The sequence below is a fragment of the Notolepis coatsorum genome, assembly GCF_963971535.1.
Source record: "Notolepis coatsorum genome assembly, chromosome: 10".
NCBI lineage: Eukaryota > Metazoa > Chordata > Actinopteri > Aulopiformes > Paralepididae > Notolepis > Notolepis coatsorum.
Genome location: NC_140174.1, coordinates 125,094,115 through 125,157,049, shown reverse-complemented (window position 1 = coordinate 125,157,049; position 62,935 = coordinate 125,094,115). Strand labels below are relative to the sequence as shown.

General features: G+C 44.3%; 2 protein-coding genes across 2 annotated transcripts in view; both read left to right on the top strand.

The window, feature by feature from the left end:
* Positions 1–10,150: 10,150 nt before the first annotated feature.
* On the top strand, positions 10,151–34,803 carry ccdc112 (coiled-coil domain containing 112). Its single transcript, XM_084323175.1, has 14 exons — positions 10,151–10,201; positions 10,559–10,732; positions 11,226–11,347; positions 13,716–13,805; positions 15,246–15,321; positions 16,930–17,056; positions 20,080–20,199; positions 20,356–20,493; positions 22,775–22,884; positions 23,020–23,146; positions 23,560–23,727; positions 32,532–32,630; positions 34,346–34,467; positions 34,709–34,803. Exons 2-14 carry the CDS (start codon positions 10,575–10,577, stop codon positions 34,737–34,739), a joined length of 1,488 nt encoding a protein of 495 aa, XP_084179301.1. The 5' UTR covers positions 10,151–10,201; positions 10,559–10,574; the 3' UTR covers positions 34,740–34,803.
* Positions 34,804–55,827: 21,024 nt separating this feature from the next.
* Positions 55,828–62,935, top strand: part of me2 (malic enzyme 2, NAD(+)-dependent, mitochondrial) — a 91,843-nt gene continuing 84,735 nt past the window's right edge. The window contains exon 1 of the mRNA XM_084322849.1: positions 55,828–55,958. The gene's annotated coding sequence lies outside the window, so the exon portion shown is untranslated. The remainder of the gene's footprint in view (positions 55,959–62,935) is intronic.

Genomic DNA, 62,935 nt, shown 5'->3' with positions numbered 1-62,935 from the left:
ACACATATAGGAATATATATAGGAACACACATAGGAACATATAGGAACACACATAGGAACACATAGGAACACATATAGGAACACATATAGGAACATATATAGGAACATATAGGAACACATATAGGAACACACATAGGAACATATATAGGAACACACATAGGAACACACATAGGAACACATATAGGAACATATAGGAACATATATAGGTACACACATAGGAACACATATAGGAACACATATAGCAGGAACACATATAGGAACACATATAGGAACACATATAGGAACACATAGGAACACATATAGGAACACAGGAACACATATAGGAACATATATAGGAACACATAGGAACACATATAGGAACACATAGGAACACATATAGGAGCATAATATAGGAACACATAGGAACACATATAGGAACATACAGGAACACATTAGAACACATATAGGAACATATATAGGAACATATAGGAACACATAGGAACACACAGGAACACATATAGGAACACATATAGGAACATATAGGAACACACATAGGAACACACATGGGAACACATAGGAACATATAGGAACATATATAAGAACATATATAGGAACATATAGGAACATATATAGGAACATATATAGGAACATATAGGAACACATAGGAACATATATAGGAACATATAGGAACACATATAGGAACATATAGGAACACACATAGGAACACATACAGGAACATATATAGGAACATATATAGGAACACATATAGGAACACATATAGGAACACACATAGGAACACATATAGGAACATATATAGGAACACATATAGGAACACATATAGGAACACACATAGGAACATATAGGAACATATATAGGAACACATATAGGAACATATAGGAACACATAGGAACACATAGGAACACACATAGGAACATATAGGAACACACATAGGAACACATATAGAAACATATATAAGAACACATATAGGAACACATATAGGAACACACATAGGAACATATAGGAACATATATAGGAACACATATAGGAACATATAGGAACACATATAGGAACATATATAGGAACACATATAGGAACACACATAGGAACATATAGGAACATATATAGGAACACACATAGGAACACATATAGGAACACATATAGGAACACATATAGGAACATATATAGGAACACATATAGGAACACACATAGGAACATATAGGAACATATATAGGAACACACATAGGAACACATATAGGAACACATATAGGAACATATATAGGAACACACATAGGAACACATAGGAACATATATAGGAACACATATAGGAACACACATAGGAACACATATAGGAACACATATAGGAACATATATAGGAACACATATAGGAACATATATAGGAACACACAGGAACATATATAGGAACACATATAGGAACACACATAGGAACACATATAGGAACACACATAGGAACACATATAGGAACACACTTAGGAACATATATAGGAACACATATAGGAACACACATAGGAACACATATAGGAACACACATAGGAACACATTAGAACACATTAGAACACATATAGGAACACATAGGACCACTAGTATATTCAATGGGGTTATGTACCTGTACCATGAAATAAAAATAAATGCATACTATTTGGGAGCGTTACAGACTCTCTCCCACCAGGAAGCATTCCTTCGGATTTATCCATCTGATAAAGACGCTTTCTCAAAAGCAATGACCTCCTTTCCATAATAACTGGCATCGAATTATAAAGCGTCAACATTATTGTCAGTGAGCAAATTGAAGTCGTTTGACTCCACGTCAACCTGTAAGGTGACACCACTTGTGACCTGTGGGCTAATCCTGTTACCATGCCAGGTTAGTCTGAGGGTGTCCCCCTGTGGAGCGCCCCTGTATGCCTTCCTCTTCCAGGCTGAACACAGGCCAGTTTAGACGGGAGAAGACCTTCCTCTTCCAGGCTGAACACAGGCCAGTTTAGACGGGAGAAGACCTTCCTCTTCCAGGCTGAACACAGGCCAGTTTAGACGGGAGAAGACCTTCCTTTTATTCTGGTTTAAAAGGAACGGTTGTTTTGGTTACCCTTCTTCACTTGGTTGTAAAATGCATTGATTACCCGAGAGCAGAGTAGAAGGTCCAATCCAAGAAATTAGAGTATTTCTGAGAATAAATAATGGCAATATATATAAACCTATACAGTGATTTATGTTTTTATTTCCCCTGATCTATTACATCTATTCCTTGTGTGGCAGAGTCAACAGATGATCATAAATTGGTTTAGCAACACTCCTAATTCTCCTCAACCAACCTATATCACCCTCAAGCTGTTGCATATACAATAATATGAGGCATTTATCTTAACTGCTAAATCAGTTGCAAAAGGGTTTGACTCCACAGCAGCATGTTTGGTAATCAGTGCAGATAGAACCCACAACTCTGACAAGAACGGTGACCTACTTCCTGTCTGTTATGGTCATGTGACGTCCCCTGAGCACTGCCTTTAATATTAGCGTTGTGTGATTCAACTTCATCTCTTCCAGTCTGGCTAACAACCCCTCATTCCCTTGCACCCCCCCCCACCCCACACACACGTGTAGCCTTTGTCCTCCACCCTCTTAATAATAATGCAGGACTTTTTAGAAGTCTTTATTCGGCATGCAAATGTTATCGGGGGGAAACCCTTGTGAGCACGGGGAGTACATGCAAACTCCACACAGAAAGGCCTGGGAGATACCCCACCTGGGTACCTGGCAACGCAGAAACCTGGTCCCCAAGCGGGAATCTAACCCTGGACCTTTTTGCTGTGAGGCGACAGTGTTAACCACTACACCACTGTGCCGCACTCTTGTGTTTCTATCTAGGTCCTCTAGTTCTATGTTAAGTATGTTCTCTGTCTAGTTCACTGTCTAGGTTTGCAGTTCTATGTGTCTCTTCTCCTCCCAGCTGGATCTCGTCGTTAATCATCCCAGGTGTTCCCCGTCCGCAGTGGTGGAATGTAACTAAGTATTTTTACTCAAGTACTGTACAATTTCGAGCTACTTGTACTTCACGTGAGTATTTTCAATCTAGGGAACTTTATACTTTTACTCCACTACATTTCAAAGAAAATATTGTACTTTTTACTCAACTACATTTATCTGAACCCATCGGTTACTAGTTACTTTGAAGAAGAATATTTTGTATAGAAAACATGGCAAGAATTTATGAAGTATATTGTGTACTTTCACATTTGAAGCCTGTCAACTTCAAGAGGACATAATCAGAACAGCGTAACTGGACCACATACCACTTTAACATAACCTTTAATCAGAGCAGCATAACTGGACCACACACCACTTTAACATAACCTTTAATCGGAGAAGCATAACTGGACCACATACCACTTTAACATAACCTTTAATCAGAGCAGCATAACTGGACCACATACCACTTTAACATAACCTTTAATCAGAGCAGTATAACTGGACCACATACCACTTTAACACAACCTTTAATCAGAGCAGCATAACTGGACCACATACCACTTTAACATAACCTTTAATCAGAGCAGCATAACTGGACCACACACCACTTTAACATAACCTTTAATCAGAGCAGCATAACTGGACCACATACCACTTTAACATAACTTTTAATCAGAGCAGCATAACTGGACCACACACCACTTTAACATAACCTTTAATCAGAGCAGCATAACTGGACCACATACCACTTTAACATAACCTTTAATCAGAGCAGCATAACTGGACCACATACCACTTTAACATAACCTTTAATCAGAGCAGCATAACTGGACCGCACACCACTTTAACATAACCTTTAATCAGAGCAGCATAACTGGACCACACACCACTTTAACACAACCTTTAATCAGAGCAGCATAACTGGACCACACACCACTTTAACATAACCTTTAATCAGAGCAGCATAACTGGACCACATACCACTTTAACATAACCTTTAATCAGAGCAGCATAACTGGACCACATACCACTTTAACATAACCTTTAATCAGAGCAGCATAACTGGACCACACACCACTTTAACGTAACCTTTAATCAGAGCAGCATAACTGGACCACATACCACTTTAACACAACCTTTAATCAGAGCAGCATAACTGGACCACATACCACTTTAACATAACCTTTAATCAGAGCAGCATAACTGGACCACATACCACTTTAACATAGCCTTTAATCAGAGCAGCATAACTGGACCACATACCACTTTAACATAACCTTTAATCAGAGCAGCATAACTGGACCACATACCACTTTAACATAACCTTTAATCAGAGCAGCATAACTGGACCACATACCACTTTAACATAACCTTTAATCAGAGCAGCATAACTGGACCACATACCACTTTAACATAACCTTTAATCAGAGCAGCATAACTGGACCACATACCACTTTAACATAACCTTTAATCAGAGCAGCATAACTGGACCACACACCACTTTAACGTAACCTTTAATCAGAGCAGCATAACTGGACCACATACCACTTTAACACAACCTTTAATCAGAGCAGCATAACTGGACCACATACCACTTTAACATAACCTTTAATCAGAGCAGCATAACTGGACCACACACCACTTTAACACAACCTTTAGAGGTCAATGGATCGAGGAGTGAATGCTCCCAAGCACTGGAATAGACTAACGTTATGTAGAATGCATACTTTTACTTTAGATTAAGTACATTTAATAGCAAATACTTCTCTACTTTTACTTAAGTAGAATTTGAATGGAGGACTTTTACTTTTACCAGAGTACTCATTTATCTGGATATTTCTACTTTTACTTAAGTAAAAGAACTGTGTACTGTACTCCCCCCCCCCCCCCCCCCCCCCCCCATGTGTGTTTGTGTTCGCTCGCCCTGTTCAGTTTTACATGATAATTTGTTTGTATCCGTCCAGTGTTAAGTCAATGTTAGTCTATGGTTAGTCAGCACGGCTGCTGTCAGCTTTAAAAGGCTGAGGATAAAAGAGTAACTCCCTGGTTTTCACCTGAACTAGCAGCTTTATTCAGGAGAGAGAGAGAGAGAGAGGCAGAGAGAGGTGGAGACATGGAGAGAGAGGGAGAGAAAGAGGGAGAGAAAGAGAGGGAGGGAGAGAGAGAGACAGAGAGAGAGGGGGGTGGATACATGGAGAGAGAGAGGGAGAGAGAGATATGAAGAGAGAAAGGGAGAAAGGGAGAAATACATACTGTAGAGAGAGCGAGAGGGAGAGAGATGGAGAGAGAGAGAGACATACTGTAGAGAGAGAGGGTGAAGTGCAGAGGGAAAGGTTCTTATTGCATATTGCGATCACTTTCCCCACTGCCATCCATACCAGTACACACACACACACACACACACACACGCAAGCATGCACACTGGCTGGCAGCCGAGGCCGAGTGCATGACAGTCAGATCATAATATGGCTTCTCCCAACCGTGGGCACTCACAGTTGTGTTAGGGTTAGACCACTCACAGCAGTGTTAGGGTTAGACCACTTACAGCAGTGTTAGGGTTAGACCACTTACAGCAGTGTTAGGGTTAGACCACTTACAGCAGTGTTAGGGTTAGACCACTTACAGCAGTGTTAGGGTTAGACCACTTACAGCAGTGTTAGGGTTAGACCACTTACAGCAGTGTTAGGGTTAGACCACTCACAGTTGTGTTAGGGTTAGACCACTTACAGCAGTGTTAGGGTTAGACCACTCACAGTTGTGTTAGGGTTAGACCACTCACAGTTGTGTTAGGGTTAGACCACTTACAGCAGTGTTAGGGTTAGACCACTCACAGTTGTGTTAGGGTTAGACCACTTACAGCAGTGTTAGGGTTAGACCACTTACAGCAGTGTTAGGGTTAGACCACTCACAGTTGTGTTAGGGTTAGACCACTTACAGCAGTGTTAGGGTTAGACCACTCACAGTTGTGTTAGGGTTAGACCACTTACAGCAGTGTTAGGGTTAGACCACTCACAGTTGTGTTAGGGTTAGACCACTCACAGTTGTGTTAGGGTTAGACCACTCACAGTTGTGTTAGGGTTAGACCACTCACAGTTGTGTTAGGGTTAGACCACTTACAGCAGTGTTAGGGTTAGACCACTCACAGTTGTGTTAGGGTTAGACCACTCACAGTTGTGTTAGGGTTAGACCACTCACAGTTGTGTTAGGGTTAGACCACTTACAGTTGTGTTAGGGTTAGACCACTCACAGTTGTGTTAGGGTTAGACCACTCACAGTTGTGTTAGGGTTAGACCACTCACAGTTGTGTTAGGGTTAGACCACTTACAGTTGTGTTAGGGTTAGACCACTCACAGTTGTGTTAGGGTTAGACCACTCACAGTTGTGTTAGGGTTAGACCACTCACAGTTGTGTTAGGGTTAGACCACTTACAGTTGTGTTAGGGTTAGACCACTCACAGTTGTGTTAGGGTTAGACCACTCACAGTTGTGTTAGGGTTAGACCACTCACAGTTGTGTTAGGGTTAGACCACTTACAGTTGTGTTAGGGTTAGACCACTTACAGCAGTGTTAGGGTTAGACCACTTACAGTTGTGTTAGGGTTAGACCACTTACAGCAGTGGTCAAGTGCCTGTGACATTATGTTTTGTAGATCAAGCATGATTTGTGTGTACGTGTACAGTGTGCGAGAGTGTTTATATATATATTAGTGCTGTCAAACGATTAAAATATTTAACTCGATTAATCGCATGATTGTCCATAGTTAACTCGCGATTAATCGCAAATTAATCGCATTTTTATTTTTTTATTTTTTTTACCTTAAACAGATCTTTTTCAAGTTCCAAGTTTTAATACTCTTTATCAACATGCGAGTCAACAAATGCTTGCTTTATGCAGCCATTTAACACAAAAGGATGACCCTCATGCATTGCAAATTTGCATCAAATTCAAAACAGAGTGATGCACAAAATAACTTAAAAGAAAATAATAATTTAAAACAATGAATAAAGTGTGCATGAAATAATAGGGGGAAAAAACGTTAGGAACTTGTTACATTCACCCACACAAGGGCTGATTAATCACACACCCCCCCCTCTCTCCCTCACACACACACTCTCCCAGTTCTCTTTCTCTCTTGCCCCTTCCTCATCTCTCTCACCCCCCTCTCTCTCTATATATCACACACACACACACACACAACACACACACACACACACTTCAGAAACAAACATAGTATCAATGAGAGCATCAATAATACACCTGAGTGAAGTCTAGTTAAAAAAAAAAAATTTTTTTTTTTTTTTTTTTGTTTTTTTTTAGTTAATCTTGAGTTAAAAAAATTAGTGGCATTAATAGAATCGGGAGTTAACGCGTTAATATCGCGTTAACATTGACAGCCTTAATATATATATATATATATATATATTATATATATAGGTGAGACTGCAATGATGGACTGAGAGTGACTGCAATGATTGTTCATTAAATTTCTCGTGTGTGTGAGAGAGTTTTTTTTGTGTGTATACATGTGTCTTTTTGTCAATATATTGTTTTAACCAGTGGTGCAATAAAAATACTATGCTGTACATAAAGGGACACAGAGTATTGGCATATATCTCTTTTTCTACATAGAAAGGGAGTATACTGTACCTATTAATGTGCAGTGGATCTACAGGAGGAAAGCCACTGCAGAACTACATACGCACATAACCATAACCCTGACGCACGCTTTGAGTCGGTTGGCCGGACCTTAAAGGGCCACTTCTCACATCTCACACACATCCAAACACTAAACAGTTTTGCAGCTCAATGAAATTGTAAGGTACTGTAGCAATCCATATACGTGTGTGTGTGTGTGTGTGTGTGTGTGTAACAGATATGTAAGCAATTTATACATAACATGTAATACCATGTCTATGGGTGACTGTGTGTGTAGTGTGGCTATGTTGTAAACCATAACCAACACTGTGAATCGCATTATGGTCTATGTGTCTTGTGGGCGGGGCTCAGGAAGACTCCACCCACTCCGCTAAGACGTCAGCCAATGGGGATCCTGATAAAACAAACATTATAGCATTACACGCACACACACACACACAGAGAAGAATGGACTCATCTGGGAGACTATCTGCGTAGTCGTGAGTGTAAAACCACATGCAGGCAAGGTGTCATGGATGGTGTTTCACGGCGCTGCTAAATATAACTTCAAGTTCAAGTCCAGTCATGTGTCACCTCAGGTCAAAGGTCAAAGGAATTCACAATATATTTTGTTTCCTAGAACTATTAGGTCAGCTAATAGTTAATGACAGGTCAATGAGATATTACTTATTACTTGCGGTCATTTGATTTCTGTGACATTCTCTGTCGCGCTCTGCACGTACTGTACATGTGCATGCTCGCACGCACTCACACACACACACACACACACACACACACACACACACACACACACACACACACACACACACACACACACACACAAGTGAAGCCATAGGTCAGTTTTAAAGCACATGTGTGTCTTTTTCTTTCACTGAAAATCACAAGATTCTGCCTAATATTCTACTAGAATAGACAATAAAAAAAACATGCCTGGTGTTCCGACCCAGTAGTTAGTACCTCAAATGAAAGCCCCCTGCCTTCCAACAGCATGTGTTCCTAACCTGTTTTGCCAACCAGTTGAATGTTAATATGCATGTCTCGTTTATCAAACTAAACCGAGTCCCGGAGTGGAGGCAGAGGAGAGGAGATTGTAACACTTCCACATTTAGGGAACGGTTGCTATTTATGTTGCGAAGACAACTCTGTCTCTCCAATGGGACAGAAGAGACCATCCCGAATCTCTGCACTCAATAATGGATTCACATTTCTATTCATAGTCTCGCTCTCTCTCTCTCTCTCTCTGGGGACTTTGACTGGCAGCTCCATAAAAAAGCCATAGAGACGGTAGCCTATAAAATTTGATTAGATTAGACTCAAATGTGTTGTCATTGCACAGCACAAGTACAGTACAACGAAAAGAAGTTTGGCATCCAACCAGAATGCAAATGTAGCAGTCACATGCATTAATTAACAATATACAATGTACAAGTGTTTAAATGTGATATATATGAAGAAGAAAAAATTAGAAAAAAAAACTCTAACCCTAACTAACTAACCTTACTGTCATGCACCTTTCACTTGTCCTAATAAGCTAACCTACACTGTAGCACTCAACACTTTGATGAACATTGCTTCCTGCTGTCTTGTTTTACAAAACTTGTAAGCCGCTTTGGATAAAAGCGTCAGCTAAATGACTAAATGTAAATGTAATAGAACAAGCTACTGGGTAATATGCTAAACAGATGTATGTAGTATAATTATGTACAGTGATACAGGTATAATATACTAGGTGGTAAGCCATACTGACCAATGGTATAACTAGTAAGAGTAGGTATGGGATATATACAGATATATAATATATACAGGTATGTATGTATACAGGTAAGTGAACAGGGATATGCAGATATGGGTAGGTAATATATGGGTAAGTATACTATAGGTAGGTAGATTTATATACATGCATAATCTCCAGGTTATGATGAATTTAGTAGCCTACTTTAGGCCTGAACTGTTTCTTTCTTTCTGATTTCTCGTACCACCATAACTCTTCTCGCAGCCCTAGTAGCCTTTAGTGTAACCTCGTTTCCAGTGTCAGTACTGTTGTTCTGTAGCACTCTGGTTGGTTGATGCTGTTGATTGATTGATTGATTGATTGATTGATTGAAAACCTTTATTAACAGATTGCAGAATGGGTACAATACAGTACGGCTCAATACACACAATTGTTAAGGGGGTGCAGACCAGAGAAAGACTTTCGTCTTGTTTACATCAGGGTCCCCCATTTTCAATTCATAATGAATTGCTGTTGATTATTGGAGGTTGTCTGTTTTTAGGCCAAGATGCAAATAATTGTAAGCACAATTTTAAGCTTAAAAGTAGTTTATAAATCTATCCTTAATCTTAACCACTCCCACTGCCTACACAATTTAAATAAATATAAAAAAAATCTTCCGGGCCGTCTGATCTAGCCGCGCGTCTGTCTGCCTGCCTAGTGTCCGTATCTTTAGTCACTGCTCCCCCTGCCGGTGTAAACTAGTAACTACAAGAAGGAACCGGGTGTTGAATAAAGTTTAGTTTATTCGGCGAAACATGGAAACATGGCTGCTGCCGTGAAGCACACACAACCTGACAAACAACACCAGGTAAAAACTGTGTAGCCGATTTTAACGCTCATTGAAATAATAGATATTTATTGGCTACTAATTGGCTAAATAAACTGGTTACAGAGGAGTTTAAATCTTTATTTCAGTCGCACTGTTTTGTAGAAAGAATCAACGATATAAGCGATATAGCGAATTGAAAATGGGGGACCCTGATGTAAACAAGACGAAAGTCTTTCTCTGGTCTGCATCCCCTTAACAATTGTGTGTATTGAGCTGTACTGTATCGTACTCATTCTGCAATATAAAGTTTTCATTCATTCATTCATATAGAATGACATGCAAACGTTAGCGACTGTATCATTAGCCAGATGCTAACTGCTCCTTTGGTTGCTGTAGCAACAGAGAGTCTTCCATGGAGGTGCATCCCGTCTGGATGGATCTGAGCAGCGGGACGAAGAGGACTTCTGCACGGCTCCACGCCTCGGTGCTGAGCCTGGAGGAGAGGGCTGCCACTAGTGCCCAGATGAAGAGAGCAGAGTTTGTCAGGGAAGGCGAAAGGTTGAGGAGACAGTAAGTACATGGCCCCCGTAAATGGCCAACCCCCCCACCCCCTCCTAATGTACAGTCTCCCTTCATTATATGTATATTTTCTGTTAGGATCTCTGGGTAACAGTACTGTATATTTGCATATCGTATATGTCACAAATGTAACAGTACTATATACCTGTATGTCATGTATGTCCCTATGTCATAAATGTCATGATGAATTGAAAATGGGGGACCCTGATGTAAACAAGGCGAAAGTCTTTCTCTGGTCTGCATCCCCAATTGTTTGTATCGAGCCGTACTGTATTGTACCCATTCTACAATCTGTTAATAAAGTTTTCAATCAATCAATCAATCAACATTTTAATAGTATTTAGTAATGCAAATAATATTATTACGAGGTGTGTTCCTGTAGTACGCGTTTCTGAAATCATTCAGAGAAATCGTTTTTCCTTGAGAGTAACATTTTCCTCAATCAGTACATTGTACATTTCTGTCGTCGTCTCTTTTGTGGCAGGGTTGAGAAACTAGAGAAGGAGAGACCACTGGGCGCTCCGTGCAGGAAGAATGGATGGACACATGGGCTGGGAGACCTGGACCAGTATGAGAAGACACTGCAGGAAGAAAGACATGCTGACAGTGGGTCTTTTTTCATAGTGATGTTAATGTAATATCGTAACTGATATTTGCCCTACAATAAATATAGTTACAATATATAATCTAATATATAATCTAAAAAAAAGCTAAATGCTAAATATATGCAATATATAATCTAATAACCCCATAATCTAAATCTAATCTAATATATAATCTAAAAATGCTAAATGCAAAAATAATATATTTATTAGTTATCTATAATTGAACCCTTGACAACACTGCTCAACTCTGAGTAGCCTCACTGCCATACTGGCACACGCACATATAGGCAAGTATGCACACTGGCTGGCAGCTGACGCCAAGTGCACGACGCAGCCAGATCATATGGCCTTCTCCCAACCACATACTTACAGCAGTGGTCAAATGCCAGTAGGATGTAAGTTTGTGTAATTGTGTATATTTATGAAATCCAAGTTACTTGCAGTATGAATGTGATAAATCCTCCGAAAGTAGACCACCTCTGCTGTCTTTAAAGGACCATTGGCATCCAATGTAATAAAAAAAGTCAACCAACGAACTAGATTCTTGTACCGGATCTCCTCTCTGGTAAACAAGAATACCCGAAGACTCTGGCAGGAGCACTCATTCAAGGGTACTACGACTATGCTTGCACCTCATGGTACCAAAGCACCTCAAAGGCGCTTAAAACAAGATTACAAACATCACAAAACAAACTGGTCAGACTACTACTTGACCTTACCCCCAGAACCCACCTCACCCCTGCCCACTTTGACAACCTAGGATGGCTTAGAGTAGACGACAGAGTACAGCAACTTGCAATGGGCCTGGTCTACAAGATACACTATACGACTAAGGTACCCATGTACATGTCAAAATACTTCCCAAAGGTCAGTGAATACCACAACCACTACACCAGAGGAAGCTCAACAAATCATGTTAAACCCAGATTCGGCTCAAACAAGGGACTAAACACGTTTCGCAATTATGCCACATCAATGTGGAACGCCCTACCCAAAGCTGTAAAGGAATGTGAATCCCTACCCACATTCAAAACCGCTCTTAGAGCACCTACGGGAGGCTGCAATTCAAAACTGGCCACCGCCCACCGTAAATGCCCAAAACCCCCACCACCTCCTAATAGACAGTCTCCTCCCCGCTGTATGTATATTTCTCTCCCACCCACCCACCCCCTCCTAATGTACAGTCCCCTCCCCATCATATGTATATACTCTTGTCAGGATCTAGGGGTAACAGTACTGTATATTTGAATACCGTTTATGTCACAAATGTATCAGTACTAAATACCTATATGTCCCTATGCCATAAATGCCATGTATGTTTTGTATGTCATAAATGTCTATATGAATTGAAAATGGGGGACCCTGATGTAAACAAGACAAACGTCTTTCTCAGGTCTTCATCCCCTTAACAATTGTGTGTATTGAGCCGTACTGTATTGTACCCATTCTGCAATCTGTTAAATAAAGTTTTCATTCATTCATTCATTCACCAGGCTAATGTTGACTTTGACTAGGCTGACACTTTATACACATCTGCACACACCATTTTTTAAATAGTCTAGCGGGATTTCAGAAAAAAGGCCCTGTGGCTCTACCTAAAAGCTGGGAACCAGACTCTGGTAATCTGAATCCAATAAACATGGTTCCCAAGTGAAAAGTAGTTTTTTACCTTCTAATTTGCTTAACAAAATGGCCACCAAATTTCCAATTTTCTCCAATAACTCTGTAATCAGGAAAGCAGAAATGGTTACAATATAAATGTAAAAGATAAGTACAAATATTTTTCTGTAATGGCGGCTGCTAATCTATATATTTTAAGAGTAGGATTACCACTGATTACTTAAAAATTTCTTAAATCACATTATTTGACCCTCAAAACATAGGTATAGACACTTTCTTTGTAATTTCTGCTTTCCTGGTTACAGAGTTATTGGAGAAAATGGAAAATTTGGGTGGCCATTTGTTACGCAAATTAGAAGGTAAAAAAAAGTTTTGACTTGGGAACCAGGTTTATTGGATTCAGCTTACCCGAAGTATGCAAAAAAGTTTGGTTTCCAACTCTTACCCAAAAATGCTCTTGGAAGTAAAATTTCTCAGGAATCCCGTTAGACTAAAATACGGGGTAATGGTGAGCAGTCAAAGTCAGACTGCTATAAAACACTCCAATTTAAGATTAATTAGGTTTGAAAGTATTGTTAATCTGAAAACACAACATGGATTTATATAGTTTGTCACCCCAATGGTTCTTTTCTTTCTTGTGACATGTGGAATAGTCTTAATAGCTTGAAACATTGTCTAAGTAAGTATCCCTGTCCATCCTTGATCACCTCATAGCATTCTGCATATCTTTGTCATCTTTCTTCCATCAGAGATGAATCTTCAGAGGCAGTTGGGGAATGTCCACAGTGGATTGAAGAAATTTCAGAGACAGCTCCTGGATGTGAAGCCCAGTCCTGACTGTGAGGTTACTGTTTGTGGTGGCAGGCCAGCGCTACTATTTGTATTAAGATACTGTATCAAGTAGTGGAAAGGGCTGTGCAAATAATAATAATAATAATAATAATAATAATAATACACTTTATTTGTATAGCACCTTTCATACAAGAATTGCAGCTCAAAGTGCTTCACAGCAGTAAAATAAAGACAGGCATCAAAATAGACAAAGTCAAGGTAAGACATATAAACTAAATCAGTTCTTCATTCACAAGCTGATCGTCACACATAATAATAGACCATTTAAAAATGGACAGTAATAAAAGAGCAGCAAAATTATGTAATAGTGCAGTAGGTTCTGAATGACTGTTTAAACTGTTTAAAACCTGACAGTCTTTCCTGTTTGATACCCACACAGTTTAAAACCTGACAGTCTTTCCTGTTTGATACCCACACAGTTTAAAACCTGACAGTCTTTCCTGTTTGATACCCACAGTTTAAAACCTGACAGTCTTTCTTCCTGTTTGATACCCACACAGTTTAAAACCTGACAGTCTTTCTTCCTGTTTGATACCCACACAGTTTAAAACCTGACAGTCTTTCTTCCTGTTTGATACCTGCACAGTTTAAAACCTGACAGTCTTTCCTGTTTGATACCCACACAGTTTAAAACCTGACAGTCTTTCCTGTTTGATACCCACACAGTTTAAAACCTGACAGTCTTTCTTCCTGTTTGATACCCACACAGTTTAAAACCTGACAGTCTTTCCTGTTTGATACCCACACAGTTTAAAACCTGACAGTCTTTCCTGTTTGATACCCACACAGTTTAAAACCTGACAGTCTTTCCTGTTTGATACCCACACAGTTTAAAACCTGACGGTCTTTCCTGTTTGATACCCACACAGTTTAAAACCTGACGGTCTTTCCTGTTTGATACCCACACAGTTTAAAACCTGACAGTCTTTCCTGTTTGATACCCACACAGTTTAAAACCTGACGGTCTTTCCAGTTTGATACCCACACAGTTTAAAACCTGACAGTCTTTCCGGTTTGATACCCACAGTTTAAAGCCTGACAGTCTTTCCGGTTTGATACCCACACAGTTTAAAGCCTGACAGTCTTTCCGGTTTGATACCCACAGTTTAAAGCCTGACAGTCTTCCTTCCTGTTTGATACCCACTTTGACCCTTCAAACCTTCCTCTCGGGGCAAACCTCCCTCTCAGGGCGCAGTTCCAGGCCTGGGTCCCCCACACAGTTTAAAACCTGACAGTCTTTCTTCCTGCCTGCAGTAAAAATGCAACACAAGAAGTGTTTTTATGGTACTGTGTTAGTTTGGGAAACTTATTTTGTGGTGGGCCTGTCTGAAGCACTAGGACTGGCATTAATTCACTTGACTTTGATTAAAGATAAATGTAAATAAATGGTTTCATACAGCGCCTGGTGCTTCCACTTGTGTTTTCAGTGATAGAGAAGCTGAAGGAGATAATGACGGAGGTAGAAAACTCGATCAACACCTTCAAGGAGGACCAGCGCTTACGGTAAACGGTCACACTTAATGCAGTGGTAGATGGCTGATACAACATAGGAGTTGTTCCTACTTGAAATGGTTCAAAACTGTAGCAACAAAGGACAACTATGAGTGTAACGGCCTCTGCTGCAATGATGACTCAACCCGTTTTTGATCTTTACTGATTGGCTTTATTTCCGTTCGAAGAGAACATCTTTATTCCGAACCGTAAAACTGTGAAAACATACATGAAATACAATAAATCACTGATCAAACCATAACAACATACATACATATTATCGGTCTTTGCAAGGTTGGTTGTTAACCCACTGAACTTAACTACAAGCGCATTACGGCCCCAAACGTACCTTGTTGACTGCATGCAATACAAGAGGAAATGAGGGACTCTGGTCTCGGTGTTACTCTGCTGATGGTTGGGGAGAAGTGAGCGGTCGACCCTTGTAACTTCTCTCTATTTATACATTGTGTGAGAGGAGGTCTGGAAGGTTCTGCTATGACATCACTGCTATGACATCACAACCTTCCAGAACGTTCTAGCCTGTTCTAACCGGTACTACTATGACCTCACACTGAAGCTTAACTTGAATTACACTATGACACGCCTGCAGTTACAATGAGCATCTCTTTGTTTCATACTCAGACCTTGAAGAAATCAGTCCCAAACTTGACTCAACTAAATGTATTTGGCCTCACAAAATGCTACTGAGGTGCAGACTCTATATATAATACTTTTGTAGTTGTACTGGGCATATATAAGACTTGTGTAGTAGTACTAGGCATTTATTTACATTTGACATTTAGTCATTTAGCTGACGCTTTTATCCAAAGCGACTTACAAGTTCTGTACGACAAGTCATCAGGAAGGGCACAACTCTTATCAGCTGAGCAACAATGTTCATCAAAGTGTTGAGTGCTACAGTGTAGGTTAGTTTATTAGGACAAGTGCATGATAGTAAGGTTAGTTAGGGTGTGACCTGATGAGAAGAACACTGAACGGCTGACCTGGGGTCAGTGTTGACCGTGGCTGTGACTTGATGAGAACACTGTGAACGGCTGACCTGGAGTCAGTGTTGACTGTGTGTGTGACCTGATGAGAACACTGAACGGCTGACCTGGGGTCAGTGTTGACCGTGGCTGTGACCTGATGAGAACACTGAACGGCTGACCTGGGGTCAGTGTTGACCGTGGCTGTAACCTGATGAGAACACTGAACGGCTGACCTGGGGTCAGTGTTGACCGTGGCTGTGACCTGATGAGAACACTGAACGGCTGACCTGGAGTCAGTGTTGACCGTGGCTGTGACCTGATGAGAACACTGAACGGCTGACCTGGAGTCAGTGTTGACCGTGGCTGTGACCTGATGAGAACACTGAACGGCTGACCTGGAGTCAGTGTTGACCGTGGCTGTGACCTGATGAGAACACTGAACGGCTGACCTGGAGTCAGTGTTGACCGTGGGTGTGACCTGATGAGAACACTGAACGGCTGACCTGGAGTCAGTGTTGACCGTGGGTGTGACCTGATGAGAACACTGAACGGCTGACCTGGAGTCAGTGTTGACCGTGGGTGTGACCTGATGAGAACACTGAACGGCTGCTCTCCTAATGTCTCCCCTCAGCTTCGAGGAGCTGTTAAAGGAGGAGAGGACGTGCGTTCAGGAGATGAGCGCGTTGGAGAAGAAGATGGAGAACTGGTCCCTGGTGGTCCGATCAGAGCCCAGAGTGATGCCCGCTTCCACAGTGAAGGTCTGTCTGTCGCCCCACATCCTCCTCTCTGACTTCTCACACCGAGTTAACCCTTTCACTACCACACTACCACCCTTTCACTACCACACGACAGTAGGTTAACCCTTTCACTACCACACTGCAGAAGGTTAACCCTTTACTATCACACTACAGACGGTTAACCTTCGATAGTGTGGTAGTGAAAGGGTTAACAGCAGAAATATCTGTTGAGTGGGGGATGGGTTGCAATTGCTGGCCAGGCAGCGTGTACCACTTCCGCAACGGATTTGATTTCCGGGGTTGGCCTGATTGGCCACTAAGCCCATGTGACCCTACGCTGGCACGCCCCCCTTACCCCGCTTACGCCTGCTACTACTAGCCGAGTGATGAATGAAGCTCTATCTGTTTCACCTAACAGCACTATTGCTCCGTGATCATAGCCATCCATCTCTAAAGCTAACCACTATTTGTAAAAGCCACAACCACGTTACCATAATAATAATGTAAATCATTGTGTCATTGTACATATTGTGTACACCGTTAGAAGCTAACACAGCTTATCATTGTGTCGTTGTACATATTGTGTACACCGTTAGAAGCTAACGCAGCTTAGCCTGGTAGCCAGCATGAATGCCCGATGTAGAAGGCATAGACGCAGGTCGCTTGTTGGCCGGCATGAGTGCCCGATTTGGGGTGGTTCTCCTCTTTGTGTGCCTTTGTCCTTGCGGGTGTTTTGCCGGGGGAGCTTGTGGACGCGACAATAGTGGTGGTTGTAGGGTGTTTGAGCTTGTAGCGCTAGTAAGATATTCAATCGTTTATAATGAAAACCGCGTAGACTCAAAACCATGTTAATTTTACGTGGAATGAAATACTTTCACGGTCATTTCACACTTGATCCAGTAAAATAATCCAACTTCGTTGTCCCTTTAACTGTAGCTATAGATGGTCTTGTTGTCCCTTTAACTGTAGCTATATATGGTCTTGTTGTCCCTTTAACTGTAGCTATATATGGTCTTGTTGTCCCTTTAACTGTAGCTATAGATGGTCTTGTTGTCCCTTTAACTGTAGCTATAGATGGTCTTGTTGTCCCTTTAACTGTAGCAATAGATGGTCTTGTTGTCCCTTTAACTGTAGCTATAGATGGTCTTGTTGTCCCTTTAACTGTAGCTATATATGGTCTTGTTGTCCCTTTAACTGTAGCTATAGATGGTCTTGTTGTCCCTTTAACTGTAGCTATAGATGGTCTTGTTGTCCCTTTAACTGTAGCTATAGATGGTCTTGTTGTCCCTTTAACTGTAGCTATATATGGTCTTGTTGTCCCTTTAACTGTAGCTATAGATGGTCTTGTTGTCCCTTTAACTGTAGCTATAGATGGTCTTGTTGTCCCTTTAACTGTAGCTGTAGATGGTCTTGTTGTCCCTTTAACTGTAGCTGTAGATGGTCTTGTTGTCCCTTTAACTGTAGCTGTAGATGGTCTTGTTGTCCCTTTAACTGTAGCTATAGATGGTCTTGTTGTCCCTTTAACTGTAGCTATAGATGGTCTTGTTGTCCCTTTAACTGTAGCTATAGATGGTCTTGTTGTCCCTTTAACTGTAGCTGTAGATGGTCTTGTTGTCCCTTTAACTGTAGCTATAGATGGTCTTGTTGTCCCTTTAACTGTAGCTATAGATGGTCTTGTTGTCCCTTTAACTGTAGCTATAGATGGTCTTGTTGTCCCTTTAACTGTAGCTATATATGGTCTTGTTGTCCCTTTAACTGTAGCTATAGATGGTCTTGTTGTCCCTTTAACTGTAGCTATAGATGGTCTTGTTGTCCCTTTAACTGTAGCTATAGATGGTCTTGTTGTCCCTTTAACTGTAGCTATAGATGGTCTTGTTGTCCCTTTAACTGTAGCTATAGATGGTCTTGTTGTCCCTTTAACTGTAGCTATATATGGTCTTGTTGTCCCTTTAACTGTAGCTGTAGATGGTTTTGTTGTCCCTTTAACTGTAGCTATATATGGTCTTGTTGTCCCTTTAACTGTAGCTATATATGGTCTTGTTGTCCCTTTAACTGTAGCTGTAGATGGTCTTGTTGTCCCTTTAACTGTAGCTATATATGGTCTTGTTGTCCCTTTAACTGTAGCTATAGATGGTCTTGTTGTCCCTTTAACTGTAGCTATAGATGGTCTTGTTGTCCCTTTAACTGTAGCTGTAGATGGTCTTGTTGTCCCTTTAACTGTAGCTATAGATGGTCTTGTTGTCCCTTTAACTGTAGCTATAGATGGTCTTGTTGTCCCTTTAACTGTAGCTATAGATGGTCTTGTTGTCCCTTTAACTGTAGCTATAGATGGTCTTGTTGTCCCTTTAACTGTAGCTATAGATGGTCTTGTTGTCCCTTTAACTGTAGCTATAGATGGTCTTGTTGTCCCTTTAACTGTAGCTATAGATGGTCTTGTTGTCCCTTTAACTGTAGCTATATATGGTCTTGTTGTCCCTTTAACTGTAGCTATAGATGGTATTCTTTACCAACATTAATGAGTGCAGACACAGCCAGGACTAGCAATCAATCACTTACACATTATGCAATCAGTACTAGCAATCACTTACACATTATGCAATCAGTACTAGCAATCACTTACACATTATGCAATCAGTACTAGCAATCACTTACACATCAGTTATATGTTTATATATTCAGTATAACAGCGGTGATATTGCTTAATTACTGCACAACAACTCTACCTGTACCACGTGTATGTTATTTTCTGCCCCCATGCACATCCTCTGCCATGACATAGCAGAGAAACCCAGCTAAACGGTTCTGGTTCTGGGTCAAGTCGACCTGCTCTCTGACCCACACGGCACCTTCATCCTCAGTCCTCTGACCCACACGGCACCTTCATCCTCAGTCCTCTGACCCACACAGGACACCTTCATCCTCAGTCCTCTGACCCACACGGCACCTTCATCCTCAGTCCTCTGACCCACACAGCACCTTCATCCTCAGTCCTCTGACCCACACAGCACCTTCATCCTCAGTCCTCTGTGATGTGTCTCTTCCAGGCGGCCAGACCTCCGGATGTGGAAGTCCCCTCAGAGGTGAGCGCCCTGGAGTCCTTCCTGCAGAGGACCGGAGGTCCGGACGGAGGCTGGGACCAGTACGACCACCAGGCCTTCCTCAATGTGAGCAGAGAAGTATTTATACCATACAAATATATATGGTTCTACATGTTTGATCTGAAGTTTAGCCAAAGCTAATATCCTGTCTTGGTATAAAGGTGGGGAGCTGTCTTGGTATAAAGGTGTGGACTAAACGCTGTGTCTTGGTGTATACTGTAGGTATGGACTAAACACGGTGGGCGAGCAGCGTACAGGAGAGAGGCCAAGCTGTATCTTCCCAGCAGAAGCCTCGAGGAGATAGAGCGACATGAAGACTGGTACCTGGAGCTCGTCCACCTGCAGGACCTGAAGAGGGAGGTAAAACAAAGCCCCCACACGTCACCGTTCAGTGTCTACACCTCGGCAGGATTACCGCAAAATCACGATCAAATAGATGAGAATGAAATGAGAATTGACACGACTGTTAGTGTTTATATTGTGTGCAATCGGCTTCGTGGCTCAAAGGAGGCCTGTCCAAACTAAAAGTGTATCAACTTTATCAACAAAACGACGTCATGGTCATGGGGGCGTGAACCAATGAAAACGTTTCCCTTGCAACAGGAAGTAACAGTGTTTATGGGAAATGAGAATTACGCTACCAATTATTTCAGCAATGGTCTCATTTGTTTACGGTAACCATAACAAGGTATGACAACCTATCTGACAATTATACAGTGCAGTATATGATATATTATTGTTGATTGTTTGTTAATTGTTAATTAATTGTTTGATTGTTAAGTTTGCAGTCCATTATTTCCAAGGACCAAGGGCCCATGAAGCCAGGGGTGCGTTGCTCATGGCGTGCAACCGGCTCTGTGAGCAGAAGCACGTGCGTGCACACAGGAATGCGCTGCACTCGACTGATGCGCCAACTCGCTAAGTACCCACCTGGCTACTTTGCATAACAATAACGCAGGTCGTCAGGTGTGTTCAAATACATCCTCGGATACATTCACACAAAACTTGTGAATGAAATGTGTTACATTCCATTCTTAGAGGCAATTAGGCATTGTCTTTATTCTGTGTGTATGCAAGGGTACATTCATGCGCATGCGTGGGAGCGTGCGTGCACATAGCGTCATTAATACACCGTGCAACCAGCTTTGAAACAGCAACGCACCCCTGCATGAAGCCCACTACATTTTTTTTTACCTAGTAATGTTTACCTCCAGTAATGTTTAACTCCAGTAATGTTTAACTCCAGTAACGTTTAACTCCTGTAATGTTTAACTCCTGTAATGTTTAACTCCAGTAATGTTTAACTCCTGTAATGTTTAACTCCTGTAATGTTTAACTCCAGTAATGTTTAACTCCTGTAATGTTTAACTCCTGTAATGTTTAACTCCTGTAATGTTTAACTCCAGTAATGTTTAACTCCTGTAATGTTTAACTCCTGTAATGTTTACCTCCTGTAATGTTTAACTCCAGTAATGTTTAACTCCTGTAATGTTTAACTCCTGTAATGTTTAACTCCTGTAATGTTTAACTCCAGTAATGTTTAACTCCTGTAATGTTTAACTCCTGTAATGTTTACCTCCTGTAATGTTTAACTCCAGTAATGTTTAACTCCAGTAACGTTTAACTCCAGTAACGTTTAACTCCAGTAACGTTTAACTCCTGTAATGTTTACCTCCTGTAATGTTTAACTCCAGTAATGTTTAACTCCTGTAATGTTTACCTCCTGTAATGTTTAACTCCTGTAATGTTTAACTCCAGTAACGTTTAACTCCCGTAATGTTTAACTCCTGTAATGTTTAACTCCAGTAATGTTTAACTCCTGTAATGTTTAACTCCTGTAATGTTTAACTCCTGTAATGTTTAACTCCAGTAATGTTTAACTCCTGTAATGTTTAACTCCTGTAATGTTTACCTCCTGTAATGTTTAACTCCAGTAATGTTTAACTCCAGTAATGTTTAACTCCTGTAATGTTTAACTCTTGTAATGTTTAACTCCTGTAATGTTTAACTCCTGTAATGTTTACCTCCTGTAATGTTTAACTCCAGTAATGTTTAACTCCAGTAATGTTTAACTCCTGTAATGTTTACCTCCTGTAATGTTTAACTCCAGTAATGTTTAACTCCTGTAATGTTTACCTCCTGTAATGTTTAACTCCTGTAATGTTTAACTCCAGTAATGTTTAACTCCTGTAATGTTTAACTCCAGTAATGTTTAACTCCTGTAATGTTTAACTCTTGTAATGTTTAACTCCTGTAATGTTTAACTCCTGTAATGTTTACCTCCTGTAATGTTTAACTCCAGTAATGTTTAACCTTTATTTAAAATCGTAAGCTTCTGAGGTTTCCCTCATTTACATAAACGATGATTGTACAAAATGTAAACAGTACATAATACAAACAATATTCACAGAAAATTAAACACCAGAGTAAAAATTAAAAACTTAAAAAATAATAAAAAAATATCAGCTAAAACAAAAAAGATCAGCTAAAACAAAAAAGATCAGCTAAAACAAAAAGATCAGCTAAAACAAAAAGATCAGCTAAAACAAAAAAAATTATCAATGTCATTAGGATCAACTGTAGCAACATATATCATCTCATGATCAATTCACCATCTTTCTCTCGTCGTCTCGATCTCCAGGCCATCCAGCGGTGGAAGAGCAGGAGGCAGAAGGAGCGCCAGGCCAGGATACACAGCCAGGAGGAGGTGGAGGAGGAGCGGAGGAGGGGGAGGGAGGGCCAGCAACACAGGTGGGTCGGGGGGAATAGAACCAGGAGGTGGTGGGTCGGGGGGATGGAACGGAATAGAATAACTGGAGCAGTTAGCCGGGCTACAGAGTAGCGTGAGGAGAATAGAGAATATAATTGTGTTCCGTCTTCCTGTAGAGCTGAAGAGGAGAGGAGCGAGGCTGCACAGCGCCTGGGGGAATGGAGAGAACATAGGAGGAGGAGGGAGGAGCTGGAGGAGGAGAAGAGACTGGCTGAGGAGGTACACCAGAGGAGACAAGCGAAGGTGGGGGTGTGTGTGTGTCTGTGTGAGTGTGTGTGCATTGTGTCTGTGTGCATTTGTGTCTACTTTGTGTGTCTATATATATATATATATGTATGTAACAATTTAAGCAACTTCCTCAAGAGCAGCCTGAATGTTCAGCTGTAGATGGCGTGGGTGTATCTCAGGTATCGACCAGGGTGTGTCGCGTCTTAGAAGGCAGAAGGGGTCCCACGTGACATGTTATTGGAACGGTTATGAATGTACTAGATTCATAACCACTTTTGAGTGTGAATAATAAAGTGCATGGGGCATTTAGATTCACAACAAGGTCCACGTGTGTTCACTTCACGTAAAGGGGAATGGATTCAGGGCAGGCGGTGAAATGGGCACAACGAAGGAAGCTGGACAGCCCTGTTACTGTGACTGTGTTTCAGGAGGTGCGGAGGCGCCAGGTGGAGGTGAAGCTGACGCTGGAGGAGCAGCTGCGTCTCAGGAGGGAGGAGCAGGAGGAGCAGGAGAGAAAGAGGAGGGAGGAGGAGCAGAGAGACACCGAGGAGAGGCGGAGGGAGGCAGCAGTGGGCATCAAACGCTTCCAAGAAAGGGTATGGTGGCCAGGAGGGCCATTCCCTCTGTATATAGGCTAGTTCTTCATGTATGTGTTTACTGTGTATATATATAACACATTTTATTACTTACTAGCTAGTTAGTGAGTTAGTGTGTAAGTTATTTCTAAATAACAAATACTTTACCTAACTAGTTAGTTAGACAATTTAGTTGGTTATCTAACAAATGCATTAGTTAGTTAGTTAGTTAGTTAGTTAGTTAGTTAGTTAGTTAAAGGTGATGTGGTATATAAATGTGGTATTTCTTGTTAAAATAATAGCTCTACATTCCAGCAGCCATCACGATATAAAGTGTTTGGTCAGTAACATTTTCGTTCCCACTTTATCCAATCAGGAGAGAGAACTCCACACTGCAAAAATGGCCGGACAAGTCATTCGCCATAAGCAATAAGCAAATAATGTGCTTGAAACAAGTACAATAATCTGCCAGTGCAGGAAGCTAATTTTGCTTGGCAAGATTTCTTGAAATAAGTAAGAAAAAAAGATAATAATATATATATATATATATATATATATATATATATATATTAGTGTTATCTCTCCTGATTGGATAAAGTGGGAACGGGATACCAGAAAATGTATTTAGTGTTTACTGCAGAGTGGATGGACTGGGACTCATGTTACTGACCAGACACTCTATAACAGGCTGTCGGAATGTAGAGCTATTTAACACTTATTTAAACAAAAACATACCACTTACAGCACCTTTTAATGCATTTGTCAAGTAACTAATTGACAGATAACCTGTACTTTGGGTCCTATACTCTACAATTAATGTCTTTCCTTGACACACATGGCATTCTGGAGGTCTTCCAATCTGGTTTTAGAGCACTGCACAGTACAGAGACTGCACTTTTAAGAGTTTTTAATGATATCCTTCTCGCCACTGACTCTGGTGACTCCCTTATTCTCGTACTTTTAGATCTCACTGCTGCCTTCGACACAGTGGAGTGGAGTTTGGAGCACTGGGTTGGCATTAAAGGCCAAGCCCTGGAGTTTTTTAGATCATATTTGTCTGAGAGAAGTTTTTGTGTTAGCCTGGGCGACGCTGTATCCTCCACAGCACCTCTCCCCTGCGGGGTTCCCCAAGGCTCAATTCTCGGGCCAATTTTATTTGTGTTGTACCTGCTCCCCTTAGGGCCTATACTCCGAAAGCATGGCGTCTCCTTTCACTGCTACGCAGATGACAGCCAGAATTACATGCCATTAAAAAGAAACACTACCAACCCGGTAAAACCACTACTAGCATGCCTTGATGATGTTAAGGCATGGCTGGCATCAAACTGTCTTTGTCTCAATGACAGTAAAACAGAGGTCATGGTGTTTGGTCCCAGCAATGGTCATGTGCCTCCTCCTGGTGATCTGGGCCCTCTTGGGCTTTTTGTGAAGCCAACAGTCACCAACCTAGGGGTGAAATTCGATTGTGACCTAAAGCTGGACAAGCAGATCAATACTGTGGTGGGAAGGAGCTTTTTCCAGCTTAGGAGGCTGTCCAAGGTCAAACCTTTTTTATCCCGGTCCGTTTTTGAAACGGTTACCATGCTTTTATGACCTCTCGCCTTGATTACTGTAATGCCCTGTACGTGGGCGTCAGTCAGGCCTCCCTCTCTCGTTTGCAGTTGGTGCAAAACGCTGCTGCCTGTCTGCTGACGGGAACGCGAAAGAGGGAGCACATTTCCCCTGTGCTGGCTGCCCTCCACTGGCTTCCTGTGCGTTTTAGGATTGATTTTAAGGTTTTACTGTTTGTTTTTAAATGTTTGAACGGCTTGGCACCGGGTTACCTCTCAGACCTCCTGGAACCCTATGTTCCTCTAAGGTCCCTCAGGTCCTCTGACCAGCTCCTCTTGGCCGTTCCAAACTCCAGGCTGAAGCTTAGGACCTGGGACACAGTCACCTTGTGTATACTGTTTACCTTTACTCTTACTCATAGTATATATTATAGTATACATATACAGATTCAAATGATTTATTGCCTATATTTATTGTAACGTATAATATAACCGATAGGGTATACAGATACTCATCTGCACCTTTGTTTATTTTTCTCGGGTGTGAATGTGTGAGTGAACGGGTGAATGTGAGGCATTATGTTGTAAAACGCGTTGGATAAAAAGCGCTATATAAATGCAGTCCATTTACCATTCACATTTTTATATTCAGATCTAATTTGATTGCCTATGTCTTTATACTATTACCCTGCCCGTACCCGTACCTCCCCTCCCCCATGGTTGCCTTTGTGTGTGAGTGAATGGGTCAAATGTGAGGAACAAAATTGTAAAGCGCTTTGGATAAAAGCTGCTATATAAATGCAGCCATTTACCATTATTATAACTACAGATGAGGTACTCAAAAAACTGAGCGCCCTCCAACCAAACAAGGCCACTGGCCATGACAACATCCCCTCCAAATTCCTCAGAGACTCAGCAGCAGCCATCACCCCAGTCATCACACACATAATAAACCTCTCCATAAAACAGGGACACGTCCCCAAGGACTTCAAAATTGCGAGAGTAACGCCCCTGCACAAAAAGGGCAGCAAATTAGACCCGGGCAACTACCGCCCTGTTTCTATCCTTACATCCATCTCGAAAGTCATGGAAAAAATAGTATACGAACAGATCGAAAAGTACCTCGCGGAAAAAAATCGAATCTACGAATTCCAATCTGGCTTCAGAACATCCCACTCCACTGACACATGCCTTCTCTACTTGAACGACCACATCAAACAAGAGGTGGACACGGGCTAATACTGCGGCATGGTCATGCTGGACCTACAAAAGGCCTTCGACACTGTCAATCACACCATTCTGATTGACAAGCTAAAAGCAATTGGTTTTGATAGTTTATCAGTGAGCTGGATACAATCCTACCTGGAGGGGAGGGAACAGATGGTGGAGGTAAACGGTACCCTATCCCCCCCCCTCACAGTGAGCTGTGGTGTTCCACAAGGAAGCATACTAGGACCGCTACTATTCCTAATTTATGCAAATTACATGTCGTCAGCTTGTGACTGCAACTTGTTCCTGTTTGCGGACGACTCAGCCCTGCTGGTCTCTGACAAGAACAAGTTACAGGTTGAATAAGCCCTCAGCTCGGAACTAGGCAAAATCTGCATATGGCTCGCCGACAACAAACTATCATTACACATGGGCAAAACAGAGTCCATTCTCTTCGGTTCAAATAACAAACTCAGCAAGACCGACGGCTTCTTGGTTACAGTGGGTGACAATATTATCACAAGGAAAGATGAAATTACCTACCTGGGTTCCATCCTAGAGGCTAATCTTTCCTGTGACAAAATGGCATCCAATGTAATAAAAAAAGTCAACCAACGAACGCGATTCTTGTACCGGATCTCCTCTCTGGTAAACAAGAATACCCTGAAGACTCTAGCAGGAGCACTCATTCAAGGGTACTACGACTATGCTTGCACCTCATGGTACCAAAGCACCTCAAAGGCACTAAAAAACAAATTACAAACATCTCAAAACAAGCTAGTCAGACTACTGCTTGACCTGACTCCTAGAACCCACCTCACCCCTGCCCACTTTGACAACCTAGGATGGCTTAGAGTAGACGACAGAGTACAGCAACTTGCAATGGGCCTGGTCTACAAGATACACTACGCAACCAAGGTACCCATGTACATGTCAAAATACTTCCCAAAGGTCAGTGAATACCACGATCACAACACCAGAGGGAGCTCCACAAATCATGTAAAACCCAGATTCGGCTCAAACAAGGGACTAAACACGTTTCGCAATTATGCCACATCAATGTGGAACGCCCTACCTAAAGCTGTAATGGAATGTGAATCACTACCCACTTTCAAAAACACTCAAAAAACACCTACGTGAGACTGCAATTCGAAACTGGCCCCTACAAATGTCCTAACCTAGTTGTACATTAAATGACCAAGTAAGGCGTTGTCAGCATTCCAATGTACAGTGTAAAATGTGTTGTGTCCCCTACCCAACCCCCCCCCCCCCCCCCACCTCCAATGTACAGCCCTCACCCCACCCCACCCAACCTCCTCCAATGTACAGTTTCTACGCCAAATGTATATACTGTAGCGCTGAGAAGAAGGAGTCGGAGGCGGTGTCTCGAAGCTAAACTCAATTTCTTTATTCATCAGCGTAACAACAAATCGACGTAGTCGTATCGACAGTAAAATAAGAATGCCGGTGGCCGGAAGTGCCACCCTATAAATCGTCCGGGGGGAACTACCATTCCCAACGAGTTCCGTGTGAATTATGTACAGTCACTACACAAGCCCCCCCAGAATTCACCCATAGTCAAAATCCCCCCGGCGTGGGGGAACAATTGCCCGGCCCCTGCGTGTGCGGAAAGCCGGGGGCGGGGAGGGCGGAGTGGCATAAGCGCCCGCGCCGTCCACGACACCCGGGGGCACGAAACGGCCTCGGCGAGCGTGGAAAACCGGGGGCGGAGAGGGGAAAGCGTCGCAAGCGCCCGTACCCTCACCGACACCCGGGGGCGCTGGCATCGGTGAGGCCGCCGGTGGCTCTGTGGGCGGTGGCACCCGGGGCAACGGCGGACGACCCCTGCGGGGGGGAAGGGCCAACTCCAAAGGCTGTGAAACGTCTATGTGAGCGGGCTTGATCCTGTCTATCGACACGGTCTCCGTCCTACCGCCCATGTCGACCATGAGGTCCTTGTTACCGTGTCGCAGGACCCTAAACGGGCCATCGTAAGGGGGGCGTAGGGGCCCCCGGTGCGCATCGTGGCGAACAAAAACATACTCCGCCGTGTGCAGGCTGCGCGGCACCCGGGAAACGGGGGTACCATGCCGCGACGTGGGAATCGGGGCGAAGGTCTGAGCCGCTTCTCGCAGGGTGGAACGCTGGCTGGCCGCGGACCAAGGGGTTGTCGCGTCCGGAATGAAATCCCCCGGGACGCGCAATGTCTGGCCGTATAACAGTTCCGCGGACGAGGCCTGCAGGTCCTCCTTGGGGGCGCTCCTAAGTCCGAGCATGACCCACGGCAGCTTATCCACCCAGTTGCCGTCCGTCAGGCCTGCGCGCAGCGCCGCCTTCATGGACCGGTGGAAACGTTCGCATAGCCCGTTGGCCTGCGGGTGGTACGCGGTTGTACGGTGCAGCTTAACCCCCAGGCCGCTGGCGACCGCGTTCCAGAGCTCTGAGGTGAACTGCGAGCCCCGGTCGGAGGAGAGGTCAGACGGGGTCCCGAAACGTGCGATCCACGTGCTGATAAAGGCGCGGGCCACGTCGGAAGAAGACGTCGAGGCGAGGGGAACGGCTTCCGGCCATCGGGTGGTCCTGTCCACCATAGTGAACAGGTAGGTAAACCCGTGAGAGGAAGGAAGCGGACCCACGAGGTCAACATTGACGTGGTCGAACCTCCTCTCGGGAACCACGAATGTCACAAGCGGGGCCTTGGTATGTCGGTGCACTTTAGCCCGTTGGCAGGACACACACGCGTCGACCCAGGCCCTCACGTCTTTCTTGAGCCCCCGCCACACAAACTTCTGTGACACCAACCTGCTCGAAGGCTTCCTACCGGGGTGAGACAGGTCGTGCACAGCCTCGAAAGCCCGCCTGCGCCAGCCTATAGGGACCAGCGGCCGGGGTTGCCCGGTGGAGAGGTCACAGAGCAGGGACGCGCCCGAGCCGCCAATCGCGACGTCTCTGAGGCGCAGACTGGTATCCGCTGTCCTGAGGGCCTGGATGTCGTGGTCGGAGGCCTGTTCCGAGCCCATGGCGACGTAGTCGAGGCCCAGTTGCACAGCTCCGATGACGACCCTGGATAGGCAGTCTGCGACCACGTTGGCTTTCCCGGCGATATGCCGTATGTCTGTCGTGTACTCGGAAATGTACGAGAGTTGGCGCTGTTGTCGCGCGGACCACGGTTCAGCCACCTTGGACATGGAGAACGTGAGGGGTTTGTGGTCGACGAAGGCCGTAAACTCCCGGCCCTCCAGCATGAAACGAAAATGGCGCACCGCCAACCAGAGACCTAGGAGCTCTCTGTCAAATGCGCTGTACTTGCGCTCCCTGGGGGTCAGTTGACGGCTGAAAAACGCCAGCGGTTGCCAGGCGCCGTCAACGTATTGCTCATGCACTGCGCCCACCGCGTAGTCTGACGCGTCGGTGGTAATGGCGACCGGGGCCCCCGGTGACGGGTGAGCCAACATGGCTGCACCCGCCAGGGCCGCCTTGGTGGCCGCGAAGGCTGTCGTCCTCTCGGCCGTCCAGTCGACCGGCTGGTTGGGGGACTTGCCCTTCAGCGCCTCGTAAAGCGGCCGCATGGTGTGGGCCGCCCGGGGGATGAACCGGTGATAAAACGTCACCATCCCGAGAAATTCCCTGAGCGCCCGGGCCGTCGGGGGTCGTGGGAAAGCGGAAACGGCCTCCACTTTCGACGGGAGGGGGGCGGCCCCCCTCCTGTCGATGAGGTGTCCGAGGAACCGTATGGAGGTCAACCCGAACTGACACTTAGCCGGGTTGATGATTAGGCCGTTTTGGCCCAGCCTCGTAAAGAGGCATCGTAGGTGCTCAAGGTGCTCCTCGGGCGAGGAGCTGGCGACGAGGATGTCGTCCAGGTAGACAAAAATAAACGGCATGTCTCTGAGCGTCGAGTCCATTAGCCTCTGGAAAGACTGTGCCGCGTTCTTCAGTCCGAACGGCATCCGTAGGAACTCAAATAGACCGAAGGGTGTTACCACCGCCGTCTTCGGGACGTCCAAGGGGTGTACCGGCACTTGGTGGTAACCGCGTACCAGGTCTACCTTCGAAAAGAACAGCTTACCCGCCAGGTGCCCCGAGAAGTCCTGGATGTGGGGGACCGGGTAGCGGTCTGGCGTGGTAGCGTCGTTGAGGCGTCTGTAGTCCCCGCACGGTCTCCATCCCCCGTCCGGTTTGGGCACGATGTGCAGCGGCGAGGCCCAGGGGCTGTCCGAGCGTCGGACAATCCCCAACTTCTCCATGTTGGCGAACTCTGACCTAGCGACTGCTAGTCTGTCAGGGTTGAGCCGGCGGGCCCTAGCGTACACGGGAGCTCCTTGAGTCTCTATGTGATGCTCGACCCCGTGTTTGGTGGTCGCGGCCGAGAACGTAGGCTGTGTCAAGCCGGGAAACTCCCGCAGTAGGCGTTGGTACACGTCACCTTCTGCGAGCGAGCTGGCCAGCCCGCTGTATACCACTTCATTGCGCACACAAGTCAAGGAAGCGTACGTCTGGGCGTCTACCAGGCGGCCGTGCCTCACGTCCACGAGGAGCCCATGTGCGCAGAGGAAATCCGCCCCGAGTAGTGGGAACGAGACGTCGGCCGTGACAAACTCCCACGTGAACCGCTGTCCCCCGAAACACAACTCCACGGTCCTCGTGCCGTAGGTGCGGATCGGGTTACCGTTGGCGGTCGTCAGTCGCGGACCCCCCCCCCCGCCGGCGGTGTCTACCACCGTCGCCGGTAGGACGCTCCTCTGTGCCCCGGTGTCGCAGAGGAATTCTCGACCAGAGAGTGTGTCCTTAATGAAGAGTAGCCTGTTCGACGTACCTGCGCTCACGGCCGCTACTGGGCGCAGGTGTTGGCGTTTCCCGCCCTGACAAAAGTACAAGGCGGGCGGCACTTCGTTGCTTTCGCGCCGAAGCGTGCATGGAAATAACACAGGCCTGTGTCATTATTGCCGTCGGCCGCGGCGCCCCTCTCCATCTTCGCCCCTCCCCCTCTGGGCATGTGCGCCCGTGTCGGGGCCAGCACCTCTGGGGCTAAGTGCTGCGTGGCCAGGTAGAACCGATCTGCCTCCTCCGCCAGAGCACGGGGATCCACAATGTTTGTATTGGCCAGCGCCGTCTGTACCCGTGGAGGCATGTGTCTGAGGAACAGCTCTTTAAATAAAAAGTTCGGCTGCTCGGCGCCCAGTAGATTCAGCATCATTTCCATATGAGCCGACGGCTTGCTGTCTCCCAAGCCACGTATATCCAACAAACGTCGGGCCCGCTCAGACGGCGACAACTCAAAAATCCTGAGCAGGTGCGTCTTAAACGCCTCATATCTATCCCGGGCCGGCGGAGCGGTAATGAAGCCTACCGTCCTCGCCGCCGTAGTGTTGTTCAGACTCGAGACGACGTGGAAGTATCGAGCGGCGTCCTCCACGATTCCCCGTAGGGCGAATTGCGCCTCCGCCTGGGCGAACCACGCGGCCGCCGACTGCTCCCAAAACTCAGGCAGTCTGAGAAAACCAGCGTTGTTTGCCATGTTCGCCGTATTCTCCGTCTCGGAAACTTCCTCGAGACTAATGTCAGGGTCACCAGTGTAGCGCTGAGAAGAAGGAGTCGGAGGCGGTGTCTCGAAGCTAAACTCAATTTCTTTATTCATCAGCGTAACAACAAATCGACGTAGTCGTATCGACAGTAAAATAAGAATGCCGGTGGCCGGAAGTGCCACCCTATAAATCGTCCGGGGGGAACTACCATTCCCAACGAGTTCCGTGTGAATTATGTACAGTCACTACAATACACTCTTTTTCTGGACACTTTTGTATCACAAACAGTACTGTATTTGCAAATCTGATATGTCATAAATGTATAGATGTAGCAGTACTGTCTATCTGCATGTCATGTATGTCATATATGTTATGATGAATTGAAAATGGGGGACCCTGATGTAAACAAGACGAAAGTCTTTCTCTGGTCTGCATCCCCTTAACAATTGTATGTATTGAGCTGTACTGTACTGTACCCATTCTGCAATCTGTTAATAAACTTTTCAATCAATCAATCAATACTGCTGCTGCTGTTCTGCAGGACCTCCACAAGGTGGTGACAAAGGTCAAGGAGAGCCAGCAGCGGGAGCAGGAGGAGACTGAGAGACGGGAGAGACTCGCTGCTAAAATGAAGGAGAAGGTGAGGGTTTAACCCTTTCACTGACGCACTACCAAACGGTTAACCCTTTCACTGCGACGATACACAGAAGGGTAACTCTTTCATTGGCACACGACAAAGGGTAAACCCTTTCACTACCACACTGCAGAAGGTTAACCCTTTACTATCACACTACAGATACAGATAAATATCACATGAAGTGCAGATGATAAATATCACGTATGAAGTGCAGATGATAAATATCACATATGAAGTGCAGATGATAATTATCACATATGAAGTGCAGATGATAATTATCACATATGAAGTGCAGATGATAATTATCACATATGAAGTGCAGATGATAAATATCACATATGAACAGGGGTGCAGTGGTAATATCAGAAGTGGTGGGATGGTGGGGATGACGCCACGTGCACGCATGCACATAAATGTTCCCTCGTGTGCGCACAGAACAGCTCCGACCAGCATTATGATTAGAATGAGTATTATGCATAAATAGTAGGAAAGATGTTTGTATAGGAAATTACCGTGCGTGTTTTTTAGGAAATTTGTATAGGAAATTACTGTGCGTGACTGCGCGTACTTCTGCTCAGAAAAGTGGTGGGATGGCGTGGTACCGCATGGGACCACCACTGCACCACTGCATATGAAGTACAGATGATAAATATCACATATGAAGTACAGATGATAAATATCACATGTGAAGTACAGATGATAAATATCACATGTGAAGTACAGATGATAAATATCACATATGAAGTACAGATGATAAATATCACATATGAAGTACAGATGATAAATATCACATATGAAGTACAGATGATAAATATCACATGTGAAGTACAGATGATAAATATCACATATGAAGTACATATGATAAATATCATATGAAGTGCAGATGATAAATATCACGTATGAAGTACAGATGATAAATATCACATATGAAGTACATATGATAAATATCATATGAAGTGCAGATGATAAATATCACGTATGAAGTGCAGATGATAAATATCACACGAAGTACAGATGATAAATATCACATATGAAGTGCAGATGATAAATATCACACATGAAGTACAGATGATAAATATCATATGAAGTGCAGATGATAAATATCATATGAAGTGCAGATGTCTGGGACAAATCAAAGACATAGACGGATAGACACAATGGTCTGGATGCGAGTATAAAATTAAGCAAAAATATCAATCAATTTAAAGGTAGCTATAAACAAGCACTTATGGACACATATAAGAGAGAGGAGCTTGAGCAGTAATGTGACTGCCTAATACATATTTCTTCTAATTTGGATATATAAAAAAACTACTTTTATTTTATTTTTCATTATTTGTTATATTATTTAAATTTGTATTAAATTATAATGTAAAATATTGTAAGGAAGGGGCAGGCAGGGCTTGATACGTTTTTTTTTATACTTACCCCTGTTCTTTCTCGAACACTTATTGTATAGAAATAGTCTTTGAATATTTACTTTTTTTGTTTTTTAAACTTGTTTTATGTTTCTATGTTCGAGACAAATACAAATCATCAAATCAAACCTTCTAGATCCTTCAGGATCAAACCAAAGTCATCATGAGAAATTAGATCTTCATACAGAACCAAGCATTTCACTGTAATGTACATGTACCTCATAATGTGACAAATAAAGCACAACTGAACTTGAACTTGGTGTGTGATGACCTCTGACCCTTGCCCCCTGTCCCACCCAGGCGGAGGGTAACATCACCCGGGACCGGTCCCGACTGACCCGGCCCACGAAGGGATGGGAGGCGAGAACCAAACACCCGGGCCCCACAGGAGAAGGAGGGCCCGTCCTGCACATGTTCCACAGGTCCGAGTCCCTCACTTCAGATACTTAAAAAGCCTTGTTTTAAAGTCCGGTGCACACACACACACACACACACTGGAAGGTTCTGAACTTCCGATTATGAAAATGTCTTGAATATGTAACCCTTTAAAAGCACAGTTATCACATTACTGACTGCGCTTGGAGAGAAAAGAAGTATCTGTTGGGACCGTGATCGCCACAAGAAATCTACCAATTTGCCGTGTTTTGTTTTGTCGTGTTGCAGGGCTGTTCCTAGCTGGAGACAAGGCCTATGACCATCAACACTGGAAGCAAATAAGATGATGTATTCAGAAGGAGCTGATCGTGGAAAATGCTTGCTGTTTTATACTAATGATTATTTCTTAATGGTAATTTGATGTACCTCAAACACCTACGCATTAAAGACTGTGCCATTATTTATAAATAACTTTGTCTCTGAGTTGTTTGATTTGATTGTTCTGTTTGTCAATGCACTTAATCTTTATGAACATGTTCTTTTTAATTGTATTCATTATAAGTATCAACATTTGTCTTTCAAATTTGATTTCCACTGCAAGTCTAATGACTTATTCATTATCATCATCAAATCAAATTGATTCGTAAGGCCCGACAACACACGTTAATGTCCCCATGGGCCGTACACGTCTTCTTTAAACAAGTCAAGAAGAAAACATCACAATACTGTAAGTCAACAACAAAACAAGAACACCATAAAGTCCAAAAAAATGTTAAATAAATAAATGCAACACTCCACGCGAAGGTAAGGAAAAACTCACTAAAACCTAGCAATAAATCATCATCATCTCCCCCAAGACATTAGAGACTTTTTAGGTTTTTCAAGACCGTCTCTTCTCCACTGCCTTCTCTCAGCCCCCATCCATAACTAACCCTAACCCTCACTAACCACCTCTTAGTGTGTCATATGATGAATTGAAAATGGGGGACCCTGATGGAAACAAGACGAAAGTCTTTCTCAGGTCTGCATCCTCTTAACAATTGTATGTATTGAGCTGTACTGTACTGTACCCATTCTGCAATCTGTTAATAAACTTTTCAATCAATCAATCAATCAGTGTAAAGCCTGTTTCAACAATGTTACTTACCTTTAACTGGCTGCCAGAGTTGTACCCTTCCTGCTGACTTGTTGTACAGAACTTGTAAGTCATTTTGGATAAAAGCAACAGCTAAATGACTAAATGTAAATGTACATCTCTGTGAAGTGTACATGCCCACGTCCCCCCTTCCCTCTCTCACTCACTCACTATCTCTCACTCACTCTCGACTCTCACACACACGCATGCACGCACACATACTAAAAAGTTCTGACCATTATGACACCATTATCAGGTGCAGGGGCGTTTTTAGGGTTATAAAACATTGGGGGCTTCAGCCTTTAAAATAAAAAATAAAATTAACACAGAAATACGCAATTTTATAGTAATTAGAGATGAATACTGAATAACTAGATTAGAGGTTCTCTTTTTTTTTTATCTACTTTTTCTCCCCATTTTCTATTTTTCTCCCATCCCAATTTCGTATTATCCAATTCTACCCTCCCCTATCTCGAACGTTGTTAGACCATGCCTCCCACTCGTTGGCTGCAATGTGGACGAAGCCTTGCATCACGTGTCCCCTCCGGTACACAAGGAGGCAGCCGTCGCATCTTTTCACCTGTACAGCGTGATCTCTCAGCGGCAAGGAGTAACGCGTGGGAGGCTTCCTGATTCTGCTGTACAGGCGCACCAACCGACCTGTAGGAGTCGCTGTCCACAACGTCCGATCCCCACCCACCGGCTTTCCCACCCCCTAATACTGCCAATTGTATTAGTATGAACGACCAGCCAAGCCGGAAGCAACGCAGAGAGCTGGGCTCGAACCCAGCATCTCCTGCGCTAGTGGCGAGCGCCTTGCCCACTGCGCCACTTAGCCGCCCCTAGATTAGAGGTTCTCAAAGTGAGGTCCAGGTCCATGAGAGGGATCTGGGCAGTCCCCATAGAAAATTCTAAGTTAACGGGACCAAATCATCAGTTTCTTATTTATTTATTTAACCTTTATTTAGCCAGATAAAACATTGATCTGGTCCAAGAGGCCCCAACAGGAGTACAAATATACATATATACACATACATATATACATATACATACATACATACACACATATACACCAATGACAAAATAAAAACACAGTTAAGAATCATACACATAAGCAAATAAACAAACAAACATATGCACAGCCTATGTACAAAAGAAATAAACAGTTAATCTCTAGTCTTTACAGTTTTCTTCGATTGCATAAACACTCAAATCAAAAGTATTACACAATTATCAAAACCTTACACTCAAGGCGGCTGGGTGGCGCAGCGGACATTGCGCTTGTCACCAACGCAAGAGACACCGGGTTAGAATCCGGCTGTCGGTGTTGCCTCCGACTTGGGCCGGCCGTCATACTAACTCAATTGGCAGAGTTAGCGGGTGGAAGTCGATGGGTGGTAATCTGGACGTTGTGGACAGCGACTCCTACAAGTCGGTTGGGGGACGCCTGCACAGCAGAGACAGGAAATGGTTGGGGTAGTGTGAGCCTCCCACACGTTACACCTCGCCAATGAGAGTCAGCGCTGGCAGGTGAAAAGATGTGACAGGCTGCCTCCTTGTGTATCGGAGGGGACACGTCATGCAAGGCTTCTATCCTCCCTACAACCGGCCAGTGGGCACCATATATGAGCAACGTTCAAGACGGGAGGGAAGAATTGGCACAGCGAAATTGGGATGGGAGGAAAAATAGAAAAAGAGGAGAAAAAGTGGATACAAAAAAAAACCTTACACCCAAGGAGCAAAACATAGGCCCAGATTTGCACCCCTATAATAATAATAATAATAATAATAATAAATCAAATTTATATAGCGCCTTTCATAGAACCCAAGGTCGCTTTACAATCAGGACAAAAAATAGGGCAAGGAAAGTAGGGGGGGAGGGGGAAGAGGGGATGAGGGAAAGTAGGGGATAATGGACCTAATTTAATCTAAAACTAACTGATGGGGAAAGCCTTGGTGAAGAGGTGTGTTTTTAGAGCGGATTTGAAGGTGTCCAGGGTTGGGGCGTTGCGGATTTCGGGGGGGAGAGAGTTCCAGAGGGTACACAATGCACAATGTCAGCCTCACACTTTTTGCAAAACAATACACACAGTGATTTGCAAAACACTAAACACACTTCGACACAGAATGTCAAATTACCACACATATGAGCCAATTGGTTAAACACAGCCATCAGATGCACAAACACACGATTGCTTATCAGTCTGCATCATTGATTTGGGTATATGGAGATAAATAAATTATATTTTCATCAGCATTGGTCTTGTGTAGTGTTTGGTGAATTTATTGTATATTTGCACATTCTCTGTGTACTTCACTTACAGTACTCTATCACTGAAAAGTAGAATTGTTAAATGTGTTTTAGGTTAAGCACAGCAGTGTGTAACTGGTTCAAACAGAATTAAGTCATATGAAACGTGTGTTTCATATGGTAACAAAATGTAGTTTTTATAAATTAGTGTATAGTTTTGACAAGTGTTTAATTTAGCAACGGATCTGAGGTGTTCTGATAATTGTGTGTGTGGTTGTGCTAATTGTGTGTAGTGTTTTGAAACACCGGGCCCTGTTTTCAAAATCGTGCTTAAGCAATCTAAAAAAAACCTGTATTGTGTGTTTCATTATATACATATGTTTCAGTCTTCTGATAAAAAAAAATTGATTTTGGGGTATTTTCCTGCCTTTGGTCCGCTTTGCATTCACATCTCAAATGAACCGCAGCAGCATAGGCGGCACGTATATAAGGCTAGGGGGGGCTATGCCTACCCAGAATATTATGCTCGGAATCTTGAAATGTATATATATATGCGCAGGCTGCTGGCTATTGTATGTGTCTTGTGCTGCAGCCGGCTGGCCGAGGTGTCAACGACGAAGGTGTCAATCGGTGGCAGCGTTTAACATTCCAGGTACAGGCAGTAACCAATCACGCATAGGCTCAGGTTAAATAATGTAATTTAGAAGCTGCACCGGGCTGGCCCTGGGCATCGATCACCTTAACATCCGGCGCAGTCATGAGCAGTCGCATTACTGAGAGCTCTCACCATAGAACCAAAACAACAAGGTTTTGTGCACATTTTCTCCTCCTGCTAATATGGATTACGGATTTATACCTCAATTCATCAATGAAGCAACATCAAACAGAAGTGGAGAGAAGTGAAAACGGATTTAACGAGACCCACAGTGACTTCTACCTTCTCAATGGCTCTGAAAAGAAACATCTAGACGTCGGAACGGCGGCTATACACACGTTACTAACAGCGAGCCCGGTACGTAAAAACTTACCCCCGAATGGCAGATTGGACCGTAGGACCATGATCATCCTGGTTCTGCTACTTTCGGGAGACATTCATTTAAACCCAGGCCCGGTCTTGACCAGAACTCAGGCTAGAAGACTTGGTCTGGCAGCGCAAGAAGCGAGGGAGGTTTCCATCGCGACAAACAACAACATCAACAACTCGACCCGTGGCTACATCCACAGCGCGGACGGCGTCTCTTCCCCAATGACGCCGCAGCAGACGAGCACACGTGAGGCAGAGACAAGAGGAGGTGAACCGAGGGTCGAAACCATGACGACCAACTCGACGCGGGATTTAAACATCTCAACGCCCGATAGCCGGCTAGCCAGCAGAGCTAACAGCGAAAACATCTGTGGAACGAGTCCTTTGTTGTACCAGCACGGCGCGGGACCCGACCCCCCCCTCCCCCCTTCCCACCCACGACAACAAAGCCCCCCCAACCGGCAACCCCACGGTCAAATCGCCTGCTAAATTAGCCAACCTAGCCAGGCTGGCTATGTTTACCAGCCCAGGAGGACAACGGGTTGCCGCCAGAGAAGACACAGGACAAAGGACCCCCCCCCTCCCCCCTCCCCACACACCAACACACAGACCTCACGGAGACAACAACAAAGCCCCCCCCCCACCCTCCCCACAGCAGCACCAGACACAGACGAAGACAATTACCTGGAACTTGACGACATCAATACCACAGCAAATAAAAACGGACTACACATTTTTCACCTGAATGTAAACAGCATAAAGCATAAGCTGGATGAAATAAGAAACCTGTTTATGAGCGGTAAGGTAGACATAATATGCTTTACTGAAACTAAACTTGACCCATCTGTAACAGACCCTGAAATAGAGTTAGAGAACTATACTATAGTCCGTAATGACAGAAACCAGTATGGAGGTGGTGTTTGTATGTACATGCATAAGGACACCAAATTCATTACCCGTACTGACCTTCATCATGAGACAATTGAAACCGTATGGGTGGAAATTTTATTTGAAAGGGCAAAATCTGTTCTAGTCGGCACAATATACAGACCGCCAGATCAAACTGGCTTTTATGATACTCTGGATGTGTGCTTAGCTGGAGCTGAGGAGGATGCGGAAAAAATTCTTATTGGGGATTGGAACACGGATATGCAACAAAAAGATGCACCCGTCTTCAAATCCTTCAATAGGTTTTGTGATCTGCACGGCCTCAGCCAGCTAATCACCCAACCCACAAGGATATGTGAATCAACTCAGACTACCATTGACCTCATACTGACCTCTGACAAGTCCAATATCTCCAATAAAGGGGTTATAGCATGTGGGTTAAGTGATCATTATATGATATTCTGTACCCGCAAAAAGCTAAAACTAAAGGCTGGCTGTCACAAAACAGTCACATCTAGAGACCTCAAAACCTACTCTAGCGAGGCCTTTAACCTTGAACTGGAGAGTCTGGACTGGTCAGATGAACTCAATGGTACACTGGTTGAAGAAACTTGGCTTGGCTTCAAAACCAAATTTTCATCAATACTAAACAACATGGCCCCCCTAAGAACCACCAGGGTAAAAAATCGCGCTGAGCCATGGATGCACACTGAAATACTGACCGCTATGAAAGCCAGAGACAAAAAATGCTCTGAGTTTTGTAAAAGCCAGTCAAAGCTTACCAAAAGCACGAGTAGTGAACTCCAAGACCACGTGACTGAACTCAAACTAGAAAGAAACAGACTAAGAAATGACGTAAACTCCATGATCAAAACTGCTAAAAAAAATTTCATCAATGACAAAACCGAGGAAAACAAAAATAAACCATGTGAACTTTGGAAATTACTCAACAATCAACTAGGCTGCAGTAAAAAACTTAAAACCAGGTTCTCAAACATAAACATAAAGACGGACAACACGCTCATCACAGACAAGCTGGATGTAGCCAATTACTTAAACACTTTCTTCACAAACATAGCCACAACACTGGTAAACAAACTACCCTCCCACTCAGGGCAGTATGGGGTAAAACACATAGTAGCATACTACAAGAACCTAGGCGTCCACAAAGACGACTTCAAACTGGAAATGGTAACTACAGATGAGGTACTCAAAAAACTGAGCGCCCTCCAACCAAACAAGGCCACTGGCCATGACAACATCCCCTCCAAATTCCTCAGAGACTCAGCAGCAGCCATCACCCCAGTCATCACACACATAATAAACCTCTCCATAAAACAGGGACACGTCCCCAAGGACTTCAAAATTGCGAGAGTAACACCCCTGCACAAAAAGGGCAAAAAGGGCAAAAAGCCCTGTTTCTATCCTTACATCCATCTCGAAAGTCATGGAAAAAATAGTATACGAACAGATCGAAAAGTACCTCGCGGAAAAAAATCGAATCTACGAATTCCAAACTGGCTTCAGAACATCCCACTCCACTGACACATGCCTTCTCTACTTGAACGACCACATCAAACAAGAGGTGGACGCGGGCAAATACTGCGACATGGTCATGCTGGACCTACAAAAGGCCTTCGACACTGTCAATCACACCATTCTGATTGACAAGCTAAAAGCAATTAGTTTTGATAGTTTATCAGTGAGCTGGATACAATCCTACCTGGAGGGGAGGGAACAGATGGTGGAGGTAAACGGTACCCTATCCCCCCCCCTCACAGTGAGCTGTGGTGTTCCACAAGGAAGCATACTAGGACCGCTACTATTCCTAATTTATGCAAATGACATGTCGTCAGCTTGTGACTGCAACTTGTTCCTGTTTGCGGACGACTCAGCCCTGCTGGTCTCTGACAAGAACAAGTTACAGGTTGAAAAAGCCCTCAGCTCGGAACTAGGCAAAATCTGCATATGGCTCGCCGACAACAAACTATCATTACACATGGGCAAAACAGAGTCCATTCTCTTCGGTTCAAATAAAAAACTCAGCAAGACCGACGGCTTCTCGGTTACAGTGGGTGACAATATTATCACAAGGAAAGATGAAATTACCTACCTGGGTTCCATCCTAGAGGCTAATTTTTCCTGTGACAAAATGGCATCCAATGTAATAAAAAAAGTCAACCAACGAACGCGATTCTTGTACCGGATCTCCTCTCTGGTAAACAAGAATACCCTGAAGACTCTAGCAGGAGCACTCATTCAAGGGTACTACGACTATGCTTGCACCTCATGGTACCAAAGCACCTCAAAGGCACTAAAAAACAAATTACAAACATCTCAAAACAAGCTAGTCAGACTACTGCTTGACCTGACTCCTAGAACCCACCTCACTTTGCCCACTTTGACAACCTAGGATGGCTTAGAGTAGACGACAGAGTACAGCAACTTGCAATGGGCCTGGTCTACAAGATACACTACGCAACCAAGGTACCCATGTACATGTCAAAATACTTCCCAAAGGTCAGTGAATACCACGATCACAACACCAGAGGGAGCTCCACAAATCATGTAAAACCCAGATTCGGCTCAAACAAGGGACTAAACACGTTTCAATTATGCCACATCAATGTGGAACGCCCTACCTAAAGCTGTAAAGGAATGTGAATCACTACCCACTTTCAAAAACACTCTCAAAAAACACCTACGTGAGACTGCAATTCGAAACTGGCCCCTACAAATGTCCTAACCTAGTTGTACAGTAAATGACCAAGTAAGGCTTTGTCAGTATTCCAATGTACAGTGTAAAATGTGTGTGTCTCCCCTACCCAACCCCCCCCCCCCCCCACCTCCAATGTACAGCCCTCACCCACCCACCCCACCCAACCCCACCCCACCCACCCAACCTCCTCCAATGTACAGTTTCTACGCCAAATGTATATACACTCTTTTTCTGGACACTTTTATATCACAAACAGTACTGTATTTGCAAATCTGATATGTCATAAATGTATAGATGTAGCAGTACTGTCTATCTGTATGTCATGTATGTCATATATGTTATGATGAATTGAAAATGGGGGACCCTGATGTAAACAAGACGAAAGTCTTTCTCTGGTCTGCATCCCCTTAATAATTGTATGTATTGAGCTGTACTGTACTGTACCCATTCTGCAATCTGTTAATAAACTTTTCAATCAATCAATCAATCAATTCAATCAATCAAAAAGGCTGTATGTTGTTTTATCTTGGCAAACAAGGGCTTGCTCTAAGAGGACATGATGAGAGTCCGAGTTCATCAAATCGTGGAAACTTTTTAGAGCTACTGTATGTACATTGTTTTCAAAGCATGATGAGATCTAAATTACGAAAAACGTTCACTTCATTGCAACTTGTGATGCAAGTTGTGAACACGGTCTTTCTCACCAAGACGAAACGTCGCATTTATCTGCATTAAGGTAAGACAATTGTAACTGAGGGGTTACAAAACCCTGACTGTATTAAAGATTGTGATAGATTAAACCACTGCTAGTTATGTACTTTAATTACTGGCCAGACAGTACATCAAATATAGATGGTGAACACCCACAAGAACACGGCATTGACAAAGAAATAGTATTTGAGGGTAATTTATTATTATTAGGCAACATTAGGTTACAGAATGAGAATTAGGGTCGCGCTTGTATGGCGAAGAATATACGTAAAGTCAGTCAATAGCATGAGTCACTAAGAATAGCAGGAATCCTACGATGGGTCTAAGTTGACACCACCTGTCGTATAGTAGCAACTAGATAGGGCAACACTGGTACCGCCTGGAGACAATGGATTCCCTCCGGGGGTGTAAGGCCTGGAGGGTAGAGGAATGTTCGGGTACTCCGTCTGATTCAATGAGGAATAAAGAGACTCCAGGTACAGGAGTCGGTCCTTGTAAACTCCCTTGATCAGCAGCAAAGTAATAATTGTAATCCAAATGCTAGATAGCATTGATGACAGCTAGCCAGCCTCCGTCCACGAGGCCGGCCCGAGTTGTAATCCTCACGAGGTTGAATCCCAAACGACAGTGGAAATCAACGATGCTCTTCTCCGGGTACCACGTTCCAAATCAATATAATCCAACCAGTAATGGTTCTGCAATCGCCGACGCCGATTCTCCTGTGTACATGTCCAACGGTTCTCGCCTAGGACTCCTCGGGTGTGGGCGACGTATTTAGGCCACACACCCTGGCTAAGTACACTAGCTAAAGACACGACGAACCGCTGGGTAATGCTACACACGAACGAACTGTGGCCGCACGATATACAATAAATGAACGACTATTTACTTCACACTAGATCTCAAGTTTTTTTAATAGTTGTCATACAGAAGTACAGAATACTTTCATACAAAATGCTTCTTACTGTACGCTCCAGAGACTGTGCTAGACAAGATAGTATCAAATAACATAGTATAGCATGTAATTTAGAAGAAGAAAATGAGGTCACAGTGTTCGGTATAGACATATGTACAATGTTCTGAGTTACCATATCATATACAATACTATGCAGTGTACTAATGTACAGTACTATATAGTGCAAAGCAGAAATGGGATGAGGTACAATTTAGGTACAATTTACAGTAAGGTGTACGAGTTGTAGTGCAATCCTTCATCAATAAATATAAAGTGTGGGGAGTGGGTGCTACAGTGTGTTTGTTTAAAGTGGGTGTGTGCTATAAAGTGTGTGGAGTGGGTGCTACAGTGTGTTTGTTTAAAGTGAGTGTGTGCGTGTGGATGTGTGTGCTATGTGCGTTTGGTGGTTGTTGTTGTGTAGTGTTCATTGTTCGTTTAGCAGCCTGATGGCCTGGGGATAGAAGCTTCTTCTGAGTCTTTCTGTGCTCGCCTTGAGACTCCGGTATCGCTTGCCTGACCGCAGCAGTTCAAAGAGGCAGTTGTTCGGGTGACTGGAGTCTTTAATGATTCTCTTAGCCTTGCCCTTGCAACGCTTGTTGTAAATGTTCTGGAGGGTGGGGAGCCCCCCTCCAATTGTGCGTTCGGCTGAACGTGTCACTCTTTGTAGTCTGCTTCGGTCTTGTGCAGTGCTATTCCCAAACCAGGAGGTGATGTTGCCGGTCAAGATGCTCTCTATTGTACATGAGTAGAAGTTCTTAAGGATCTTCTGACTGACTTGGAACTTCCTTAGGCGCCTGAGGAAGTAGAGGCGTTGTCGTGCCTTCTTCACAACACTGTCAATGTGTGTGGTCCATGTCAAGTCCTCGGATATGTAGGCTCCGAGGTACTTAAAGCTGTTGACTCTCTCAACCGGTGCCCCGTCGATGCTGAGGGGGCTGTATTCCTTGACCCCCGACCTCCTGAAGTCCACAATCATCTCCTTTGTTTTGCTGACGTTCAGGGAGAGGCTGTTTTCCTGGCACCATCCCGCCAGGACCTTGACCTCTTCCAGGTAGGCCCTCTCGTCGTTGGCAGAGATCAGGCCCACCACCACTGTGTCGTCAGCAAATTTGATGATTGTATTGCTACTCCGCTGAGCCACACAGTCATGTGTGTACAGGGAGTAGAGGAGGGGACTCAGAACACAGCCCTGGGGGGCCCCTATGTTGAGGGTGATGGATGAGGAGGTGCAGTTGCCTGCTCTCACCACCTGGGGTCTGCCAGTCAGGAAGTCCAAGACCCACTGGCAGAGGTCATAGTTCAAGCCCAGGTCCCTGAGCTTGGCTATGAGTATGGAGGGGACTATGGTATTGAATGCCGAGCTGTAGTCGATGAATAGCATTCTCACATAGTTCCCCTGCCTCTTGTCCAGGTGTGATGCTGCTGTGTGCAGCACATGGGCTATGGCGTCCTCCGTGGACCTGTTGGGGCGGTATGCAAATTGCAGGGGGTCCATGTTGATGGGGAGGGAGGAGCAGATGTAGCCCTTTACTAGCTTCTCAAAGCACTTCATGGCTATGGAGGTGAGAGCTACAGGGCGGTAGTCGTTGAGGCAAGCAGGCTTGGATTTTTTGGGTACAGGGATAATAGTGGACTTCTTCAGGCAGGTGGGGATGACAGCCTGTTCTAAGGACAGGTTAAATATGTCAGTGAATACTGGGGCCAGTTGGTCGGCACAGACTTTTAGGACGCGGCCGGGGATGCCGTCCGGACCTGCTGCCTTCCTGATATTCACTTTTTTAAAGGTCCGCCTCACCTCATGCTCTGTTACCCTGAACACTGCGCCTCCATCAGCAGCCGACCCCCCCCCCCCCCCCCCCCCATTGCCGTGGCTTGTGAGCTGGTGTTGTTATTACCAGCATCAAACCTCGCATAGAAGGTATTGAGGTCATTTGCTAAGGAGATGTCACTGTTCAGTTTGAGGGAGGCGCCTTTGTAGTCTGTCATCGTTTTGAGCCCCTGCCACATAGCTCTAGAGTCAGCTTGTTCAAACTGGAGTTCAATTTTATCCCTGTAGCGCCGGTAGATCAGGTCGAACTCGACGTTACTTTACTAAACTATTCGCACGTGGTTCTCAATGCTCTGTTAGACGCAAGGTTGCTCACTTCACTGCACGTTGACTCGTGGTGAAGGTGGGTAAGGTACTGAACGAGGCTGAACTACTGATGTGCGCACCTTGCGCTGTATTTATACTTAAGTGAATATCTAGTCCCAAACCGCAGTCTTTGTCTGGTATCAATACGCTGACTCCGGGCATGTTCTGACATGCCTGAACTTGTCTTTGAACCTGCCGTTGGGGGCTTGCGCGCTGGCGCCTGGGGACGCTGTCCAATAGGAGAGCGAATATTACTCTGGTTTGAACGCAGGTAAAGGGATATTCCGTGTATATATATAAATAATATACAAAGTATATCAAACAATAAAGGTAGATTCTCAGTTTAATCTGGCCCTTCACAACAACAATGGTTAATATATTATTGGATGCCTTCATTTGAACACTTAATTTGCACTATATATAAATGAGTGGGGCTCGCTGTAGTATAGCCTAGTAGTGTGTGTGTGTATATGAAATCAGAACCTGGACAGTTTGCGTGCAACCAAAAATAAAAGGTATAATTTTTCACGCAGGGGCCGTTCCCTTTAGAGCCTTCCCGCCCCCAAAGCCCACGCACTGCCTATGCGCAGCAGGGTTCACTTGCAAGAGTGAATGAGCTTTCACACCACCCCAAACCAACTGGACTATCCGAGGAAATGAACCAGGGTTCGATTAAAGCTTATTATAGTTTATCACAGTATCATGAGCATGTCTTTGTCAGTGGACACTGGACATGGGTATGGATGGCTCCAGTCCAGGTGCTGCTGCGTTAAAGTGCACATCTTCAATACCTATCTGTACTATTTAAAAGCGCAGTGCAGGACACTCGGTGGCAGCGTTTAACATTCCAGGTACAGGCAGTAACCAATCACGCATAGGCTCAGGTTAAATAATGTAATTTAGAAGCTGCACCGGGCTGGCCCTGGGCATCGATCACCTTAACATCCGGCGCAGTCATGAGCAGTCGCATTACTGAGAGCTCTCACCATAGAACCAAAACAACAAGGTTTTGTGCACATTTTCTCCTCCTGCTAATATGGATTACGGATTTATACCTCAATTCATCAATGAAGCAACATCAAACAGAAGTGGAGAGAAGTGAAAACGGATTTAACGAGACCCACAGTGACTTCTACCTTCTCAATGGCTCTGAAAAGAAACATCTAGACGTCGGAACGGCGGCTATACACACGTTACTAACAGCGAGCCCGGTACGTAAAAACTTACCCCCGAATGGCAGATTGGACCGTAGGACCATGATCATCCTGGTTCTGCTACTTTCGGGAGACATTCATTTAAACCCAGGCCCGGTCTTGACCAGAACTCAGGCTAGAAGACTTGGTCTGGCAGCGCAAGAAGCGAGGGAGGTTTCCATCGCGACAAACAACAACATCAACAACTCGACCCGTGGCTACATCCACAGCGCGGACGGCGTCTCTTCCCCAATGACGCCGCAGCAGACGAGCACACGTGAGGCAGAGACAAGAGGAGGTGAACCGAGGGTCGAAACCATGACGACCAACTCGACGCGGGATTTAAACATCTCAACGCCCGATAGCCGGCTAGCCAGCAGAGCTAACAGCGAAAACATCTGTGGAACGAGTCCTTTGTTGTACCAGCACGGCGCGGGACCCGACCCCCCCCTCCCCCCTTCCCACCCACGACAACAAAGCCCCCCCAACCGGCAACCCCACGGTCAAATCGCCTGCTAAATTAGCCAACCTAGCCAGGCTGGCTATGTTTACCAGCCCAGGAGGACAACGGGTTGCCGCCAGAGAAGACACAGGACAAAGGACCAAACAAGGCCACTGGCCATGACAACATCCCCTCCAAATTCCTCAGAGACTCAGCAGCAGCCATCACCCCAGTCATCACACACATAATAAACCTCTCCATAAAACAGGGACACGTCCCCAAGGACTTCAAAATTGCGAGAGTAACACCCCTGCACAAAAAGGGCAAAAAGGGCAAAAAGCCCTGTTTCTATCCTTACATCCATCTCGAAAGTCATGGAAAAAATAGTATACGAACAGATCGAAAAGTACCTCGCGGAAAAAAATCGAATCTACGAATTCCAAACTGGCTTCAGAACATCCCACTCCACTGACACATGCCTTCTCTACTTGAACGACCACATCAAACAAGAGGTGGACGCGGGCAAATACTGCGACATGGTCATGCTGGACCTACAAAAGGCCTTCGACACTGTCAATCACACCATTCTGATTGACAAGCTAAAAGCAATTGGTTTTGATAGTTTATCAGTGAGCTGGATACAATCCTACCTGGAGGGGAGGGAACAGATGGTGGAGGTAAACGGTACCCTATCCCCCCCCCTCACAGTGAGCTGTGGTGTTCCACAAGGAAGCATACTAGGACCGCTACTATTCCTAATTTATGCAAATGACATGTCGTCAGCTTGTGACTGCAACTTGTTCCTGTTTGCGGACGACTCAGCCCTGCTGGTCTCTGACAAGAACAAGTTACAGGTTGAAAAAGCCCTCAGCTCGGAACTAGGCAAAATCTGCATATGGCTCGCCGACAACAAACTATCATTACACATGGGCAAAACAGAGTCCATTCTCTTCGGTTCAAATAACAAACTCAGCAAGACCGACGGCTTCTCGGTTACAGTGGGTGACAATATTATCACAAGGAAAGATGAAATTACCTACCTGGGTTCCATCCTAGAGGCTAATTTTTCCTGTGACAAAATGGCATCCAATGTAATAAAAAAAGTCAACCAACGAACGCGATTCTTGTACCGGATCTCCTCTCTGGTAAACAAGAATACCCTGAAGACTCTAGCAGGAGCACTCATTCAAGGGTACTACGACTATGCTTGCACCTCATGGTACCAAAGCACCTCAAAGGCACTAAAAAACAAATTACAAACATCTCAAAACAAGCTAGTCAGACTACTGCTTGACCTGACTCCTAGAACCCACCTCACTTTGCCCACTTTGACAACCTAGGATGGCTTAGAGTAGACGACAGAGTACAGCAACTTGCAATGGGCCTGGTCTACAAGATACACTACGCAACCAAGGTACCCATGTACATGTCAAAATACTTCCCAAAGGTCAGTGAATACCACGATCACAACACCAGAGGGAGCTCCACAAATCATGTAAAACCCAGATTCGGCTCAAACAAGGGACTAAACACGTTTCGCAATTATGCCACATCAATGTGGAACGCCCTACCTAAAGCTGTAAAGGAATGTGAATCACTACCCACTTTCAAAAACACTCTCAAAAAACACCTACGTGAGACTGCAATTCGAAACTGGCCCCTACAAATGTCCTAACCTAGTTGTACAGTAAATGACCAAGTAAGGCTTTGTCAGTATTCCAATGTACAGTGTAAAATGTGTGTGTCTCCCCTACCCAACCCCCCCCCCCCCACCTCCAATGTACAGCCCTCACCCACCCACCCCACCCAACCCCACCCCACCCACCCAACCTCCTCCAATGTACAGTTTCTACGCCAAATGTATATACACTCTTTTTCTGGACACTTTTATATCACAAACAGTACTGTATTTGCAAATCTGATATGTCATAAATGTATAGATGTAGCAGTACTGTCTATCTGTATGTCATGTATGTCATATATGTTATGATGAATTGAAAATGGGGGACCCTGATGTAAACAAGACGAAAGTCTTTCTCTGGTCTGCATCCCCTTAATAATTGTATGTATTGAGCTGTACTGTACTGTACCCATTCTGCAATCTGTTAATAAACTTTTCAATCAATCAATCAATTCAATCAATCAAAAAGGCTGTATGTTGTTTTATCTTGGCAAACAAGGGCTTGCTCTAAGAGGACATGATGAGAGTCCGAGTTCATCAAATCGTGGAAACTTTTTAGAGCTACTGTATGTACATTGTTTTCAAAGCATGATGAGATCTAAATTACGAAAAACGTTCACTTCATTGCAACTTGTGATGCAAGTTGTGAACACGGTCTTTCTCACCAAGACGAAACGTCGCATTTATCTGCATTAAGGTAAGACAATTGTAACTGAGGGGTTACAAAACCCTGACTGTATTAAAGATTGTGATAGATTAAACCACTGCTAGTTATGTACTTTAATTACTGGCCAGACAGTACATCAAATATAGATGGTGAACACCCACAAGAACACGGCATTGACAAAGAAATAGTATTTGAGGGTAATTTATTATTATTAGGCAACATTAGGTTACAGAATGAGAATTAGGGTCGCGCTTGTATGGCGAAGAATATACGTAAAGTCAGTCAATAGCATGAGTCACTAAGAATAGCAGGAATCCTACGATGGGTCTAAGTTGACACCACCTGTCGTATAGTAGCAACTAGATAGGGCAACACTGGTACCGCCTGGAGACAATGGATTCCCTCCGGGGGTGTAAGGCCTGGAGGGTAGAGGAATGTTCGGGTACTCCGTCTGATTCAATGAGGAATAAAGAGACTCCAGGTACAGGAGTCGGTCCTTGTAAACTCCCTTGATCAGCAGCAAAGTAATAATTGTAATCCAAATGCTAGATAGCATTGATGACAGCTAGCCAGCCTCCGTCCACGAGGCCGGCCCGAGTTGTAATCCTCACGAGGTTGAATCCCAAACGACAGTGGAAATCAACGATGCTCTTCTCCGGGTACCACGTTCCAAATCAATATAATCCAACCAGTAATGGTTCTGCAATCGCCGACGCCGATTCTCCTGTGTACACGTCCAACGGTTCTCGCCTAGGACTCCTCGGGTGTGGGCGACGTATTTAGGCCACACACCCTGGCTAAGTACACTAGCTAAAGACACGACGAACCGCTGGGTAATGCTACACACGAACGAACTGTGGCCGCACGATATACAATAAATGAACGACTATTTACTTCACACTAGATCTCAAGTTTTTTTAATAGTTGTCATACAGAAGTACAGAATACTTTCATACAAAATGCTTCTTACTGTACGCTCCAGAGACTGTGCTAGACAAGATAGTATCAAATAACATAGTATAGCATGTAATTTAGAAGAAGAAAATGAGGTCACAGTGTTCGGTATAGACATATGTACAATGTTCTGAGTTACCATATAATATACAATACTATGCAGTGTACTAATGTACAGTACTATATAGTGCAAAGCAGAAATGGGATGAGGTACAATTTAGGTACAATTTACAGTAAGGTGTACGAGTTGTAGTGCAATCCTTCATCAATAAATATAAAGTGTGGGGAGTGGGTGCTACAGTGTGTTTGTTTAAAGTGGGTGTGTGCTATAAAGTGTGTGGAGTGGGTGCTACAGTGTGTTTGTTTAAAGTGAGTGTGTGCGTGTGGATGTGTGTGCTATGTGCGTTTGGTGGTTGTTGTTGTGTAGTGTTCATTGTTCGTTTAGCAGCCTGATGGCCTGGGGATAGAAGCTTCTTCTGAGTCTTTCTGTGCTCGCCTTGAGACTCCGGTATCGCTTGCCTGACCGCAGCAGTTCAAAGAGGCAGTTGTTCGGGTGACTGGAGTCTTTAATGATTCTCTTAGCCTTGCCCTTGCAACGCTTGTTGTAAATGTTCTGGAGGGTGGGGAGCCCCCCTCCAATTGTGCGTTCGGCTGAACGTGTCACTCTTTGTAGTCTGCTTCGGTCTTGTGCAGTGCTATTCCCAAACCAGGAGGTGATGTTGCCGGTCAAGATGCTCTCTATTGTACATGAGTAGAAGTTCTTAAGGATCTTCTGACTGACTTGGAACTTCCTTAGGCGCCTGAGGAAGTAGAGGCGTTGTCGTGCCTTCTTCACAACACTGTCAATGTGTGTGGTCCATGTCAAGTCCTCGGATATGTAGGCTCCGAGGTACTTAAAGCTGTTGACTCTCTCAACCGGTGCCCCGTCGATGCTGAGGGGGCTGTATTCCTTGACCCCCGACCTCCTGAAGTCCACAATCATCTCCTTTGTTTTGCTGACGTTCAGGGAGAGGCTGTTTTCCTGGCACCATCCCGCCAGGACCTTGACCTCTTCCAGGTAGGCCCTCTCGTCGTTGGCAGAGATCAGGCCCACCACCACTGTGTCGTCAGCAAATTTGATGATTGTATTGCTACTCCGCTGAGCCACACAGTCATGTGTGTACAGGGAGTAGAGGAGGGGACTCAGAACACAGCCCTGGGGGGCCCCTATGTTGAGGGTGATGGATGAGGAGGTGCAGTTGCCTGCTCTCACCACCTGGGGTCTGCCAGTCAGGAAGTCCAAGACCCACTGGCAGAGGTCATAGTTCAAGCCCAGGTCCCTGAGCTTGGCTATGAGTATGGAGGGGACTATGGTATTGAATGCCGAGCTGTAGTCGATGAATAGCATTCTCACATAGTTCCCCTGCCTCTTGTCCAGGTGTGATGCTGCTGTGTGCAGCACATGGGCTATGGCGTCCTCCGTGGACCTGTTGGGGCGGTATGCAAATTGCAGGGGGTCCATGTTGATGGGGAGGGAGGAGCAGATGTAGCCCTTTACTAGCTTCTCAAAGCACTTCATGGCTATGGAGGTGAGAGCTACAGGGCGGTAGTCGTTGAGGCAAGCAGGCTTGGATTTTTTGGGTACAGGGATAATAGTGGACTTCTTCAGGCAGGTGGGGATGACAGCCTGTTCTAAGGACAGGTTAAATATGTCAGTGAATACTGGGGCCAGTTGGTCGGCACAGACTTTTAGGACGCGGCCGGGGATGCCGTCCGGACCTGCTGCCTTCCTGATATTCACTTTTTTAAAGGTCCGCCTCACCTCATGCTCTGTTACCCTGAACACTGCGCCTCCATCAGCAGCCGACCCCCCCCCCCCCCCCCCATTGCCGTGGCTTGTGAGCTGGTGTTGTTATTACCAGCATCAAACCTCGCATAGAAGGTATTGAGGTCATTTGCTAAGGAGATGTCACTGTTCAGTTTGAGGGAGGCGCCTTTGTAGTCTGTCATCGTTTTGAGCCCCTGCCACATAGCTCTAGAGTCAGCTTGTTCAAACTGGAGTTCAATTTTATCCCTGTAGCGCCGGTAGATCAGGTCGAACTCGACGTTACTTTACTAAACTATTCGCACGTGGTTCTCAATGCTCTGTTAGACGCAAGGTTGCTCACTTCACTGCACGTTGACTCGTGGTGAAGGTGGGTAAGGTACTGAACGAGGCTGAACTACTGATGTGCGCACCTTGCGCTGTATTTATACTTAAGTGAATATCTAGTCCCAAACCGCAGTCTTTGTCTGGTATCAATACGCTGACTCCGGGCATGTTCTGACATGCCTGAACTTGTCTTTGAACCTGCCGTTGGGGGCTTGCGCGCTGGCGCCTGGGGGCGCTGTCCAATAGGAGAGCGAATATTACTCTGGTTTGAACGCAGGTAAAGGGATATTCCGTGTATATATATAAATAATATACAAAGTATATCAAACAATAAAGGTAGATTCTCAGTTTAATCTGGCCCTTCACAACAACAATGGTTAATATATTATTGGATGCCTTCATTTGAACACTTAATTTGCACTATATATAAATGAGTGGGGCTCGCTGTAGTATAGCCTAGTAGTGTGTGTGTGTATATGAAATCAGAACCTGGACAGTTTGCGTGCAACCAAAAATAAAAGGTCTAATTTTTCGCGCAGGGGCCGTTCCCTTTAGAGCCTTCCCGCCCCCAAAGCCCACGCGCTGCCTATGCGCAGCAGGGTTCACTTGCAAGAGTGAATGAGCTTTCACACCACCCCAAACCAACTGGACTATCCGAGGAAATGAACCAGGGTTCGATTAAAGCTTATTATAGTTTATCACAGTATCATGAGCATGTCTTTGTCAGTGGACACTGGACATGGGTATGGATGGCTCCAGTCCAGGTGCTGCTGCGTTAAAGTGCACATCTTCAATACCTATCTGTACTAATTAAAAGCGCAGTGCAGGACACTCAAAGGTTATCGCACCTCAGAGATGGCAGTGGACATGTATGACAGGACAAAGGCCATATGTAATGGCCTTGGGATTGAGGAACATACTACCAGCCAAAGGAGGAAGCGGAAAAGGATGGATGAGTATGTAGTTGAGTCATCTTGTGGCACAAGCTCAGACCTCAGCTCAGGAGATCAGCTGAGACAGAGACTGTTCTATCCAGTCCTCGACAGAATGCTGCAAGAGCTTGAGAGCAGGTTCTCATGAGTTGGAGAACAACTTATGAGAGGCATACAGGCATGTTATCCAGCCTCAGACCAGTTTCTCTCAGTGGAATTGCTGCAACCCCTCGCCACACATTACAATATCCAACTACTGCCAGAGGAGATCACAGTTGCAAAGTGTTTCCTGGCCAGGACAGGCAGAGATGCAGTCCCTACTATCCAAAGTGTCTTTTCCCTCCTGGATGATAATAATAATAATAATGCATTTTATTTATAAGGCGCCTTTCAGGACACTAAAAATATAAGTCCACAAATCGGTGAATGAAAAAATGATAGGATCAAATGAAAACTACTACTTACTAAAAATGGATGTTTAAAAGTACTAAAAACCAACAAAAAATATCAAACACTAACAAACATTCAGCACAGACAATGGGGATGCTGCCATCTTTTTTTTTCTTTTAAAGCTCTGGGGCTAGGAGAAAAACATCTGGGTGTTAGATTCTGATCAATCAGCCAGTATCACGTCTTTGTCTGTTTGGCTTGTGTTATTATCTCTCCATCCACTGACCCTGCGTTGTGTTTATTTCTTGGACGTCTTCTCATACTGGCTGATACAATCTTTGTCATCCCCCTTTAATGCAATCCACAAGCATTCACCACCTTCGTAAGAATTCGACCCTTGACAGCGTAATACCTTTCTTGAAAGAGCGTTGTTTATTACATAAACAGAAGCCTCAGCTCCTCAGATGTTATCAGATTGTATTGTCCTATCGTCTCTTCTGCTGTTCAGTCCAATAGTGGCTCAGGCCTTGTCGTTAGCCAGAACCCTTCTCCCGTTAGCCGAAGCTAATGATGATGTGGCATCCCCCCCCCCCCCACCGGCGAGCTGTTGATGTTCTGATGGAATGCAAACATTCTGCTCGCTGCTAACACTGCCTGCCTCCTGCCTCTAAACCGCTTCCTCCACCGTTCAAACCGTCACCATGCACAGCTACCTCTCTGACCTAGCACCATTAGATGCTGTCATCTCCCCCCAATCTATACATCACATACATTGAAAAACACCGATATCTTTCACGGGGCTAAAGCCCCGGAAGCCCAGGGCTAACAACGGCACTGATCAGGGGGACCCTGATGTAAACAAGATGAAAGTCTTTCTCTGGTCTGCATCCCCTTAACAATTGTGTATTGAGCTGTACTGTATTGTACCCATTCTGCAATCTGTTAATAAAGTTTTTAATCAATCAATCAATCAATCACACACGCATACACACAGGCACACTTACTACAGTGATTACGGTTTTTATACGTAGCACCCAGCCCCTGGTTTTACGGTAACTGGGAAGGAATCGCCTCGGGGTGTGATTGGCCGCCGGTGGATTCTCCCGCACGCGCTGCTCCGCCCTGGCCCCGCCCCCTCTCTGACCTGTCACTCACTCCCCCACGCGCTGCTCCGCCCCGCCACCATCCTCTCTGACACAACAGAGCTAGAGCCGTACTGTGCTGTCAAAACAGACCCAGCGGTCTCGCGTTTCTGTCTCCTGTACTATGCCTTCTGAACTCTGATTTTAAGAGGAAATAATATCCTTCTTTATTCACATTCAAAAGCGGAGGTAAGAGGACTTCACCTTATTTAATTATGTAACCAGCTATTTAAGAATTGTCCGACTCTGGTTCAGTTGCTAACGGTTAGCAGCCCAGAGGAAGCGGTTAACGGCAGCAGCATCAGCCAAGGCTGTGTGATGACGGCACTGTGTGTTTGATTGATTGATTGATTGAAAAGTTTATTAACAGATTGCAGAATGGGTACAGTACAGTACAGCTCAATACATACAATTGTTAAGGGGATGCAGACCAGAGAAAGACTTTCGACTTGTTTACATCAGGGTCCCCCATTTTGTACTTTTTGTACTTTGTACTGTACGTGTGTCAGGCAGGCTTACACTGTCACACCGTCCGAAACCAGCTATAGCTAGTCGGGTTGTACACTTCTCGGAAGCCTGCTCTAGCATTAACTTAATTATGCTAATTAATAGAGTCTAGCTTGTGTTGAATGGAAAATGTTGACTACTATTCATTAACTAGCTAGCTGGCTAGCTGGTGCATGCTAACGGGACAATGTGGACTTGATTGATTGATTGATTGATTGAAAACTTTATTAACAGATTGCAGAATGGGTACAATACAGTACAGCTCAATACACACAATTGTTAAGGGGATGCAGACCAGAGAAAGACTTTCGTCTTGTTTACATCAGGGTCCCCCATTTTCAATTCATCAGGACATATATGACATACATGACATACAGATAGTCAGTACTGCTACATCTATACATTTTATGACATACCAGATTTGCAAATACAGTACTGTTTGTGATACAGAAGGAGTCAGGAAAAGGGAGTATATACATTTGACGTAGAAACTGTACATTGGAGGAGGTTGGGTGGGGGGGGTTGGGTACACTGGGATATTGACAACCATACTGGGTAATCTACATTGGAGGTGGTTGGGGGGGGGGGGGGGGGGGCACACTGTATAAACAAGCAAAACTGTACATTGAGGGGGGGGGGGGACACACACTGTACAAACAAACAAAATTGTACATTGGACTATTGACAAAACCATACTAGGTAAATGACTGTACATTGGAGGGTGTTGGGTTAGGATATTTACAGGGGCCAGTGTTGAATTGCAGTCTCCCGTAGGTGTCCCTTGAGGGGGGTTTTGAAAGTGGGTAGTGATCCGTTAGGTCTGCAAAATGGAGAATGTGCCGACAACTTTAGCATGCCATTCTATGTGTTGGTATTTTACAAAAGCCAGTGCCTTCTTGTCCCTGTTAAGCCAAACCTCTCACGACACTACCTCACTCCCAAATGGAAGCTGTATCCATCATTTCTCTGTTGTCAAATTCCTCTATTGAACCCCTAATCTGGATTTTGTTTCAGTTGTAAACAACATGTACAGGCTAAACAGCACCAGCAGACCAGTGACACAATTCACCCTAGACCACTTTCGGCTTGACCTTTAGTGACCAAAATAGCCAGGGTCATATGTCACAGAAGGCCAGTGCCTTACAAGAATAACCTACTGTAATGTGCTGACTGCAGGTACATAGGCAGCTACTACCTGTCCACATTGGGTATTTTCTGTTACTTACAAAAGAGAGTGAGGTGTGACTTGAGTGTGAGAGAGAGTAAAGATTCTTGAAGTTCCTAGCTAAAGCCATAGCTGTCACACCTGGTTGTATTGTGACATTGAGTCATGCTTTAGGCTACCTGTTGTTTTCTCTGTAATGGGTAGCATCCATAGCTCTAAAATAACACTGGTTATACCGACACGCTATGGTGTGTATTCTGATCCCTTTAAAACTCAGCTATAATAACATAGTGTCACCATTGCAATTTAAAAGCAGACAGACAGAAGTGGTGTGTGTGTACTATGTGTATGTGTGATGCTGTGTTTGTATTGTGTGTAAGACGTTATTGAGTTTTCCAGTATAAATACATTTTCTTTTGTCTTTAACACATTCCTTGCCAGCCATTGTACCCATAATTGTACCCAGTCTGCCAGTCTATGGAGTGGCTCACCTTCTTTGCAGGGCTATAACCTTTTAAATTGTATTGCTATATTGACATTACTATGGCCCATTCAACATCGATTATCTATCGTTCAGGATGTGGGAACGTTATACTTTTTCATTCATACAATAATACCTTCTAGAATATAAGTATGTTTTTATCGTTTTCTGCAGTAATTCCTAGAACGTGAGTTATAGGCCTAAACGCATATATAAATTATCGATTGGCGTTTCTTCCCTATACACGCTATATTAAAAAATGCAACTGTATATGATCGGTATACGTTATGCTTCATCATGCGTGGAGGAAAGGGGGGGGGGGCATAGCTGTCAACATTGGCAGGTGAAAAAACGTGCACAATTTAGCCCCGCCCCTTCCCCCCGGCCCCACCCCCTCCCAATGGAGCTGCCTCGTCGCTGCCATCTGCTGGTCAAAACCTGTATGTACCCAGCCATTCTACAATCTGAAGTTTTCAAGGGTAAACTGTAAAAAATAAATGTTTTTTTCACAGGAAATTCACTGTATTATTTTACAGATTACTTTTGTTTTCCTACTTTAAGTGTAAATGCTATAAAAATACAGTAAATTACCTTTTATCAAAATATTAACCATTAAATAAAGGTTGTAATCTGTAAATGTAAAAAAGTGTGAAGTGAAATGCTGTGAACATCCCTGCATTAAATTAATGGAAGTGTAAGACAAATTCAGTATAAATTCACTTTATGTAGTAGTATAGCATTAATTGTTCATATTTATTGAAATCTTACAATTCATACATAAATGTTATGATGAATTGAAAATGGGGGAAGAAGTCCTTCTCTGGTCTGCATTCCCTTAACAATTGTGTATTGCGCCATACTGTATTGTACCCATTCTGCAATCTGTTAAAGTTAGCAATCAATCAATGTATTACCATAGTGTCTTTATACCTTCATCACTGTAGGCTACATATTAATACTACAACTCAAGAAGAATCAAAAGGTTTATTTGTCACATACATAGTGAAATGCAGGTGGTCACGCCCGCATTGATAGGCAGTGATCTGTACTGTACATCTGATTAGTATTGTATATTACTATTGCACTTTACTGTTACACTCTGGTTGGATGCCAAATGTCTTCGTTGTACTGTATAATGACAATACATTTGAATCTAATCTAATTAGACTGTCTTATCACTCTGGAATGGATGGGGGATACGACTTCATCTCCTGTGGCGGTCTCTTGCATTGTCGCACAACAATGAAAAAGGCTGAGCTTTATTATGCTTGTAACGTCGTCATCGAACTCCACAGCTATGGCATCTGTTGAGCAAAAGAGTCCAGTGATTAGATTTGATTGTCCTTTATATTAGCAAAACAGTCTTATCTATAGATCCTTTTCACAGCAGCCATTTAACAGAAAGCAGGGTAAACCTAGGCTAGTATATTGTCTATTCATTAGTAACGTTAGCTGATGTAAACAAGACGAAAGTATTTCTCTGGTCTGCATCCCCTTAACAAGTGTGTGTATTGAGCCGTACTGTATTGTACCCATTCTGCAATCTGTTAAATAAAGTTTTCATTCATTCATCATCTTACCTTTGATGGCTTTCGTTTCCCCAGCCGAGTACTTCTGAGCAGAGGCAGAGGCAGAGTCAGGGAACATATCTGCTACACTCCGGTTGAAATCGTCGCAGAAACTGAAGGCCACGTTGGCTTTTGCACAAAGCATAGACATTTTAACTTCAGCTTTGTGACTTGATCAGCCTCTGATGTGTTTCTCGTCACGAACGTAGTAATATATTTCGCGCTAAACCCCTCCTTTATCCGGTCGCTCTTCTTCTTCGGGTCGCAACCGTCTTCCGGTCTGACTTCCTGTGATAACGTTCTAATCTACACTGCTGCCACCTGTCGTCACGGAGGGGAATTGCAGCCATTTTGTAAAAATGTATAAGTAAAAAAAACGTGCAAATTCCGTGAACCGTGAGGAGGGCGTGAAGAAGGTTGAAATACCATACAATCCCGGGAAAAACGGGACTGTTGACAGGTATGGGGGGGGGGGGGGGTCGTTTATAATTCCCCGATCATCATATCGATTATTAAGTTTAGAAAGCGATCCATTATGTACATTGTTTCTGTCGGGAGTCATGCAACGATATCTGACGGCCGGATGAGTTTAATCGACGCACATCAGACCATCCACCAGGCGGCGGTATTGAGACGTCGTTGCCGTCACCTATAGGGTCCAGCTGCAGCGTTGCGGGTGTATGTATGAATTATGAATGCCATGGCGAAAAAATGAAATATTGATCTCAATAACGCTGTACAGCGAGGTCTGGCGCTCAGCGCATGGCGGCCAATAACGCTGTAAAGCGATTTTGGCGGTCAATGTGTTAATAATTTTTTTTTAAATATATTTATTTTTATTTTTATACTGCTGCGAGAAATTTTTCTTTATTGACTTACTGTATGTATATATATATAATATATATAGTGGACGGTGGTATAGTAAAAATCCATACCTTTGTAAGGATACATCATACATGATGGTATACCTTCCAGCCCCATTTGTGTTTCTGGGTGTGTTTGTGTGTGTATATCTGTATCTGGGTGTGTTTGTATGTGTCTGTGTGTGTTTTGTGTTTTTGGGTGTGTTTGTGTGTGTGCTGTGTGTGTGTCTTGTGTATCTGGGTGTGTCTGGGTGTGTTTGTGTGTGTCTGGGACTGGGTGTGTTTGTGAGGTGCTCAGAGGATGCCCAGTGTAAATGAAGCGAGGAGCAGTGAAGTGTTTGCAGAGTGATTTCATTCTGAAGCAGCCCATCCACATTACATTAGCTCCAGTAGCAGCCCATCCACATTACATTAGCTCCAGTAGCATCAACACGGTCTGTGTTTACTCAAGTGTAACGCTCTTGCAGTGAAACTCCTCACTGTAGGTGAAAAAGAAGCGACTGGCAACTCCACATGTATCAGAGGAGGCATGTGGTAGTCTCTACACCCTCCCCAGACTGACAGTAGGGCAGCATGTGGTAGTCTCTACACCCTCCCCAGACTGACAGTAGGGCAGCATGTGGTAGTCTACACACCCTCCCCAGACTGACAAGTTTCAAGTTTCTTTAATAGTTGTCATACAGAAGTACAGAATACTTTTGTACAAAATGCTTCTTACTGTTGCGCTCCAGAGACTGTGCAAGACAAGATAAGTATGAAATAAAAACATAGTAAAATTAGAAGTAAAAAAAAGAGGTCACAGTGTTCAGTTTAGACATATGTACAATGTTCGATGCAGAATAGACGTAGTTACCATACAATATACTGTGCAGTGTACTAATATACAATACTATATAGTGCAAGGCAGAAATGGAGAAATGGGACGAGGTGCAATTTAGGTACAATTCACAGTAGGTGTACCGTACGAGTTGTAGTGCAAATCCTTTATCAATAAATATAAAGTGTAAGTGTGTTTGTGTGATCTAAAGTGTGGAGAGTGGGTGCTGCAGTGTGTTGTTTGTTTGAGTGAGTGTGTGCGTGTGGGTGTGTGTGCTGTGTGCATTTGATGGTTGACAGTAGGGCAGCATGTGGTAGTCTACACACCCTCCCCAGACTGACAGTAGGGCAGCATGTGGTAGTCTACACACCCTCCCCAGACTGACAGTAGGGCAGCATGTATTGTGATAGTCTACACACCCTCCCCAGACTGGCAGTAGGGCAGCATGTGGTACAGTAGTCTACACCCTCCCCAGACTGACAGTAGGATAGCATGTGAAAAAAATGTCATTTAATTTAGCAATGTCTGTGGGAAGAACCCTGCAGCAGTGTTGTTGATAAGAGCGGAAGCAGCCAAGTCACACTTCCTAAAGAGACTGTTTGCCCTGGATGTTGTAGAAGTGAATACACGAGGTACTGGTGACTTTGAGAACAAATGACTCATCAAATTGCAAAACCGCTATGTGGAACGGAACCTTCCCCCCTCTGCATCTAGATTAGTCTGGTTTATGGGCGAACAAGATTTATTTTCCCCCTCGCCTGACAATAATGTAGCCAGTAGGGATGTGCATGACTGACCAAAAGAATTTTCGAATAGTCTACTGTTCTTAACACTTTCCCCGCCAATCACGTTGTACAGCGTGTTTCAAGTTCATGCGAATTCTGCCAATCCACGGCGTACGACGTTATTGAGATCATATTTCATATTTTCGCCATGGTATTCATATTTCCCTCACGCAGCCTGGTCTGATGCTGTGTGAGCCGGCACAACTCTGCAACGCTTCAATACTGCCCCCTGGTGGATGATCTGCGAGTTGCCAAACCGGAAATGGCCGGTTGGATATCGATGCGTCTCCTAAATCCGTCCGGCCACTCGCATATCGTCGCGGGACTCTAGCCACACACCGTGGATATGGATCGCTGCCATAACTCAATAATCGACATGATTTGGGCGTGTATTAGTATTATACAAACCGGAAATGGATCTACTCGATCCCCATCAAATAACTGGGATCTTTTTGCTCCAGTCTCATCGCCCAACGGTAAGAGGAGGCTGATGTCATTTTCAGCGTGAGTGTTTATTATTATCCATACAAACTGCTCTGATCTATATATCACCCATACTACATGAAGCATTTAACGACGATCACGGAATTATAAACGACCCCCCCCCCCGTTCACCCGCGCATGATCATCATGATCCTCATAACGTTTAGGACCATGTACAGTTGAATTTTTTTATATAGCGTGGATCGGTAACAAACGGCATTCGATAATCTATATATGCATTTATGCCTATATCTCACGTTCTAGGAATTCCTGCATAAAACGATAAACATATTTATATTCTAGACGGTATTTTCGTATGAATGTGTGAATGAAAAAGTAAAACGTTCCTGCATCCTGAACGATAGATAATCGATGTTGAATGGGCCATAGTAATGTCAATTTAGCAATACAATTAAAAAAGTTATAGCCCTGCAAAGAAGGTGAACATCTCCATAGACTTACAGTACTGGCAGAGAATGGTATAAGATGCTGAAAGT

Bases quoted from the DNA above. Each gene is read 5' to 3' on its own strand.
- ccdc112 (XM_084323175.1), top strand. From the start codon at position 10,575: ATGGAGGTGCATCCCGTCTGGATGGATCTGAGCAGCGGGACGAAGAGG. The intron at 11,348-13,715 runs GTGGGTCTTTTT...TTCTTCCATCAG, and splicing joins GGAAGAAAGACATGCTGACA to AGATGAATCTTCAGAGGCAG. The intron at 15,322-16,929 runs GTAAACGGTCAC...GTCTCCCCTCAG, and splicing joins AAGGAGGACCAGCGCTTACG to CTTCGAGGAGCTGTTAAAGG.